The sequence below is a fragment of the Coptis chinensis genome, chromosome 3 (genome assembly GCF_015680905.1).
Source record: "Coptis chinensis isolate HL-2020 chromosome 3, ASM1568090v1, whole genome shotgun sequence".
Lineage (NCBI taxonomy): Eukaryota > Viridiplantae > Streptophyta > Magnoliopsida > Ranunculales > Ranunculaceae > Coptis > Coptis chinensis.
The window spans coordinates 36,976,087-37,036,577 of record NC_141458.1 but is presented as its reverse complement, the minus strand read 5'-3'; the positions used below and the strand labels follow the sequence as shown (position 1 = coordinate 37,036,577).

At 38.3% G+C, this 60,491-nt stretch overlaps 1 protein-coding gene across 2 annotated transcripts; it reads right to left on the bottom strand.

Moving 5' to 3' along the window:
* Nucleotides 1-25,067: 25,067 nt before the first annotated feature.
* On the bottom strand, nucleotides 25,068-50,535 carry LOC147509449 (cycloartenol Synthase-like). Of its 2 annotated transcripts, XM_086601743.1 has the most exons (21): nucleotides 50,183-50,535; nucleotides 49,912-50,072; nucleotides 44,881-45,011; nucleotides 44,484-44,692; nucleotides 43,779-43,964; nucleotides 43,366-43,455; nucleotides 43,040-43,234; nucleotides 42,825-42,909; nucleotides 42,522-42,688; nucleotides 42,169-42,357; nucleotides 41,369-41,482; nucleotides 40,784-40,906; nucleotides 40,570-40,692; nucleotides 40,380-40,478; nucleotides 29,506-29,562; nucleotides 29,110-29,156; nucleotides 28,889-29,032; nucleotides 28,522-28,699; nucleotides 27,482-27,562; nucleotides 25,497-25,580; nucleotides 25,068-25,351 (listed from the first exon to the last, which is right to left on the bottom strand). In XM_086601743.1, exons 4-21 carry the CDS (start codon nucleotides 44,679-44,681, stop codon nucleotides 25,238-25,240), a joined length of 2,274 nt encoding a protein of 757 aa, XP_086457869.1. In that variant the 5' UTR covers nucleotides 44,682-44,692; nucleotides 44,881-45,011; nucleotides 49,912-50,072; nucleotides 50,183-50,535; the 3' UTR covers nucleotides 25,068-25,237. The 2 variants fall into 2 exon arrangements, with proteins under 2 accessions (XP_086457869.1, XP_086457870.1); XM_086601744.1 differs by lacking the exon at nucleotides 27,482-27,562.
* Between the last annotated feature and the right edge of the window lie 9,956 nt (nucleotides 50,536-60,491).

The window sequence follows — 60,491 nt, the reverse complement described above, 5'->3', positions numbered from 1 at the left end:
TGTGTCAACAAAAGTGTTAACGATTGTTGGTACAAATCCTGAAGTGTCTACTATTGTTGGCACTAATTCGAAAGAGTCGACTTTTGCTGATGGCACCAGTGCTGGTGTGTCGATAGAACTGTTAACTATGGTTAGCACTAACACCATTGTTGGCCCAACTGTACCAATTGTACCTTCTTCATTGCAGTCAAGGATGAGCGGCAGTTCTGCAACGCCTGTGCTTATCACTCCAAACGTGCAAGCCTTGGCAATTGAAGGTTAGATATTAAATAGTTATTTTTTGTTGTATTTACTTATTATTATATATTATTATTTTAAATTATTTTGTCTAATATTTCATATCCAGAGTTATTGTGTTTGTATTATCAACGAAGTATAGATTTTGTAAAAGCTGTTAATATGTTGAATTCAAAGCTTGCACAGGTAAGTGTTTGTGTGTGTGTTTTTTATTATTATTATTATTATTATTATTGTTTGGTTGCTAAAAAATTATAGTAAAACATTATTTTTTATTTTCTTAGGCGTCGAAGCTTGGGGATTGTGCTAAAGAAATCTTAGAAGCAAAAGAAAATTATAAGATTAAAACTAGTGAATATACGAGATTGAGAAATATTTGGAAGGAGAGAGAGCTCATCTTTCAAGAGAATGAATGTATGAGAGGAGTACTTATGAGAAATGAAGTTGTTTTGCACGACTATGAGATGAAAATGAATATCATGAAAGCTGAATTGTCTAAACATAATCAAGAAATTGTTGTTCTTAGATAGCAGAAAGTTTTGAGTGATGAAGTTGAGATAATAAAATGTGAGAAATTGGAATTGGCTAAATGAGTTTGCGATGTTGAGGGGATTAGAGGAGACTACAAGGTACTATTGGAAGAGAATGCATTTTTGAAGAAGGAGTTAGATGAATATCATGAGAAGGTGGAATATTTTAGGGTTGGGTGTGACGAGAAGGATGATATGATTGAGAAGCATGCAGTTGAAACTAAGAAATCTGGGGCATTGTTGCGTGAAACATTGGCAAGTGTTGGACTTTAAAAATCGAGAGATTCTGAGAAACGGAAAAAATTGCAACAATTGCCAGATTATTATACTATGTGTTATATGAAGTTGGAAGATGTATCACCGTCGGATCTAAAAGGTTTTCCAGTTCTAGTGGAGGATAACATTATGCCGCAACTTCTTGAGTGAACTTTTTGTTTTTTATTGTTAGGATGATGTGAGGTTAGGTTACAATTTTTTCTTTCTGGATTATGTTTATTTGATATTTGGAATTTATTTATTTTTATTAGATTGGTAATAAGAATAGATCGAAATATAAATGGTTGGTCAAAAATATATAAGAGTTGGGAAATTTGGCCTTGAGGTAGGTCGGCAAAATAGATATAAAAATTAAGGATAATGTAATTGGGGTTTTGTCACCCCCCATAATGTATTGATAACATAATTAAATCTAAAAGCTGCCCCTATAATATAATGATAACGTAATGAAGTTTGGGGTGTCGTTGCCCCCAAAGTGTAATGATAACATAATGAAATTTGGGGTGTCACCGCCTCCATAGTGTAATGATAATTAAAGTTGAGGTGATGCCCCCAAATTGTAACAATTATATATTGAAAGTTGGGGTGACGCTGCCCCCATAATGTAATGATAACATAATGAAATTTAGGGTGTCGCCACCCCCATAGTGTAATGATAATGAAAGTTGAGGTGACGCCCCCAAATTATAACGATTATATATTGAATATTGGGGTGACACTACCCCCATAATGTAAAGATAACATAATGAAATTTGGAGTGTCGCCGCCCCCATAGTGTAAATATAACATAATAAAATTTGGGGTGTCGCCGCCCCCATAATGTAATGATAATGAAAGTTGAGGTGACGCCTCAAATTGTAATTATTATATATAGAAAGTTGAGATAACACCATACCCATAGTGTAATGATAATAAAATTTGGGATGTTTGATCTTTATTAAAACGAAAGATGGATCGAATTTTATTGAATTATGAAATGATTACAATGAAAGAAAAACAAAACATTCAACGATAAAAAATTTTCAAATGAAAAGCATTCCATGGCTTGACAAATTTTTCTCCAATGATTCGACGAATGAAATAAGACCCTTTAGATGTTGGCCTATCAATGATGAACGGTCCTTCCCAATTCTCTGACAGCTTCCCAGATTCAATGAGCTTCTATTTTCGGCTAAGTACCCAATCTTCTGGTTCAAAACTCTTGAAGCAAAGCTTTCTATCATATTTGCGTTTCATATTTGCCTGATATTTTATTAGACATTGTAAAGCTTCTTCTTGAGTTTTATCAATTGAGTCTGCCACCAAAGTTAGAGCAGCATCATTGTTTCCAGTTTGTACTGCTTCGGTCCTTGTAGTTGGTGCAATTAATTCTGTCGGGAGGACAACATCCATGCCATAAGCTAGGTTGAAAGGGGAAAGATTGGTAGAATGCTTTGGAGTGGTAGCGATAAGCCCAAAGCATTGATGACAACTCTTTAACCCAATTTCATTTTGCTTCTTCTTAAAAGTCAAGAGAATCGCTTATTGGTTGCTTCTGCTTGTCCATTTGCTTGTGGATAATATGGTGCGGAGAAATTATGCTGAATTTTTAGTGAGCCGCAAAATTTGTGAATTTCTTCTACATCAAATTGTTTACCATTATCAGAGACGATGTTAGATGGAATTCTAAAGCGACAAACAATGTCTTTCCATAAGAAACGCCGTACATTTGTTGCTGAGATGTTGACAAACGGTTGAACTTCTACCCATTTAGTGAAATAATTAGTTGCAACCAATAAGAATCGTACACTTCCAGGAGCCTTTGGTAGGGTCCCACAATATATTTTGCAAAAGGCCAAGGGCATAGAATTGGGTGGAGTTCCTGTTTCGGCAGTAAACTGCTTCAACACAACGAGAGCAATGGTAAAGAACGCACTAAGAATCAGAGGAATTTGATGTTGGGGGAGATGAAACTGAACCAAATAATGGCTGCCTACGTACCCAAGATCTATTCTCTAGGGATCAAGTTTCAACGTAATTCCTTATGAAAAATAATGTGGTATTTATATAGGTAGAGTAGAGAATCCTTGTAGCTCAAGTAATCTTGTTGCTTGAGTAATTGTGATAGAATATAACTGTCAACTGATAATTATCTTTTTGATAAGAAATGAATCTGGACATAAATCAATGTACATTAGTGGCAAGCCATGTGGCTAAGGTTCAGCCTTAGACACGTGAGTTAATGGGCCTATACATTGATCCATGGTATTGTAAATTGGGCTTTAGCCCTGTTGATTAAACGAATAGATGAGACCCCTACCAATGGACATTTGCCACATATGTAGGGGTCGAAACACCGCCCCCTCTTTGGTATGCGAACAAAGTTCACATGGCAAAGAAGAGAAGAAAAATCAAGGAAAACTTGGAATAAGAAAAGAGTAAGCGGAATGTATAACAAAGTGTCGTGTGAACGTAAACGATAGGAAAATAGACAATCGGAAAAATTCGTGAATTATCGAAACGAAATAATGTCAAACTAACGTATACGGGACGCAATGTAGTTAAAAAATGGATGAAAAATGCACAGAAAAAATAAAAGATGTACAGAAAAAATTTTAAAAGAAATTGAGTGTGGAACACTGTACCGAACGCATTACGTAACAATGCGAAAGTGGATGTCAACAACGCGTGCCAGCGGAATAGCGATACGAGGATTAGACCGTTGAAATTAAATGTAGGGGCAGTTTCGTAAAAATATGAAGAAAAAGAAGTAAAAATACGAGTTAGAGTCGAAAGTGAAGACTTGCGCGACTAAAACTGTATTTCACCCTGAATGAGATAAGAATCCAATTTAGATAAGAATCCACCCCGTAAAACTTATCTACGAAATATTATAAAAGTGTAATCGTAGAACAAAATAGATCTAAGAATTTAACAGTACTAGCAGACGAGACAAAGTTTGCTGTTTTGCATAGCAGCAACCCAGTAGAGAAACAAGGTTTGGGTAACGAAGTCTTGAGAGGCTTTAAGGTCGCAGCAGCGGTGAAAAGAAGAATTGACGGCGATCGATCTTTTACAGCAGCCTTTCGTCGCATGCCTCTCACGATTGTTTTGTTAGAGTAAGTGCCTCTACGTATGCTGCTTTTGCCAGCCGAAATTCTCAACAGTAAGAAAAATCTGTGTTTATTCTTCTCGTTGACAACCCTTATAGAAATATAAAAAATGTGCTCAAGAAACTCCTTTTTATCTGCTTTCGAATTTGATTGCAGCTACAAACATGCTTGAATATCATACATCATATATTAGATGCTAGATCTACATCCTGATCTTTCAAACAAATAAAGGGGTTTGATCGAAAAGTGTACTACACGCTCTTTGTGGAGGAACTGGTGGCCTGTTTCCCGAAAAGCTATATTCCTCTGTGCAGCGAGTGAAAACCATGAACCCCGCGCTGAAGTTTTTTTTTTATATGATTCATCAAGCCTTGCAAGGTCTTCTAAGGATCTCCCATTCGATACAGATGTGAAGGATTGCAACTTTCCTTGGTAATGCTTTGACAACCCTTTCTTGAACGGAAGTTGTTGCATGAGAGATGCTTTCACACAAAGGACCACCATTGGTATTATTAATTTGGCTGCAAGGTGGTGTCCCTCTTTAGACCCAGAGTCATCTTGCGATAAGGCCATTCTTCTTTGTGAAGGCTATGTAGGAAACGCTGTGAGGAGAAAGATGATGGCGCCTTTACTCAAAACTGGTTTCAACAAAACATGATACGGTGCAGCACCAACAAAGAAATGGCACCGTACCTGCTTTCTTTAATTTGGCCCGGGCATGTGAAACTAAAAGGAACAAAACATGATACGGTGCAGCGCCAGTAAAGGAAGGGCACCGTACCTGTGTTGCACCGATTTGGCCCAGTGAACCCGATTTTTGAGCTTTCTGACCCGATTATTATTATTATTATTATTATTATTTTTTTTTACAGGTAGAAATGACCGTATTAAATAGGCGAAAGATAATCAAGAAAAAGAAAACTTGATGACGATCGTAGATTTGGTGAGGTGGAAAGAAGGTGACAAATACAACGAACATACGACGCCACGACGATGGTCACTTAAAGAACTACGGAAAATACTAGTACTCGAGAGATTTGAGATGAACGAAGTGTATGAATTTGAAACGAAAGTCGAAGAAGATGAAGTAGTAATGGCTTACTCACAATTAAGTTGCGGGAATACAATTCCGTTAAGCAAAGAAATTGTGCAATTATTGAGTTATTTTGGGCTACCAAAGAAGACGGAGAAAAGTTCGGAGAATATGACAAAGCGGTGGCAAAAACTTCGGCCGACATAAAAACAATTATTTCAAGATTTTTTTTTTTTTTTTTCCAGTTAGTTTCAAATTTTGGTTAAGTCTGAAAGACTAACGAAAAAGTTGAAACGGCGGAATTACAAATAAAAGATATTGACGAAAAGTTTCAAACGGAAAGATCACAATGCTATAGAAAAAATAATAATAATAAAGAAGCTGAATAAAGTTTTAAAGCAGAAAGTTAACGTAATCTTAATTTTTGCCGCGACGGAGAAAACGGTTAATGAGCCTCGGAAAGTTTCGCTCATAAAGTTCGGCTTAATGCCTTAGAAAAAATAATGATGCTGACGAAAATTTTCGCTAGGAAAATTTTTCGGAGAAAGATCGGCATAATACCATAGAAAAAATAATGACGCTGACGAAAATTTTTGCTCGGAAAATTTTTCTTAGAAAGATCGGCACAATGCCTTAGAAAAAATAATGAAGCTGACGAAAATTTTCGCTCGGAAATTTTTTCGTAGAAAGATCGGCACAATGCCTTAGAAAAAATGGGATTCACGCGAGGCGAGAAAAATAAAAGAACCGGATTGTAAAGAAAAGAATGATAGAGAATGTCGGGGTGACTATTCAAAAACAATGGCTAAAGAAAAGTGTCGTTCACCGTGGATGAACTCGAAAAATACTTTAAGCAGAGTCAATGATTGTAGACAGCATTAAACAGGTATGTTAGTATATTTTATTAGTTATCTTAAAACTTTGGTTAAGTTTGAAAGATTAATGAAAAGATTTGTATTTTTGTCGCAGGTTGAAACGGAGAAATTACGAGCAAAAGATATTGACAAAAAATTTCGAGTGGAAAGATCTCAATGCCTTGGAAAAAATAAAGAAGCTGAAGAGAGGTTTTGCTCAGGGTGATCGCGCCGCAATGCAGTAGAAGAAATAAAGAAGTCGGAGAAAATTTTCGCTTAGAAAAATCGACAAAAAGTGTCTCTCAGAAATATCGGCCCAATGCCTTAGAAAAAATAATGAAGCGGACGGAAAGTTTCGTTGAGAAAGAGCGGGGCAATGTCTTAGAAAAAATAATGAATACGGAAGATAGTTAACCGAAAGTGCTAAGTGAAGCAAATGCAAATTTTGAAGAAGAAAATGAAGATTTAATCGAGCGACCGTAAGATAATTGACAGAGACAATCGAGTAGGTAATTGTGTGAATGCAATACCATAGAGCTAAAACTTTTTGATGAAAAATAAAAATAAAGATGGGTTTGTTATTGAATATTGTTGTTGTGTCAGATAACATACCTGCGGAAAACTGACAATGTTGTAGATTTATGCAGTTGAAATAGAACGAGATGCCCCCACGTAGAGAAAAACGCCCCCAATGCATACTTAACTTTGCAAAAATAGGCTAAGCGAGCATAAAAGCATTCAAACTTAGGCTGACGAAGCTAAACGTGGTAACCTCGTCAGATTCTATCGTAGCGATAGTAATGACTAAGTGAGCGTAAAAAGCGTTCAAACTTAGACTGACAAAGCTAAATGTGGTAACTTCGTCAGATTTTTTCGTAATGATAGTAATGAACTAAGCGAGCATAAAAAAGTTCAAACTTAAACTGACGAAGCTAAATGTGGTAACTTCGTCAGATTTTTTCGTAATAATAGTAACGAACTAAGCGAGCGTAAAAACGTTCAAACTTAGATTGACGAAAAGATGACTGCAAAAGTGATGTGTCTTGACCCTTCGCTTCTAATGGCAGCGGAGAGATAAGCCAATGAATCTGCATAACGTAAGTCATTTCAGGGTCTTTGAGTGATAGAGATGCTATCAAATTGTCGAGCAAGACTATGTATCAAACTAAGATAAGCCGCCATACGCTCATCTCTTGCTTCAAAAGACCCACCAAACTGATTGGTAACAAGGCGAGAATCCGTGTATAACTGGAGCTTTCGCGCCCCCAGTGTCAAAGCTGTTCTCAAGGCAGAAATAGCAGCCTCATACTCGGCTTTGTTATTTGAAGCGGCGAAGCCAAGTCGCACATATTTCCCAATTTTTTCTCCGCCGGGTTTAACAAAAAATGCATCCAATTCCAGACCCAGATTTACTATGGGAGCCATCTGAGTAAACAATCCATAGGTCAATGGGATTAGGAATTGCGTTTTCATATTGGTATTCATCGCCCCCAGTTATTGGCGGCAGAATGTCTTCCATAGATTATTCCTGGCGCAAGAAATCGTCAATAGGAGAATCATCAATCGAAAAATCAGCTATCAAAGAAGCCAGAGCATATCCTTTTTCAGTAGTACGACTTTCAAAGACATTGCTATATGTATTAAGATAACTTTCCCATTCGGTTAATCTACTTGATTATGATAAAAAAGACGGGTCTACCATCATCAATTAAAAGAACGTCACTAACAGCTTGAGTTGTAGCTGCCAGGTATATGCCACTAGGTTGACCCGTTGAAGGACTTGTCAATATAGGAGGACTGACCAAGTATTTCTTCAGTTGTTGCAATGCCATCTCATAATCAATGTTCCAAGTTGCCGCCCTCTTTAAAGTTTGGAAGAAGGGATGATAACGATCGGAATATTTAGAAATAAATCTATGAAGAGCGGCAAGCCGACCAGTAAGTCGTTGAATTTTCTTCTTATTTTTGGGTGATGGCATATCAATAACGGCGCGTATCTGATCAGGATTAGCCTCAATACCTATACGAGTCATGAGGTATCCCAGAAATTTTCCAGAAGAGAGGCCCAAAAGAACATTTGGCGGGATTGAGTCTCATGTTATACTTGTTAAGCATATAAAAAACAAGTTAAAGATCGGAAAGATGATCACCCGTTCCTTCGATTTAAAGACTATATCATCGATATAAGCCTCCATTATTTTTCCCAGCAGATCGGAAAAAATTGTATTGAAGAGTGAAATTTATTTCACCCAGAAGATTTAAACAGACAGACGCCCCCGGTCGAGCCTATGTGGAAGATGACACCTGCCATTACCTCTTACAAGAGTTAGAGATTTTAGGCGGTACACACTTTCGGTCCGGACCGAGATTGTCTTTTTCTTTGCGTGTAACCAACCTATCTAGGTCGGTAGTTTGTCTAGGATTGTGGTGTTCCCTCTAGTTGCTTCTGTGACACCTTCCATCCCTGCCTGGTCGGACCTGTCTGGATGGCAATTTTTCTCCAATCTGCGAGGTCGGCCTTCCCTGTCAGGTCGGTCCAGTCTAGGATGAAGGTTTTCATTATACTTTCTTTCGTGATGCATTTTTCCCCCCGCGGACCGGACTGACTAGGATGGCGATTTTCCGCGAATCTCTGAGGGTCGACCTTCCCTGTCGGTCGGTCCAGTCTGATGAAATTTTTCCTTATACTTTCTTCCGCGGCGCCTTCTTTCGAGGTGGTGTTTGTACCGCCGCTTTCGCGGTAGCGGCCGCTTCTTTCTTTCCTAACCTAGTAACAAAAGTATGTAACTTTTCGTCACGTTGTTGCTTGATGTTCAAAAGTGAGTCGACATCCTTTGGCGTTTTGCAATTGTGGCGGAAACGATTAACAAACTGATTTTCTAGTTCATTGTATTGGTGAATTGATCTTGAAGGCAACTCACTAAACCAGCGTAATGCTTCTCCCTTTAGAGTTGATGGAAAGAGCTTACACATGAGCGGATCATCTCCACCCCATAACACCAACATATTTTTGAACGATAGAACATGCAAGCTAGGATCTCCTTCCGACTCATCATAAAGTTCAAAATCGGGTTGTTTGAAGTCGGGATGGTGGTAAGCTTCCTGAATGTTTAGCGAAAAAATTATCAAATGCACGCCATCATTGGTATCAAGTTTTTCATTCTTACATCCCTTGACTCTCTATCGTTAAGTTCTTTTGCAATAAACTCTTTCAACTGTTGTTCTGTTAGAGTTAAAGTATTGGCTCGAACAACTAGACACCCCCGGTCGTGCCCATGTGGAGAAGGATACCTTCCATTATCTCTTATTGGAGTTAGAAATCTTTGGCGATGCATACGATCACTCGACCGGGTGATTGTCTTTGTCTATCCTAACAGAACTGTCTGTCTAGGCGGTAGTCACCCTTGGCCGGTGGTCGGTATAATTATAGCACTTCTCCATGTTTTGTTGCTCTTGTCTGGGATGCCCGCCTTCCCAGTCATGTCGGACATATCTCGGATGGCGGTCTTCCCTGAAATTGCTTCTTAGAGGCAAATCTTCCATTTGAGATGGAACATGTCTAGGGTAGTAGTTATCCCTGCCAATCCGATTCTCCCCATAAGTACGGGTAATAAGGTCATTACTCTTAGAGTGTGCACTGGTCATGACTCATCGTAACTCACGCTCAACCATATTAGGAGTGGCGGTAGTGGAGGCGGTGGCGCTGCTACGGTTGGATGTTGAGAATTGATCTTACCACTAGGAGCAACTTGATTGTTCAACGGTTCTTGCATTGGCCGATTTGAATTTCTAGGGTTGCAATTCCTATTAGCATGAGGAATATGTTGACTATTTGGTCTGTTTCTTGTGCTTACCATCTTGATTGTTTCACGTGATAATGAATTCAAAATTCCCCACAGACGGCGCCAATTATGTTTTGGCAATAAACTGCTTCAACACAAAGAGAGCAATGGTAAAGAACGCACTAAGAAACAGAGAAATTTGATGTTGGGGGAGATGAAACTGAACCAAGATAATGGCTGCCTACGTACCCAAGATCTATTCTCTAGGGATCAAGTTTCCACGTAGTTCCTTATGAAAAATAATGTGGTCTTTATATAGGTAGAGTAGAGATTCCTTGTAACTTGAGTAATTGTGATAGACTATAACTCTCAACTGATAATTATCTCTTTGATAAGAAATGAATCTGGACATAAATCAATGTACATTAGTGGCAAGTTATGTGGCTAAGGTTCAGCCTTAGACCCATGAGTTAATGGGCCTGTACATTGATCCATGGTATTGCAAATTGGGTTTTAGCCCTGTCGATTAAACGAATAAAGTGGAGACTCCTACCAATGGACGTTTGCCACGTAGAGTTCCGTTGCTGGAAGTTTGCCCATATTTGCTTGTTTTTGACATGATATGCATTTTTGGGCAAATTTCGCTAAGTGTCTTTGCATGCTAGGCCACTAGTATCCTTGAGTCATGGCTTTATGTGCAAGACTACGTCCTCCATAATGGTTTCCACAAAGTTCGGAGTGTATCTCTTCGAGAACTAGATGACCTTAATCTTTGGAAAAACATCTGAGAAGAGGACTGAAATTGTTTGCCTTCTAATAAAGTTGGAGTTTGCCTTTAGAATTTGGAATTATGACAAATTTCCAGGCATCTCTATTAATTTTGTAGGAAAGTGACGAATCCATCAGGTAGAGTTCCATGTTGCAGAAATTCTAAATAAGTAGGTCTCCAATCATTTGGTGAAGAATCACCGTCGATAGATTGGAGATCCAAATGTGGTACTTATGGAGAATTATCTGCTTCATGGGACTCATCTTCCATATTAACATTGTTTTGGTCAGCATCATGTGTGAGTAGAGAATCACTCTCAACACGATGATCGACCAAATCTAGATGGTCGGCTAAATCTTGTTGAGCTGCTTCCTCTGAGTGAGATTCTGAACTTGTGCCGGCCGATTGATGTAGCTCTTCTCTCTTTCTTTTCCTTGTTGTTACGACATTTACTTGCTCGAATTTGAAATTCCGAGATGTCGTCTGGAAATAGCATAGATGAGCAATATATAAGTTTTGAACATGTTCTTCTATAACAGTTATGCTTGGAAAAGGTTGGAAATCAATATAGATTTTTCTTTCATTGTTAACATCAACTGCGGTAGAGAGATAGGCTAAGGCATAGACGTGATGATTATCATTGCGAGAGCGCTGGTGAACTGCAATGGATTTGAAATGAATGGATAGCTCGTGCATTTTTTGGACATATGCAGCCATCCTATCATTTCGAGCAACAAAAGATCCGCCAAATTGATTCGCAACAAGCTTTGAGTCAGTGAATAAGTCGATCTTTGTCGCCCCCAGGTCAAGTATTATTCGCATTGTATAAAGAACCGCTTCATATTCAGCTTCATTGTTTGATGCGCAAAATCCGAGGCGAATAGATTTTTCAATTTTCTCGCCATCAGGTCGGATCAAAACACAACCAAGGCCTGAACCTGATTTGTTCTTGGAACTGTCCGATTTGTAGAATCCATAAAGAAGGGTCAGCACTTGTGGATGGCTCGGTCGATCCTTGTTGTGGATTGGGAGGAGGTTCCTCAAATTGCTCTTCTATGGTTGGTATGTCATCGACAGGAAAATCGGCCATAAGTGATGCCATTGCGTGGCCTTTCTCAGATGATCGGGATTTGTAGATAATTTCGTAGGTACTCAAATATGTTTCCCATTCTGCTAATCGGCTCGAATTAGCATTTCGAAAAACTTTTCTCAAGGGGTATTTAGTGTAGACATTGATGATAAGCCCTTGGAAATAAAGCTTCAATCTTATTGCACTATGGACAAGTGAGAGAGCTATTTTCTCAATCTGTGAATACCTTGCTTCTGGAGCTATAAGGGTCTTACTTATGAAGAAAATTGATTGTTCATTTTCATCATCAATGAATAAGACGACACTCACAACTATTTCTGATGCTGCCAAATAGATGTCAATTGTTTGTCCGGTGGTCGAACTAGCAAGAATTGGCGGCTATACTAGGTATTCTTTCATTTTCTGAAAAGCTATGTCACACTCATATGTCTCTTGTAGGGATCCCTTAATGGCTTGAAAAAATGGGTGGAGCCGATTTGAATATTTTGAGATAAATCTACCCAAAGCGGCTATCCTACCCGTAAGTTGTTGGATTTGCTTTTGGTTTTGGCGAGGGCATTTTGGTAATTACACGGATTTGATCAGGATTAGCTTCAATGCCTCGTTTGGTCATAAGATATCCAAGAAATTTACCCGATGCTAACCCAAATGCGCATTTTGATGGATTTAGACGCATTCGAATATGCACCAATCGATCAAAGAATTTTTGCAAGTGATGAAGGTGTGAAGACTCTTCATGCGACTTGATGACCATATCATTAATATAAGCTTCCATAAACTTGCCTAAGAAGTCTGAAAATGATATATTTATGAATTTCTGATATGTTGCCGGTGCATTTTTTAGACCGAAAGGCATTACCTTATAGCAAAATAAGCCTTGGTCTATTATGAAAGTTGTAAGTTTTTGTTCATCTTCGGCTAATGCAATTTGATAAAATCCCATTGAGGCATCCATAAAAGAAATTCGTTTAAACCCTAAAGTGGCATCAACCATTTCAGAAATACGAGGCAAGGGATACGGGTGAACATGACATTTTTTATTGACATCAGTAAAATCAACACAGATTCTAAGTTTCCCATTTTTCTTAGGGACCGCTACTACATTGGATATCCATTTTGGATATAGTACATGCCTAATAAAATTAACAGTTAGAAGTTTGTCGATCTCTTCTTTCACTTTGAGCTTTCGATCGGGAGCCATTCGGCGAGGCTTCTGACGCACTGGCTTTTGTGTTTTGTCGATATCTAGCCTGTGACATGCAAGTAAAGGATCAATTCCAGACATTTGTTCAACCGTCCACGCAAACACTGTGCAATTTTTCTTCAAAAACTCAATGAGTTCATCATGTTCCTTCTTAGAAATTTCCGCAGAAATAAAAGTAGTTTCTTCTTCCTTGTTCCCGATCTGTACTTCGAGGAGCCTATCGATGGTCGGGGGGCCACCTAAATGCTGCTCCATTGCGTTTACCCGGCCAATAGAATTCTGTAATTGCTATTTTACCCCATCAACATTTAGGATGGTGTTGTCCTTGACTTCCGAATCTTTATAATCTTCAAGTACAGACTTATGGCACTTCAAAGCTGCTATCTGATCACTTCGAACTTTGCATACCATACCATCACACCAGAACTTGATAGCCTGATGGAAAGTAGAAACGACAGCTCCCATTGAGTGGATCCAATCTCTACCCAGAATGACATTGTAAGAGGAGTTACAATCCAAGAACAGAAAATCAATTGTAACTCCCTTGTTCATTAATGTCACCGGAAGAGAGCATCTACCAATTGATTTTGCTGTTGTCCCATCAAAGCCAATGATAAGATTTGGATTGGGAACTATCATTTTCTCGGGGAGATTGATTCCTTTGTAACAACGCTTTGATTTTCTATACACGATGAATTCTAACAAAAGCTTGTATTACAACAGTATCATAATGAGGATGGTGCCCTCCTATCAGATCATTGTCAGTCCAACAGAGAGGTCCTTTCTCATAAGTCTTAGTACCCATACCGCGGAGAAAATCATATCCACTATAAACATAGTGGTGGCTGAGATCAGTGATCTTGGAGTGATTGAAATTCTTGCACTGGGTGTTAGACATTGAATCAACTCTGGCATGACCGACTTTGATTACATTGTGTGCGGTCACGACTAAAGCTTGTTTCATTTTACCTAGCACGTAATCCTAGAGCATACCTTTCGATCAAACCTTGGATTCTACCCCTTAGAGATCGGCATTGTTCAGTTTCATGACCAAAATCATCGTGGAATTTGCACCACAGTGATTTGTCACGTGTAGCCTTGGTATTTTTGGAGAGAGGAAAAGGTGGAGATAAGATATTATTTCTTTTAATCTTCTCATATATAACAGCATACTTCTCATTGAGGGTGGTAAGCTTTAACTTAGGAAGTTTCTTTTGTTCTTTGCTGTTCCATTGTTGTGGCCTACCATCATTCTTGGACTTTTGATCGGTTGTTTGTTGAAACTTCGGTTTTTGACTTTGTTCCTGCGGCTTGCTTATTTGATCCCTATCTCTGTGAACTCGTGCCGATGCATCATCTTCAACTCAAATAAACTGTTGAGTTCGAGCAAAAAGTTCATAACGAGTTGTTGGGACGTCTTTTACTATAGAGTTGTAAACACCGTCCCTATTATAAAATGCCTTCCTTGAAAGCATAAATGACACAAATATCAGATGCATCTAAAATTTCAACAGCCGTTTTCCTAAATCTCGCAACAAATTTACTGAGTTTTTCGTCATTTTGTTGTTTAATACTGAATAGAGAATCAATATTTTTCGATTATTTCCAATTGTGATGAAAATGCTCGGCAAATTTGTAAGCAAGATCAGTAAAATTGTGGATGGATCTTTCTAGAAGCATGTTAAACCATCTTATCGACTCAATTTCAATGAGTGTGGACGGGAATAACTTGCAAAGAAGAGCATCGTTGAAAGTCTATAAGATCATCTTGTTTTTGTAATTAACAAGATGTATCAAAGGATCTCCATCAATCTCATCATACTTTTCGAATTTTGGCTGCTTGAAGTCCTTGTGATGAACAATTGTTTGGATTCGGAGAGAGAAGGGAGAATCGATACCACTCTCTATAGTGAGATTTCGTATTTTGTTTTCTCGTGACTCCTTATCATTAACAGCCTTCAGTATCATCTCATGGAGACGTCGTTCATAAAATAGAACATTCTTTCGACGATGGTCATGACCGAACTCTTGACGTTTTGGCCAAGATTTCTTCGGAGGAGGTGGAGTGAGTTCTCGTCGACCTGTCTATGCAGGTGAAGGTGACCGAGCCAGTAGTGGAGATTGGTTCCTTCGTCTCCTATGGTGAACATCGGGAGAATACGGACGGAGTGCTAGACTGTCACAACCATTTTCTTGACCTGTTGCAAGTGAGTCTCCATCTCCATGGCTACCATTGTCAACATACTTTGGCTGACAATAAACTCTTGGATTGGGACTACAACTTGAGCGATTAGGTTGTGAATTAGAACTGCTTGGTAAATAGTGCTGCTATCGAGATCAGCGTATACTGCTGTTACGACGAGGACTTGCAGTGGCTTGCCTACCCCTCCTAGAGCATGGGTTAGAAACTTCATTGGTTTTTCGTTGGTTGGGTAGTCTACATTGTCGACCTATATGGATATTTTGCCAATCTCCCTTAGTACGGTTCGAATCGGCTAAACTGGTTTTTGTCATGAGATCTTTTGTGAGTTGGTGATCCCTCATAGGGTGGTTGACATCAAGGTTGGCAGAGGAGTTTGTGGATTCGCTTACGATTACACTGGAAAGTGTTGACTTTCGGCGTTGCACATTCTGTTTGCGCAAAGCCTTTCGAAGTTTAATTCGCATTTCTCTTGCGCGGAGTTTGTATTTGGAGTCTTTGACAGAGATGCTTCAGTGTTCAAACGATCCCAAACACTTTTTGTCGTGGACCCTGAATCATCTTCGAGAAGTTGATGCAGTTGTTTCTTTAGATTGTTATTCTTGCTCTCCAATTGTCGGAGACAACGGTCGACTTGAGTTGATGGATCGGATACATGAATACCCACTCTCTCAGTCGCAGATGGTCGAGGACCATCGGACTTGAAAAGTGAATTCCCAGCAGAAGGGGAGTGCTGAACTTGTGCGGTAAAAGGGAAACTTTCACCGTTGTTTATTTTTCGAGAAGCCATTGACATAACTTTTGTTTTGTGGTTGAGGGTAGGAGCACAGACGGCGCCAAATATGTTTTAGCAAGATTTGCCAAAACACACCAGTTGAGGGTCGGAAGTAATAATTTTGGAGATGGTGAAGGAGATGGTTGTTGGGGAAAGATGAGACTGGAGTTCAGTGTGAAGTTGCCTATGTACCCAAATGTATTGCTTGGGATCAAGTCTCGATGGTGTAGTTTTGGAAAAATGATGAAGGTTGGATTTTATAGGTAGGATTGGTGATAAGCTTTCCTCGCTTCCAATATTCCAATCGTGGGATGAAGTTGAGAACCGGCGGAGAACCGGCCCAATCAGGATGAAGTTGAGAACTCAAGAGAATTGTCCAATCGTGGGATGAAGTTGGAGAACTAATAAGAGAACTGTCCAATCGTGAGATGAAGTTAGAGAACTAGCGGGAGAACTGTCACATGATATGAAGTTGATGGAAGTTAATCTTGAATGTGGACTGTGGAAGTTGTGGACGAAATTGTGGAAGTTGTTTGACTCGCAAAATATGTGTGCAATTGATATTGATTTTACGTGTAGGTATGTATGTAGGCTTTGAGCATAAGCTTTGAACATGGGCTCTGAGTGTGGGTTTTATTGTAGATAAGTTCTGAGCATGGGTTCTGAGCGTGTGCTTTTTGTAGATAAGCTCTTAGCATGGGCTATGAGCGTAGGCTTTTTGGTAGATAAGCTCTGAGCATGGGCTCTGAACGTTGGTTTTTTTGTAGATAAGCTCTTAGCGTGAGCTTTTTTGTAAATAAGCTCTGAGCATGGGCTCGAGCGTGGACTTTTTTGTAGATAAGCTGAGCATGAATTTTATTAAAGATAAGCTCTGAGCATGGGCTCTGTGCGTGGGTTTTTTTGTAGATAAACTCTGAGCATGGGCTTTAAGCATGAACTTTATTATAGATAAACTCTGAACAAGTGAGTGTGAGTTTGTATTGAATTGGATTTTTATTGGGCCACATTTGTGGGCGGAACAAACACATCACAAATACCATTCCACTCCTCTCCGACACGATAGAATTACATTAAATCAAATGATTAGTCAAGGACAAAGAACACGTACTCATAAACAATGAATTTTTAGAAGAGAACGAGAACAAATGAAGTGGGAAAAAGAATGAAACAATTTAATACTCATTGCAGTTCTAAAAACTTAAATAAGTGAAGTCTGATCATACACGAGTTCATGGATCTTGATCTCAGACATACTAAATAACAACAAACCAACAATCTTTTTTTTCATAAAGTACGGGAAAGTTCTATAAACAAATGTCCAAAAATTTACATAGAAAGATAAAAGCAGATGAGATGGCATAGACAAGATACATCAAGTATTGCAGGTACAAATACAAACAAACAAGATAAAGAAAATCTCTCTACATATAACCCAAATCCCAGGAAAAATGGTCTGTAAGACTGAAACAGTATCTCATAATGGCCTGTGTAATATATCTCCCCAGTGGCAGTTGTTGTGTTTTTTTTTTTTTGTTCATTAAATGCCAGTATTACATTCAGATTTTGACACCTGTTAGATTCGGCCAACATGAATTTAAGGGAGAAATCTGTAAGGAACATATCCCCGTCACAGAGATCATTCTTAAACAAACAAAGAAAAATGTCTCTTAATTCGAACGTAGGCCTCAATAAGGTGTCTATGTGTGTGTACAGCCAATACTGTAAAGTATAATGATAAGAGAAGGGCTACACGCTGTACCACATACACACAAATTGAAAAAAGAAAGAAAAAAGAGAGAGATTACAAAATCTATCAATGTATTTTTACCTGTCATAGTAATTATAGTCCTCTTTGTTAGACTTGATCTTCCCCTTCACCTCCAACGACATTCCCCACATACATACCAGACTTCAATGAAACAAGACTTGCAACGTGCGTCACTAATCTGTCAATTATAGATCATTTCAGATTATTACGGATCTCGAGATTCCTGGCAGTACTTTGCTTCAGGTCAAACAAAGCTAGATTGCTCTGAAGTTTCAGCAGAACTTCATCATTCTTGACAAAGCACAATGGCATTGATTTCAGATTATAACTAGGAATGCGATAACTGGAAGAAGGCACTTCAAGGGAAATGAACTTAGACCACGAGTCCCTTATACCATAATCCTTCACCACCCATACTTGAATACCAGTATCGTAATCCTTGCAATAGAAGCAGGGTTGTCCTTTCAACATTCCTATTATTACCTCATGACCTTTATTCATACCAACAGGTCCGAGAACCTCTCCATCTACTTTCTCCTCAATATTATACGAGATGATGGTTTTGAGGTAGTTGTGCTTCACTTTTCCTGCCCAATGAAAACAACCACTCAAAAAAATACCCAACTCTTTCTCATCAGAAATCTTATACTGAGTATTAAAAATCGTAGGGTACGAAGTATTGTTTATCGAGTAAACATTGATTCTTGAATCAAACTCATCAGAATGCACAACTTTCACCAAAATGTAATCATCAATTTATAGCGTCATAACCAAACCCACTACTACGACAATAATCGAAATCACATTCCTCTCCAAACTTAACCATCTTAAACTCACGCGTAATCGGATTCATTAAACAGACAAGATTCTTTCTAGCCAAGCAAACAATCCCATTACAAGTACCCATTACTTTAGGATCATGACAGGGAATGCCAATAAAAGTACTAAAATACACACCAAGTGGGTTTTTAAGCTCAGACCATTTTCAAAACCATTATTTCCTTCATTACAATATATTTGTGTGTTAAACAAAAGACCAGTTGCCTTTCTAGACCCAACTTCATTTCCATCATTAGCTACTTCTCTAACTTCCAAATCTTTTTTCTTAAGATCTGTACTAGTAGCTAAGAGATTCACACTGTCTCTTTCAGTTGCTTTAGTAAGATGCATTTTTATGAAGTTAGAATCATAAGTAAGTTTACACCATGGATTGCAAACGCACCTGAAACGTATAAGGGGTTTTGCAGGAAGAACAAACTGTGAATAAAAAGAAGTTGGTAACAATTTCTGAACAAGAACAAACGTGAATTTCTTTAAACACGGATTTGGCTTTTTTAAGGTTGTTTTTATCTGTTCCTTTTTATGCAGACAAGGCGCGTCAACCTCCAGGATACAACAACCAGTTATACTCTCATTTGTTTACTGCAGATAAACCAAAAAAGAAAAGGAAGAACCACGATACTGATCTTATGATTGCCCAAAAACATAGTTTAGAAAGTAGTTTTTGCAGATACTGTATAGGTTGTAGGTAGAGGTGTTTTTCTAGAGACAAGAAACGTGGAGCACTAGTAGATCCGCTTTTATAGGGAACTGCTTCAGTTTCCCGATATGGATTGGATTCTACAAGTCCACTACGTTTCTGTTTTCCAATCTATATCCAATTTTGTTTCCAACCCTATCAGGAAACATGTTTTACCAAAAAGAAGATAAGGGATCAAAGAGTCCAAGCCCAAGCCTAAGTTCACCTCTTGTTTTATTCAAAATAACACAATAATCCCCCACTTATTTTTGTTAAAAACAAAATATAAAATATATTTAAAGGCAATCAATATCAGTATCAACATGTTATACATAGATGAAGGTGTCCAAGACTTAAACCTTTACGTAGTGAAAATTACTCAAAATATAAGAGTCATAAGTAACTAAGTCTTAAACTTAGGTCTTGAGTATATAATAAGTTATAATCACGCACAATATATCCAGTGTTCTCCTTTTATGTTCTGCACATTAAAGGCCCTGTGCTCTCTTCCTGGATTCATGAATGATCTAGAGAATCAGCCCGACCTCATTCTCATAGAAAGCGGCCTCTACTTTCACATTCACTAGGTGAGTCTATCAAGAGTGCTTATGTAGCTATGCACTCCGCCCATAAGGACCATAGAACTTCATTAAGAGTTTTTCCTAGAAAACCTCAACCTTTATTTATCGCTGCAGATTTCATACATTTTACTATCCAACTACGAGACAGATAAGTAACAATGCATGTCTCACAACCAACATTCTATGACTTGTTCTTCCCTTTGAACTTAATTCTTGGGATCTCCAGTCCCTAGGTTGGGTTACCATCATAGATGTTCATCTTTCAATTGGCTTCAGTCCCATACTAGTAGAGCAGTCCACATTATATCTCTGGCTAGAGCTTTGGTTTGTGAATCTGCAAGGTTATCTTCAAATCTCACAAAATCAAAATAATATGAACTCTCCCAGTAATAGTTGTAATGATATCAATAAAGTATCATTGTAAATACCGTCTATCTTAGACTAGTATATGAGTAAAAAAGCCTAGTACTCAACTAGCTTCTTCACTAGTACTAGCCAAAGCAATAATCTCAGACTCCATAGCATATTATGCTATTATGGTATGTTTCTTGGACTTCCAAGATACAACACCTCCACCAATGCTAAACACATAGCCACTGGTGACCTTGGAGTCTTCTGAAAGGATGTTCCAATCCGAATCTATTGCCTGCTAGTGTACCTGCAAATAACACCTACTACATAGGCAATGTCTGGTCTTATACAATCTGTAGCATATCTCAAACTACCAATGATACTTGCATATTCCTTCTGATTCACAAGTTCACCATTATTCACAAATAATTTAACACAAAGATCAAAAAGAGTACTCACAGTCACGCAATCGAAGTAGTTATACTTCTTTAACATTTTCTCAATGTAGTGTGACTGATCCAGCCATATGCCATCAGACGATCTTGTAATTTTGATTCCCAACATTACATCAGCCTCACCTAAGTCCTTCATATCAAAGTTAGAAGACAACAGGTTCTTGGTCTCTTTCACAACATGTAAATTGGAACCAAAGATTAGTAGATCATCAACATATAAGCATATAATAACACATATCCCATCAGAGTACTTATAATAAATGCACTTGTCACTTTCATTTATCTGGAACCCACTGGTAATTATAAAGTTATCAAACTTCTCATGCCACTGTTTAGGTGCATGTTTCAACCCATAAAATGACTTAAGTAATCTGCATACCTTTTTACCATTACCTGGTTCCACGTAACCTGTTGGCTGATCCATGTAAATCTCCTCTTCTAAATCTCCGTTTAGAAAGGCTAACTTAACATCCATCTGATGAATAACAAGATTATGAACATCATCAACATAAAATAACATTCTAATGGATGTTATCCATGTAACAGGTGAATATGTGTCAAAGAAACTAAGTTCTCTCTCTGTCTAAAGCCCTTGATAACAAGTCTTGATTTAAACTTATCCACTGAACCATGGATTTTAAATTTCCTTCTTAAAACCCATTTGATTCCTATAGTTTTACAACCAATAGGCAAATCAACAAGTTTCCAAGTTTTGTTTTCTATGAGAGAATCAATCTCACTCGAATGACTTATCTCCAAAACTCAAAATCAAAAGATATGAGAGCTTCTTTAATGGAGGAGAGATCTCCTTCCAAAGTACAGTGACAAAGTCGGGTCCCAAAATCTTAGTGACCCTAATCTCTTTTATATCTATCTTCTAGGTTCATCTTCTATGTCCATGATTCTATCATGCAATCTAGATATGTCAGTGTCAGAAACATCAATATTGGAGGATAATACCCCCCACTAGCACCCCCACTATTTCTAGATAAATATGAAAATCTATCTTCAAGAAACTCAATATAAGATGATCAACAAAAACATTACTCTTCATATCTAGAAAAACGTAGGCATTGCTCTCCATAGCATTGCCTAAAAAGACACACTCAAAATTCTTACTCTCAAGCTTTGAGATTTTAGGATCATGCTTCCTTACAAAAGCTAGACATCTCCATATTCTGAAGTAACTCAAATTATGCTTCTTGTTCTTCAATAGCTCATAAAGTGTAACCTTTGTATTAGAATTAGCAATTCTATCCAACACATATATAGTTAATAATCAAAACAGTTTCATCCACAAAATTGAGGGTGCTCCAGAACTAAGCAACATAGCAGCAATTAATCCTTTTAAGTGTTATGTTCTTATGTTCATCTACTCAATTTATTTCAGGTGAATAAGGAGCTATCATCTCATGAATAATACCATGTGATTGCAAGAAAAAAATTAAAATCAGCGTAACCATATTCAGTACCTCAATCACTTTGAATTACTTTAATGTTCCTATCATGCTGATTTTGAACCTCAAATACATAAGCTTTAAAAGCATAAAAAACATCACTTATTATCTTCAGCAATTAAACATATGTAAATTTCGAGCAACCATCAATGAAAGTAATAAAATATCTTTTACCACCTTTAGTCAGAACACCTTTAAGCTCACAAATATCAGTGTATACCAAGTCTAGCATATTTGTATTTTTTTCAACCGACTTGTGACACTTCTTTGTGATTTTGGCTTTAGTGCAAAATTCACCGTGTACAAAATCATCATCATTCAAATTAGGAATTAAACTAAGTATGCTCATGTTCTTAACATATTTCCTATTAATATGACATAATATACCATGCCAAACATTAATAGAACAAGAAATCATGTAAGTAGACGCATAGTACAAAATATCAGGATATGGGTATTTATCGATATTCAATTTCTAGATATGTATCGTGGATATATCCCCCTTTTTGGGGATATTTGACATTGTTTCACATGTACATATCGTGGATATATTCAAAATATCAACAAATATCATAAATGTTGTGGATATTTTTGATATATCATGATACATTATTTATATTTATTTGAAATATAATAGTAAATATTAAATAAAATTGTTATATACACAAAATATCACCAAATATCTCTAAATATCACAAAATATCACAAATATTATCGAAATATCGCTGATATTTGCAATCATATATATCTTTAAACATATCGTGATATTTATATATCTTTATCTGAAATCTGGATAGATATCCCCAAGTATCACGATATATTGGGATATTTTGTACTATGAGTAGACGTATAAGATTATTAAGATCAACAACATCCAATTCGATCCATACACCTAACAATCTCCACCTTGGACCGAAACTGGTCTAATTGAACCATCGGCTTTGTCCCACCAGTCAGGCATGACCAGGGCCAAGCCTAGGGACCATCCATGGTACCCTCACAGATATCTCACCCAAGATTGATACTGTCCCCAACCTTAGCCATCACTTGGCCCAATCCTCAGTTGGACCTCATCTAAAGTGTGGGGTTTTATATCAATAGAAGTGTAGCTCTATTACTACTAGATGTGGGATCAACAAACTTCAATATCTCCTTACATGCATATCCTTTACCAACAAAGACACCAACCTTGGTGATCATATATGTACAAAAGATAAATTAATCTCAAACAATTATATCTAGTCAACGAAAAAACTTTCAAAACATGTTAACCAACACCCAGTGCCACAACATATTGATTAGATAAATAACTAGAACATATAGATTTAGGTTTTAAATTTCCTTAAATTAAAAACCCTAGTATGTAATTCTATGTTTTAATTCATCTCACAATATAAAACAAAGAATTGCATAGATTTGGTAAGGAATACGATACCTATCCGATTGAAAAATCGGATTACCACGTTTTACTATTTGGCTGAAAATTGGCCCATAAAGAACTGTAAAACTGAATCAGCTCTGGACGAATTAGGCTTTAAGCCATATACCGTTAGAAACATCTCTGAGTTAGCTTTCTAACGCAAAAATCAGATTGTTAATCCAATTATTGAGCAAAAAGTTATAGCCGTTTTCGTCAGAACTGTTCCACTATTCCGAATTTCAAACTATTTTTATTTATTTATTTATTTTCCCGATAATCTCCAAATCTCAAACTCAGATGTTATTCATGCGTAAAAACAAATAAGAGAGTAACATAACGAATGATTATACCATAAAAACAAATAAGAGAGTAACATAACGAATGATTATACCATCAATAAAACAGGCCATGCATACAAGTCAGAACCTTGTCTTCTTTTATTGAATCCTTATTTGCACATGAATGAACTAACTATATAATATTATTTCCTTGTATAGAATCATTATTATATGATTTATATGTGACACCTATTATTCACCAAGATGTTCAACTAACATCATCAACCAATGCGTATGTGTCAACTATAGTTTCTTTTACTTGAACAATCCTGCTTGTGGCTCAAAACCGAGAGTCAGCACAATTCAATAGTTATCGAACACAAAATTTTTCAGCCTGTGGCCTTCTTTATAATCATATAGTGGTGAACAACAATAAAATCTTTTAACCGACAATCAACGCTTGTAATTCATAAGTAAAGATAATGATTGTTTTCATACCAACCTTCATGATAACCATTAGTCACAAACACAAAAATTATTGTCACGTTCAGCTCCATCATACCAACTCTTAGTATATATTAGAGCAATCCAAAGACTAATACACTACAATAATACCGTAAGAATAAGATAATAACGTATCTCTTAAACGCTTAACCTATAAACGAAAACCGATAAACAAACCTTAACCTTTTTTCGTATTCACTGTCAAACAATTTTAAAATTGTTGGTGACAATTTCTACAACAAGAACAAACTGTGAATAAAAAGAATGCTGGCTGAGGCACGGATCAAACACTTTCTTTAAGATTGTTTCGCGTCTGTTCCTCTTTATGCAGACAAGGCGTGTCAACCTCTAGGATATAACAGCCAATTATACTCTCCTTTGTTTATTGCAGATAAACCAAAGAAAAAATGAAAAACCGCGATATGATTTATGATTGCCTAAAAACATAGTTTAAAAAGTAGTTTTGCAGATACTGTATAGGCTGTAGGTAGAGGCGTTTTTTCTAAAGACAAGAAACGTGGAACTGGTTTAGTTTCCTGGATTCTACAAGATAAGGGATCAAAGAGCCCAAGCCCAAATTCACCTATTGTTTTATTCAAAATAACATAACACTCCTTGGAGGGTTTAAGGTCTAGCCTTGGGGTTTTAACGTTGGTATTTTGGGTTGGGCCTTTTTGTATTGGGATGGGTTAGAAGCCCAACTTGATGTACCCACAAAAACGTTCATTTTCACGTTGAAATTCCGAGGTATCTTTGTTTACCTTGCACTTTGTAGAGAAGGCGAAGATACGTTACGGCGATCTTTACACAGTGGACAGTAAATTTTGTAGGGGGAGGATTCCTCGTTGCTTTTTAAAAAAACAATGTGTCTATAGTGATGCAACTTTGCAGCTAGCAAGCAATCAAATGGTTTGTTAATAAATAAGAAAACAAATTCCCACTACATGATAGATATGATCCATTTTTACTCTAAAATGGTCAAGTGAGCAAAGGTAGCTGAAGATGTTAAGGTTCCTGACTTCCTACTGATAAAATGATCAAGTTGCAAGGACTTGTAACATTTCACTGGGCCTGCAGCACCCGGCAATGGTATTCTCCAAGTGCCCATATAGGGAAGATGTTTCGATAAGCAGAGTAGCTGATCATGCAGTTCTTGTTGAAGACTCCTGTGATTTCCTGACATTTTAAAAAGGTGTTACCCATTAGATTCCAGAAAACGCACTGGACTGTTGATTATAACAGAACTATTAAATGTGATATACATTTACTTGTATAAAATGAATGGCAAAAGAAGATGCTAGCTTGGAGGTAGATGAGCTACCTGTTGTGGAAAATCACCATTGTCCATTTGTGAGTTTATCAACACCTTAGCTGCACGGTGCAATGGTGTTGGATCTCTCTCTGCCTGTTCAAATTGAATTAGAATGAAATCAAGAAATTGACTTCTCCCATAATAAACACATGCAACTAAAAGTATGCATTCAAGGATGGCTCATAAGCCGCTTGCATGGTGAAAACAGTCGTTGTACACGAATGAGCGGCATGGACGCGCTCATGACATAAAATTAGAAAAAGAAGCACGTGTATATCCACAGGACTTGGCTTTCCATACCTGACTTCAAAAGTAATAAAATAGCATTTTCACGAAAGGTTCTGGAACACTACGATCCTCATATGCCATATGAGTATATGACAGTCAACTTACGTGTGGCATTTTATTCACTTAAGTTCCAGATCACCATGACGTGGGAGCGGGATATGCTAAGACGCTCTATGAAGAGCGTATTGACAACCTTGTGAACTTAATGGAGATGACCAGACAAGATGTTCAAACGAACTCAAGATCATGACAACTACCTTGATTATTCTGAGAAACATATATTCTTGAGCTGCCCACCCAAATGGAAGCTGTTTGACGTCAAGAACGATCTAAGTCACATTGACATGGATACGTGTGTCCGTATCCAACACGGATACGAAGTGTCTGACATGGAGAAATACAGCATGTGTCTGTGGTGCGTCCAACATGGACACGTGGATACGTATCCGACATGGTTAATTTTTAAAATATCGTGTGTCCGTGTGTCATAGAGAATTATCTATTGCACACTTATTTCCTCATGAGGAAATAATAATTTCACACAATAGTTCCTGACTTCCTGTCAAGTAGCGGAGTGTGAACACTCTTGTTAATGGCCAAACTATAGTGTCTTGGTCCTTTGGTACAATCACCTACTTACACATCGTTCAAGAAGGGGATGGGCTCATCGGAGTTGAGTTGGAAAATTACTACCCCTCCTTCCACAGTGTAATTCAATAAGGAATTTGTTGTTCCAAGCAATCCAAGTACCTCCTGAGCTGCCTAATGCTGAAACGTGACTAGAGTTAACATCACCGCTTCCCCACAAATATCCTGTCCTACGCTGATTCAGTATGCCCACTTAGGATATAGCACGATCAAGATTTGAACCTTATCTATTTTCCTATTCGCACCAATGACGTTTTTCTTAAGTCCCAAACCACTTCCCAAGACATGATACTAGTCCGCACTTCTCTCCTTTTTCACACCCAACTCGGTTACATCAATCACTCTTCCGGATTTGAAAGATCTATATATACGCTTGAGTTGGTTGATATTAACAGTCCAATGATATATTTAAATTCACTTCTTCTCTGAACATGTAGCAGTTTCATTTGATTACCGAGACTATACTACTTCACTATACACCCCAAATGACTTTTCTACGTAGGCTTTCTCAATAGTTCATCTAATTAATCAGAAAAAAATTCTTGTTTCAACTGCGCAAAGATCATGTGATCCTACACCAATGAGCCCAGAATTGGTAGAGTATGAAAACATTCTTAAACAAGAACACGTCAGGGACATCCCCTCAACATAGCAGATTAAAATTCACGATGCCAACTAGTATCCTGTCTTCTGGCCCCATAACGAGGATAGACCTTACAAGGCAAAAAATCAAAATTTCACAGAAACATAAACAGAAGATAATGGCTGTGTTTGGTTCACGAAAACCAAATTCATAGAAAGTGGAGAGATACTAGGAGAAAACACCACATTTGTAGGAGTAGTGGTCTATCGCGATGTTTTTGGGCTGTTTTGGAGGAAATCAACTTCCCATCTCTCAAAAAAGAAGTTGCTTTCCTTAAAACACCCGAAAGATATATGGTGACAATACTCTCTCTCACTCCTATAAACATGGCGATGATACTCTAAACAACTATCCACTTTCCAGGAATCCAAATTCCGCAAACCAAACGTAGCGAATAATTAAACTCCATTTTTACCTGTCCAGCATCAATCAGAGCCAGCATAGCCCATCCAGTATGTACCACATGTGCTCGATTGCCCTTGAGATGTGTATACACCTGTTTTCACAATGTATTAAATGGTTTTATATCCCTCAGTAGATTTATTGGAGTGTAAATTTGAGCTTAAGAGTTACCAGTTTTCATTAGAATTTCACTACTATTTGACTTTTCTACACATACTCTCACCCCCCCCCCCCCTCAGCTCTTTGAAAAGCAGACATAACACCCCCAAAATCCAAGATGCAAAGTGAAAGCTACATCTAAGAAAGTTCTCGACTTCTCATAGACTTTCGATCTTGATTTAGGTGGGGTATGTTTGCATTGTAAAGAACCAAGGGGGTGGGGGGATGTCATAATATTTTTCAACCATGCAATTGAGATTCTTTTCCACTGAAAATAGTTTAGAATCCACACATACAATTACGCAAACAACTAGAGAGTTTCTAATACCAAGAAAAGAATATAGCACTAACATTACTTATTGCTTCACTAAAGTCAAATTATATCTTTCTCAAATGAATCAAAGGCAAGAATATGCTGCCCAAGAGGATTTACTGGAAAAACACATTTTACACCCAGTTTCAGAATAAAGTATGAAAATGCAGAACATGCACCCATGCTACACTTCAGAGGGAAAACATACAGAACAAATGAATGGACCACAGAAAACGAATCCAGCTCACTATGAGTATCTCCAACTTTTCACTTTCTAGATGTGATAATAATGATAGATTCGGTGATAGAATGGAAGTCTTCAAAGAAAAAAGCCTCAACTATGCACCAGCATACAGGATAACAAGTGCTGGTATACAACAAAACAAAAACATAATAAAAATACAGAGCTGTCCTTTAACTTAAAGAGAGGAAGCAATTTAAAGTTTGTAAGCAAAGTTTATGAGATAAACAGTTTTTATATTAGTAAGAAAAAGTCATACAGCAACTGACATTAAATAAACCATTCAATTCATGAAAAGGAAATGCAAGGAAGTACGAATAGATATATAAGCAAATCTAACCTTGTCCTGACAAGAACGATAACTCTCTCCCCAGCCACCTGAAGCCAGCTCTTTGGACATCAGGAAATCACAAGCTTTGCGGATGCTAGGGCTGTTTCTATAGGTCTCTCTGGCAGCAACTAAACCCTTTATTCCAAACCATATTCCATAGGTGAAGCAAACTCCCCAGGATCCATACCTATTCAGGAAACCTTGTTACAATTAATGGACTCAACCTCAAAGATACTAAAGTTCTTAAAGATTGCTCAAATAAACAATTCATTTCAGCCATTCCATGATCAACTGCAATTTGCGAACAAAATAGAAGAGAAGCAATTGTAAAGTAAAAAAAATTAATAATAGAAGAGGATTAGGGAGGAAAGCACACCATGAACCATCTGCTGCTTGTATCTTCTTAATGAACTGAACTGATTTTGCAATGCAATTTTCTATATCTTCTCTTCGATGTCCAGGATGTAATCTTTTGAATGATGTCAATGCCTGGATCGCTGCGGAGGTACACTCCACGTAGCTACAGAACTATTCCAGTTAGCACCAACTCAAAATCAAATCATAAGAACAAAATAGGATTCAAGGTACTGGTCTTACGGGTAATCGATGACAATGTCACCAAAAGTTTCAGCAGGGTTGATTACCTGATACCATAAAAGAAAGGACATGAAGACAGAGTTAGGTTTCAAATAGAGGACATTTAAACAAGGACATTAATGTTATTGGTTGAAAATCACATGTTGATGTGTTCATATTAGTAAGATACCTCTAAAACCACAAGAACATTTGTTGAAATTGAATTAACTTAATCAGTTTGTACCACACTATATGAGGGGTTCACCTTTAATCTTCTAATAAAACAAAGTGCTAGTGTGGTTAAACATCATACTCTAATCACTTGCTATCTTGCATTAAAGTCTAATAAAACTTCCGAGAAATGTAACAGTTCTTGTGGGAAAGAAAATAAGAGTATAAACAGATATGTTATGATACCTCCAACCATGGATAGGATCTTGTCAATTCATATGTAGCATATCCGCCATCGCTGTTCTGCAGTGTTACAAAAACATAGAGCACACCAACAGTGAGACACTGGAATCAAAACAGAGAGAGAGAGAGAGAGAAAAGAAGTTGCACAATGATAACTAATGACCAACTGCCTTTAAAAGGCATTATAGAACAGTGATATCAAAGCAGCTGCTGTTGCCCTAAAGTGGAACAAGGGACATATATAGTTATATACTTTCTTTTGTGGAAATTAAATAAAAGGTTGCAAAAAAGATCAAAGAATAAAAATCAATAAAAACACAGAGTATTAACTGACTAAACTGAGATCAGGGGGTAGATATTATTGAACTATAGAACATGTCAAATATATATATATCAGGGGGAGTCTAGTCAGTTAATACTCTGTGTTTATATATATATATATATATACACAAAAATTCAGCCTTTGATTCAACTTTTAAGTCCACAATTTTTCTTGGATTCGTTTACAATGTGGCTACAGTGAATGTGGTATAAACCATGGTATAAAAAGTGTGGTAAACGGAACCTGCTCATATATACATATTTATATTTTCGCTTGAATCACATGTCAAATGTGTGTTGTTTTTTAAATGTGGAGCTACTTTATTAAGCTACATCTCTTGATCATTGGTGATATGTTGGATATCCAGTGGACAATAATATTCTGGATGCAGATCCTCTGCCATGTACACTCTAGCGATAACGAAGAACAAGATGAGTGCAGAATTCCCTAACAAAGCTGTAGAAACTTGAAAGTTACATTAAACCAAACTAACATTACTGTTACAACCCAATCCCTCTTACAGTCACTATTCAATAGCTCTTAAGCACTGTTCCCCCTCTCACTCTCTATTGGTCGCTCTCCCCCTTTTCTTAGGTCTTCCCTGGTATCTTAATGAATCCGCCTCCCTTTTTCCTCTCTTCCTCTTTCTCTTTATATCTGTTTCTTCCTCCATCAAGGTCCTCCACCTATCCCTCCATCTCACGGTCTCCTTCTCTCCACGTGTAGGGTTTCCGTACCGCGACCATGTGCCTTAGCTCTAATCCTGTACGACACGGCTAAATGTCCTAAACTGCCTTGGGCGCATCCACCCGCTGATGTCCATGGTCACTAATCCTACCACTACAGATGCCCCCTCTCGAGTCCACGATCTTCCAGCGATTGGAGAGTCGAGAGTCCAGCTCATTCTATCTCTCTGCAATGACCTTCTACCTCCCTCGCATCGCTGGATTTACGTGCACCCCATGCGCTCACTGCCTGCGTCCCTTCAATTTCTGTGTCTCCACGCGTCACCCCATGGCTGGTCCCTTTTGGTGTCTCCTCGATTTCAGCTCCCCTCAAATTACGATTTTGCCATTCCCTCTTATAAAATCCCGCTCGATTCTTCCTTCTCTCTCATTTTGCCTTCTACTTTCTTCTGGGTTTATTTTCTCCACCACTCCCTCATCTTCCCTTTTTAGTTACTCCGATCTAGCACGCGTTCCTCACCTGGGTTTTCCTTCCGCTCCAACTTCTGTAACTGCCACACTCTCCTTTCCACAGGTTGGTCTTCTTCCCTCTCTACTTCCTTTATCTTTTGTGCTGTGCATTACTCTTTTAAAGTACGATTCTCTCTTTCTTCCTTTTGTGAAATCTTTCGCCAATGTCGGACTCCAGATCCGACGCCTCCTCCTCCTCCCCTTCTTGCTGTGTTGCTTCTCCCCCTCCTTTTGATCCCACCGAGGCTCCATCCACCTCCGGGCAACCCTTTGCCCTTCTGCCGCCTCCACCACGTAGCCGTAGACCTAATCTAGAGGCAGTCAAGGCTGCCTATGGCATACCTGCTGATGTCACCTTAGAACACGTGCCCGACCTAACTTACTTTCCCCATTTAGTCCTTTACAAACCGGGGTGTCTTGTGGCCACGGTAGGGCAAATCGTTGCTGGACTCCACTTACCCCTCACCCGCCTTGATGTCGAGGTATGCAACCATTTTAACATCCCCCCCTGCCAAGGCATCGGCAACTTCTAGAGGGTCATGTATGCCGCGAACCACTACAACGAATCTGGAATACCCAAGATAACGGCTCGCGACATGACCGCTCACTTTTACATAAAAAAGAGCACCAAGGATGTCAGTGTGGGATATCATTCTTTCTGCGTCCGCCCTAGAAAACAACATTTCGTCCTCCGTGTCACCTTTTCCGATAAGGTGTGGCACCATTATCCGCTGTACATCTCAGGAAACTTCCTGTCCGCGGATCTTCCTCCTGAACTGAACCTTAATCACCTGGCTTTCCTTCCCAGTGGTGAGTCCCCCTTTTATTTATCATTCAATGTGTATGTACCCTGGTTCCTCATCTGATCTTGTAACTCTTTTCTACAGGTTGACGACCAGACTCGAAGTCGCGACCCTACGACCATATTTTCTCCACCATTTTCCAGAAGCTCCGCGACCTTGGACCCTCTCAATCCGCAGTTCCTGGAATTGATCCCACCACCGCCACTCCGCTACTGTCAGACCCCCAACTGAAGGTCATAGGAGGGTATAGTGCCCCCTTTTTCCGCCCCCCTCCACCCAAGGAGCGAAAACCTCGGAACTCCCCGCCTACCAAAAAAAGACGACCTTCCAAGAAATCCCAACATCGCACAGTCACTACCCACCAACCCCCGACTCTTTTCTCCAACTCCCCTTTCCAGTCCGCAGCTCGTCACTCTTACTAGTCCCTGACTACTTGGGAAGATCAATATTTGTCCCCTCATTCTCCCTCTGCTACATCTCCCCACTCCGATATGGGTGCTAACAAGAGGAAACTATTTGACAGTGACTCAGATGAGGATGCCGTTACTGAGGTTGCTCCCTCCACTATCGCCCGCTCATCTCCTGGACCGGCTTCAAAGCGTCTGCGACCCTCTGCCTCTGAAGAGCCCCCCGCCAATCTGCATACTTCAATTTTTGCTGCCATCGTCCGTCCTGACCAGCGGCTTGGTAAGGAGGCGACTTCCCATTGGCAAAGGGCGGCGACCACATCTTCGCCGCCTACCTTCAAGGTCCGCAATCGCATCGTAAATGCCAATGATTCGGCCTTGGAGAATCCTGCAGTGGCTTCCTCCCTTTTTTATAGGTCTCACCTTCCCAAAGACCTCGCTTATGCCGAAAGGGGCTCCTTTGATCATCACAAAACCTCGTTTTACACCAGCTGGGAGAAGGTATCCTCTTTCTCTCCCTAGGTCGCTTTCTTCCTCTTTTCTGACTAGCCTGACCCCTACCATCTCTTTCAGATGAGTTTGGACATCTCCTACATAATCCGCGGCCTCTTTGGTGCGAAGTCCAAAGTTGAAGTGCTGGAGAAGGAAGTCATCCGTCTTGAACAGTTGAATGGGGCCGCGGAACTGGACAAGCTCAGAGCATAAGACGAGCTCAAGTCAGCTGAGACCTCACACTTGGCCTACATGGATAAAGTTAATGACCTCCTGAGCTACCAGCGCGAAACCTTACTCTTACACATAACGCAACCACCGCAGCTCTCTCCAAGAAGCACCAAGAGGACACGGCGGCCCTTCTCAAACAGCATGAAACTGATATGGATGAACTTCAGGACCATTTCCGAGTGCTGGCCGATAAGAGGGTGGCCAAGAAGATCAAGGAGTATGACCTTTTTTCAAGGAAGGCCAGCTCCTTCCAGAAGACCCCCGCACCGGTCCCTAGAGCCGAAATTGCTGTGGTACCTGCGGATCCTGCTTCCTCTACGGTCACCGCTCCTGAGGTAGCGGAGATGGTGGCTGGGGCCATTGATGCGGCTGCGGATGCCGCTATTGAGGAGGCTGCTGATGCTGTGGTCCGCGAAGATGTGTAGATGCTTTTTATGTTCTGACCCTAGTTTCTGAGTGCTTTGTCTTGTTATAACCAAAGCCCAAAATATCGATATCAATGAATATATTGGTGTACCTAAAAACCGATATATATCGAATATATCCATTTTTTTGTGACCAATCCAAACTATTTAAAATATCGGAAATATATTGGAAATATCAAATTTATATTAAAAAATGGTCAAAAAGTCAACTGATATATATTGTAAATATCGGATATATCGATTATATCGGCGATATAAAGTTTTATATCGGAAAATATATCGGAAAAAAGGTTATATATTCGGTGGATATATATCGGAAATATCGATGTCGATGTACCAAAATACCGATATATATCGGCGATATATCGACGATATTTTGGTCCATGGTAGTAACTACTGTTGTTTTTTGCTACACTTGTTACTCTATACTTTTATTCTCTTTCTTTCTCTCTAAAGATCATTGCTGAGAGTTGATTGCCTCTTTTTTGATTTTGATGGTTGTATTATTTGTCTCGCGAAATCTGTTTTGTCTATTCTTCATCTCTTTGTGGGCCCAATATGATGTAAGGCCCTTTGTGTAACGAAGCTTGTGTTCCTATATTATTGAAGGCAATTCGATTTGCCTTCTCTCTTTTGGCTCAGTCTCTAGATTGCCTCTGAGGTGCCGGGGCACCTCCCCTCTCTGCAGCATGTGGCAACTCCCTTGCCTTGGATCTCATGTCCGCCAACCGGGTCAACTCACTTTGCCCGGGTTTGGTTGGGACCTCATGTCCCTGATGGGGCAACTCATTTTTGCCCCATTTTAGTTCGGACCTCTCGTCCTGCGATAGGCTCATCCCCTCCACCGCTTTCACTCTGGAGGGCAAAAGATATTTAATGCAACATTGTCCATCCCAAAAGTGTTATGGTTTTATATATTTACAAATAGCTCATGCAGTTGAGGACCTCTCCTATTACATTTACTCATGAAACTTTTTCAACAACCTCACATTCTAAGGTTTATCCATCATTCTCCCCTCCATGGTTTGCAACTTGTAAGTACCCATCCCTCCAATGTCAACCACGGTATAGGGCCCCTCCCAATTGGGCCCCAATTTCCCCTCATTCGCTTTCTTTGTGCTGGGGGTCACTCTGCTGCGGCACCGTGTCTCCCACTTTGAATCTCCTCAATCTCACCCTCTTGTTGATCTTGCCTCGGAGGCGGCGGTGATACTTTTCCACCTTATCGTCGCGGTGTCTTTTTTTTCTTCACCAAACTCATGTCCCCTCGACGGATGCCCCGGTTGCCCGCTCTCTCAACAACCCGTGTTCGGGTGGTAGCCGCTACCATTTCCGATGGTATCACGGCCTCTATGCCATATGCCAGTGAGAAAGGAGTCTCCCGAGTGGTTGTCCGCGGTGTCGTTCGATATGCCCACAACACATGGTTTAATTCGTCAGCCCAAGCCCCTTTTTTATCCTCCAATTTTATCTTGAGATTGTTGAGTATGGTTTTGTTGGAAAACTCCGCCTGTCCATTGCCCTTTGGATTGTAGGGGGCAGAGAATCACTGTTTCACCTGATGGGCCGCCAAAAATCTCTTCACCTTAAGACGAGTGAACCGGTTCCATTGTCGCGATAATAGCGTAGGACAGCCCGAACCAACATATTATGTTCTCCCACAGGAATTTGACCACTTGCACCTCTTTTACCTGTTGCAGCGGCACAACCTCAATCCATTTGGTAAAGTAATTGGTATCGGCCAACATAAATCTCCTCTTGCCCCTGGCCATGGGCAGCAGCCCCACTATATCGAGGGCCCACATCGCAAATGACCATGGACTAGACACATTGTGCAGCGGCTCAGCTGAAGCAAATATAGACTGAGAAAATCTCTGACATTTCTCACATCTTTTGGCAAATTCCACCACATCCCTTTCATGTGAGGCCAAAAGTATCCTTGTGTCAGTAACCGGTGGATCGTTGTCCTGCCCGCTGAATGGCTCCCACAATCTCTCTCGTGTAACTCCATGAGTACTTCTTGCGCCAGTCTCGGTCCCAAGCATTTTAGTAATGGCCCATTGAAGTTCTTGCGGTATAACTCCCCTCCCATTAGCGTGTACCTCAGGGGCGCTGTTCGACCTCCTCTTCTCTCCTTATCAATCACCTCTATGTCCCGATAAGAATTGTTTGATAGGCTCCATCCATCCTTCCTCTTCTTCAAGCGACACTCAATATCTCCCGGAGATTCCTCGGTACTTGGTCCGTCGATTTTCTTACTTTGATAATCCTCTCCTCCGACCACGGCATGGCTGCGGCTAAATAGGCCAGGGTATTTGCATGGCGGTTCTCCCCGCGGTTTAGATGTACGAATTGGATTTGTGTGAACTTCGCCGCCCACCTCTGTACGACTTGCAAATATCTCGCCATCCAAGGGCATCTTGCCGCGAATCCGCCGTTCGCTTGACATACCACTAGATTTGAGTTTGAGTATACGGTAAGTTCCTTCACTCCTAAACCCTCCGCCATCCTCAAGCCCGCGATCACAGCTTTATATTCTGATTCGTTGTTTGAAGCCGTGAATCCCAACTTCATTGTTTGTTCTAGCCTATTGTTTTCCGGCGTAACTAGTACCACACCTATTCCGCTGCCTGCATCTGTGGCCGATCCATCCGCGAATACCCTCCAACCATTCCTCTCATCCCATGGGTTCAAGTGATCCTGTTCCTCTTCTCGCCCGGGCTCTAGGACCATCTCTTTCCCCACGGGGATCCTTTGCGAATTCTCGCCAAAATTTCGCCATCGCCTCGAAATTCTCTCCGGTCCCGGTCTATTGATCTCATATGAACTCAAACATCACGCCCATTTCAAAGATCCTTCCTCGATTTTTCAGCTCTCAAAGCTCGCCAGGGGCAAGTTCGTCACTACGACATCTGGCGTGAGCTTCAAATACGGTTTCAACTTCGTATCGAAATATTAAGGCAAAGAGAGCGTGCTTTCTCCACTTTACCGTACCTAGTCTCCGCGTCTAACAAAGTCTTACTCTGGAAATACATCGACTTCTCCATTTTATTCACCACGCGAATGAGAACCGAGTTGATTGCATACTCCGTGACCCCCAGGTACAAATACAACTTCTCTCCCGTTTCGGGCCGCGACAACAGGGGTGCCTCCCCTAGATATCTCTTTAACTCTTGAAACGCTTGCTCACACTCTGCTGTCCATGTAAAATCTGTGGAGTTTCTCAACAATCTATACAACGGCCTACATTTGTCGGATGATTTTGAAATAAATCTGTTTAGGGCCGCGACTCTCCCCGCCAATCGCTGTACCTCTTTCACCGTTTGAGGTGAAGGCATTTTCACCAATGACCTTATCTGTTCGGGGTTAGCCTCTATTCCCCGCTGCGTCATGATATACCCCAGAAATTTTCCTGTGGTGACTCCGAACATGCATTTCTCTGGGTTGAGCTTCAAATTGTGATTTCGCAGTATACTGAAGGTCTCCCTCAAACCCTCAAAGTGTTCTTCCTCTGACATGCTTTTTTCCACCATATCATCTATGTATATCTCGAACCTCTTTCGATCTTGCTCTCGAACATTTTCTCCCCCAACCGCTGAAAAGTGGCTCCTACGTTTTTCAACCCAAATGACATTTTTTTTTTTTTGAAAGGCAAGCAGGGTTTTTGAGGTCCCTTACCCCAAATGGCATTCTAGTATAGCAGTACGTTCCCCCTTCCACTACGAAGGATGTCTTTTCCTGGTCCGGTCCATACATCGCAACCTGGTTGTATTCCATGAATGCATCCATAAATGAAAATATTTTGAACCCCGTAGTTCTATCCACCAACTCATCTACTTGCGACATAGGATAACTATCCTTGGGGCACTCTGAGTTTACGTCTGGAAAGTCCACACACATCCGCACCTTGCCATTTTTCTTTAGGACCGCGACTATATTAGATAACCAGTCCGTGAACTCCACCTCTCTTATGATTCATGCTCCTTTCAACCTGGCAACCTCCTCTCGGATTCCTTTTGCGTACTTAGGTCTCATGCTCCTCATCTTCTGTCTTACTGGCTTTGCATCCTCCCTCATATGCAGTCGATGACATGCAGAATCTGGGTCCAAACCGGTGATGTCATCTATCCCCCACACAAACACATCCTTGTTCTCCGACAAACACTGTACCGGTTTACTTTTCCACTATTCCGATAAATTTGCCCCTATTGATGTAAATCTCTCTTCTTCCCCTGCCCCCAAATTCACTACCTCCACTTCGTCTAACGTCTTCGGACCCATTGCAACCTCTTCCTCCCCATCCACGATCCACGGCCCCGCACTATAATTGCTATGCATGTCTTTTCCTGGGGTTCAATAATTCCCCTCCAGGTCCGCGAAACATCCTTTTAACGGTATCCTGATGACTGTTCTTCGATGCCACCTGATCGCCGCGGACTTCATACATTCCCATTGAAGTGGGGAATCGGATAACTTGGTAATAGGTTGAAGGCACCGCTTTCATCTCGTGGATCCACCTCCTTCCTAGGATCGCGTTGTACTGAGAGTTGGAGTCGACCACCATAAATCTTGAGAACAGAGTCACGAGCCCCCGCCGTGGATCGGGCAACAAAAGCTCTCCTATAGTTCGCGGACACTCCCATTAAACCCATAAAACCGGACGGACGGCGGGCGGTTCGGTTTCGGATCAATCCTCATCCCATCTAACGCCCCCCTAAACAACAAGTCCACCGCACTGCCACAATCAATCAGTACCCTTTTGACCATATAATTGCCCATTGCCACCGTAATGACCAATGCATCCTCATGTGGAGTGTTGACAACTCGGAGATCTGCACTGGAAAATATAATCTTATCTTCCCCATTCAATGCCCCTGCGACTATACCGCGGTCCTATGTTTGATTCATTGACCTGCTAAATACATGTCGCCCTTCTTATTTTGTCTCTATGGGCGTTGTGGCTCAGAACTTCTCCACTAAAAATAACATTGATGGTTCCCAATATTCTCCCTGGAGCTGGCACCGGCTCCACATTCGGGGCATTTGCTATAAATTCCCTCATCATTCCCTTCTCTATCAACCTCTGAACCAACCACTTTAACACATAACAATCATTAGTCTCATGATTGCGAACCCGTGGTAATGCGACAATGCTTGCTTGGCATTTCAAATACGGTTCGGTCCTTCGTACTTTGCATGTTCTTGATCAATGGTAATATCTCACTCAATGGCCCGTTTAAAAGGCGCGATATTCTAACTTCAGCGGTATGGTTTCCTCTCCTCTCTCTGCTCCTTCCGAAGCTATCTCCCTATTCCTTTCCTACCGCCGATATATGGCCGCGATATCGCTTCATTATCTTTGTCCGGCGACTTTCGTCCTTCAGTAATCCCTTTCTTTCTACCGATGACACCGCCCCCTCTTTAGAGTCCTTCTCAGATTGCGTCCCTCGTATCGAATATACTTCTACCCGTGGATATAACTTGTGCAAATACGCGATCTCATTCTTGAAACGGATCGATGGACCCTTCGCCTCCAGGCCGCAGACCTCTCTCAAACGCTTATCATTGCCGTCCCTTCATCATCCAAATCTCCACTTTCAAAGTCTCCGCCTTGAGCGGCATAGATATTCTCGACCGATTCACCGACCTTTGTCTCACGTTAAATAAGGTCGCGATGTCCACAACTCGCTTTTTCTGATGTATAAAATGATCTATGAACGTTTGCTCCAACTCCGGAAATTAGTTATACTCTTGGAAGGCAACCGATAATACCAAATCAGGCTCCCCCCTTTCAAGGCGCCAGAACATCATGCACCGCGAACCCATCGTATCGCGACTCTTTGCCGTGAGTGGCGCCTCGTTGTCTAAAATGATGAATGTGATATGGCGGGTCTCCCGCTTCCATCGTTACCTTTTCGAACCTTGGTTGATTGAACCTCTTTGGCACCTCCGACGTCCATATCGCGATCCGCTAGTGGGTTCATGGGTTCAATCCAAATACTACCCCGACTAGCCACGCTGTTTGATTCTTTTCGTTACGTTGAAGATTCGCCTCTCGGTCGTTGTTTATCATCTCTTGGACTTGCTCCATTGTTAGTCCCGCGACCGGGTTCTCCACCAGATTCGGCCCGTGCTCCTCCTCTTCCTCAGCTCTCTCATTCTCTGACCCCTCACTTAGCTCTTCCCCGACCTCTTTCTCCACCCTCTCTCTGTCTCTTCTCAACTCCTCATTCTCCTCTCTCAACCTTTCAATTTCTTCTCGCATCAGCCATGTTTCTTCCGCCGCTCGACTCTCCTCCTGTTCTTCCCTTTCCTCGACCTCTGCTTCCGACATCGCGTCTTGGACTCTCACCTTTTTTGGTCTACCCGCTGCTCTCTTTGGTGTCATTTCTATGCTACTAGTATCTTTTCCCACAGACGGCGCCAAATGTTACAACCCAATCCCTCTTACAGTCACTATTCAATAGCTCTTAAGCACTATTCCCCCTCACTCTCTATTGGTCGCTCTCCCCCTTTTCTTAGGTCTTCCCTGGTATCTTAATGAATCCGCCTCCCTTTTTCCTCTCTTCCTTTCTCTTTATATCTGTTTCTTCCTCCATCAAGGCCCTCCACCTGTCCCTCCATCTCGCAGTCTCCTTCTCTCCACGTGTAAGGTTTCCATACCGCAACCATGTGCCTTAGCTCTGATCCTGTACGCCGCAGCTAAATGTCCTAAACTGCCTCGGGCGCATCCACCCGCTGATGTCCATGGTCACTAATCTTACCACTACAATTACAAAGGCATAAGATAACTACAATATTCCATAAAACATGCATTTGGACTTGGGAGGGATCAAACCTTAAAAGCCACAAGCTCATTTTCATATTCAGAGAAATCAGAAATGAAAATTAGGTGGAACCAGTATTTCCTAAAAATGTCAACCGATGCACCTGCAACTTTGCAAGTACAATGGTACACAGTAACAAAAGATACCAAAAATAAGAATTAAAAGTGGAGCTACCTGCAGAGAGAGAGTGACATTCACGGCATCATACAATAGCTTGGTATTTAACGGTTCACCAACAGCTTCTGAAGAAATCTTTGATAACATGAGAGCAGCCTAGCAAGGAGGGAGATACTAGTAAGAAAAGGATAGCTTATAAAGGTGGCACGTTAAAGGGGCCATCATTTAAAGTTCATTAAATAGTTACCTTCAATCCTTCCGCTGTGCAGTCTGAGATGGGCCATCCATGATCTGCAATTGAGAAAGGCCATGCCCCTTTGGATATGTGACGATACCAGAAATCTAGATCACCAGGGCAATCATCTAAAACCTTCAAAACGAAGTAAAGTGATCAACAAAGAACATGTACGAAAATGACTATTTCTTTGAAAGAAATGACGGGCAATAAAGTCAAATCTAACCTGTGAGGCTTTTATGAAGTCGTGCGCCTTTTTAAGAGTTGGAAGATATTCTTCGAAGAGGTTAGTTGAGATGATTGCTTGAACGGCGAAAGCAGTATCCCACAGTTGACTTCCATTATAACCCTGCAATTGATTGTTATAAACCCGTAGATAATGAATTAAAAAATATATATTTCCAATGGGTGTTGAAGTATGGTACTCACAGATTATGAGAATTAGGGACACAACCTATCAGTTTCTGGTGTAACCTACCAGAAACTTAATTAATTTTTTCCAGTCATTAGGCAGCCAAACAGGTTTCACAAAAAAAAAACAGCAACAACAAAGCTTCCAAAATATAGCCAATAGATAATCGGTTTTAGAAATTTTCAGGGAACCTAACATTTTTTTGCCAAGTTTGATATTTAAACCCCTGATGATCCTACAGTAACTGTGAATGTTACTTGACTAGGTGCCTATAGGCTATAGCATTTGCCATATCAGTGAAATTCATATCCAACCTAATTATAACTGGAGAAATGGAATATGTATATATTAATAAATATGTGACCATAAGACAGAATCACAAGATTTCAAAGTTCAAACCTGCATTTTCATTCCATCTTCAGCAATCCACATGTAATCATGAATTCTTGGAAGATGCAATTTGAATGCTTCTGAGGTTGGATCCTCCACCCAGCAGCACAGCATATTTAATACCTGCTATGCAATCAATAGTGAGTTACAATAGATTCAAAACGTCAGCTGATATGTATACTGCAACTATCAAAAGGTACTAAAGCAAAACATGGTTATAAACTGGCAAAGGCTTACAGGTAGGGCTGGAAATGGAGCTGGTTTGGGTCGGGTTTCGGGTCAAACCTCTTTACCATATTAGGATCCATTGGGTTTCGGATATCCATATCCATTAAAAAACACAAAAAAATACACTATTTTAATGATTTTCATATATAAATGTACGATATAAATTAATTTTTAGGCATCAAATTATGAATCTTGTTAAAATGGTTTGGATTCGGGTCGGATTCTAGTCACTAACATAGAAACCATATCCATTAAAATGGATTCGGATATGGTCGGATTCGGGTTGAATCCCGTACCATTTCCAGTCCTACTTACAGGATCAAAGTTCTTAAGAGAATTTACATATAATACTAACAGCAGTCAAAGTTATAGAATTTGAACAAGAGAATCATGACGACGAATAACTAAAAGTGATGAATAAGTAAATATTAGTCAACTTGCATTAGCAAAAATAAAAATTTCTCTTTCAGAGGTTCTAATTATACATTTATCAATAAATAATTGGTAAACTGATAGCAGAGAGTTACTTAACAGGATGTTATAAAACTTGAACAAGAGAGTCATAGTTGATCTGTACGTACCTTATTAACAGGTCCTATGCATATATAGTGAGTATTTTCATCTTCATAATGTATGTGCTGCATAGTAGTGAGCAAAGCCTTCTCTCTCAGCTTGTTTGCGGGCCACCTCCTTAGAACAGGCTCAACACCTTTGTGAAGAATCGCCCAAAGAGTATTTTGTACAAATGAGTGCGGATAGTATAGATCTTCCTGCAGAATGAACACCCTTCTGTGAAAATGAATGCTCTCACAATAAAATGTTTGATAGATACATAGAGCAGATTGTTGGTTAGAAGGGCAGTGATTAACAATGAGTATTCTCTTTCTTCAAAAAGCTTAGATTTCTCAATGTACAAAATGGACTAATTGCAAACCTTTGCACAAAGGTTACGCGCTTCATTCCAATCTATTTCATCGTAGGGAACAGTAAAAAGCTCTTTTCTCAGAGACAGAATAGTCGGTGTAATTGGACCAACAAACCTCTTTCCATATATATATGACATTGGCAAATAAACCATACGGCAATGACACCACATCCTTCCTGTAACATTCAAAATTCAAAGGATTTAAATGAATTGTTTATAGTATCTCCTAGTTCTTTTTTTTTTCATAACAACAATGCTGAAGACATGTAAAGATAAACTAGAGAAGAACTGAGCTGGAAGAGGTACAAGAACCTGGATGGAAAGGGAGACAATGAGGGAGCAGCCATATTTCCGGAGGCAGTGGATTGTTGCCAGACCAATCAAATACTCCAAGTACCTATTGTCATTATGAAATTACTAACATAAGCAACAATAAAAGTACAAGATAAAAACAAGAAAGGCTAAAGCCTATTTGTAACAACTGAAAACTCTATATAACCAACAAAAAGAAAGGTCAGCTGTCCAACCGAAAGCCACATTTTCCCCCATGATGTTATTGCAGTCGCACTACCGTGTTTTAGAATCCAATTACGCCCTTTCTCCATTGCCCCTTTTCCATCATCAGTTCCTTCACCAAGCAATCTCAAAGTAACATAGGTGAGAGCTGTACCAAACATGGTACTAGCACCTTCAATGTGTAAACCCCAACCCCCATCTTCATTCTGCAATCCACATGTGTAAATGATTAGTAATGGTTCGTTCAGTAAAGATAATGTATCCAGATCATAACACATCTCAAGTTAATAGAAGTATTTAAATGTCAGATGATTATAATTGTGGAATTCATCCTTGCCTGATGATTATAAAGATAACGGCACATCTCTCGTTGATGCTCTGTTGAAAATACTGCATTCAATGCTCCTGTGACATACAGCGCAATGACCTGTTGCAGTAAATGATTACAAATCTGTTGTTATATTAAATAAGATGCTCTACACTTCAAAAATGAAGAGCACTGGTGTGTAAACAAATGTAGCACTACGACTATGAAAGGCTTGCTGTAGAAGACAAGCTTAAAGCACAGGTTGTAGCACCAACAACAGAGGCAGGATACTAGAAGTAAAAGAGTATCCAAATTTATTTCTACTAAATTTTTTTGGACATAAGCAACAATGCAAACGAAAAGCATGTGAAAGTTTATATACAACAAGTGAAAGATGTGAACTAAGTCCATCAAGTTCCACAGTGAAGAAGGGCAACACTTACCAGACCTGGCATGAGAAACATAGGGCCACCATAATCCCCTGGCCAATGCCCATCATGTCCCTGGATAGTTGAGTAATAGCTCAAAGCCCTTCTTAAAGTTGTCGTTACTGCCTCGTCTGTAACTTCTTCTGTATCATTTACTTTGACTTGAGGTAAGTTTATACTGAGGGGATTCTCCTTCACCATCTACATTTATCAAAGAAAAGGAAAGTGATTTAAGATGCATAAAAGAATGTGAAATACAAACCAGTAAGACATATGTTACCAGTTGTTTCTAAATTCCTTGAGAACATCAAGAGTCGGTTCCATTATGTACAGTAAAAAAGACTACATTGCGGCCAAAGAGAAAATGTACAACTAATCCAATTTGAAAAGGCAAGCAAGATGAAGGTTCCGAAGAGCCATATGTGGACCAAGTGATGAAAACTGTGGTTGCGAGAACCAAATTATGAAAAAAGTCCATATAAAAACCCACATGCTAAAATTCAATGGAGGAACATAATTCACTCGTCTAACTCTCAAACATTTGGTCAAAAGCATTATTAGTCATTGTCAATGTTCCGAGATAATCAAAACTTAATAATTGAGTACTACCAAAACGAAGCTTAGTACTGGTATTTTATCTTTTTCTTGCAGAAACACAAAATCAACTTCAATTTAATTCTACTTGATACCATTTCCAAATAAACGAGTTTGCGAAAGTACCTGAAACCTCATAAGTAGATCTGAACTATGTTTCTTCTCAAACCGATGATTCCTATAACCTTCCCTAGCTTTCTCAACTTCCATAAGTTCTTCTGGTCTCCCAAGATCAGGATCAAATTCCCATACTTGTCTTCCAGCATGATTATTCGCACTTCTTAACCATGGATCATTTCCTTCTGCTATCTTTAGTTTCCACATCACTCTTACTACTACTCAAAACAACAACAATCTAATCATATATATGTAATAATCAACACACTTACACATATATAATAACATATGGGGCAGTGGACAATGTCACTGTCAAACACAACGTCACATTTTCTTTAGTTTTATATATTCACAAATAAATAGATTTAAGGAAATGGAAATAAACGAGGGTGTGTTTAAAGCTTACATGAGAGAGAATACAAGGTTGTTTTTTAGCAGGCTGCCAAGTATATACGATCACGTGGAATTCTGTGACAGTTTTTTCTTTTGGTGAGTGTGGCAGTTGTTTTATGGACGGCGCGACTACAACACATTCACCTGTACAAAAAAAAATTACAAAGTCATCTTTAATTGGCTGATTGGCAATGACGTGGCGAGTAAAGATGTTCTTATTCAAGAACAGAAATGAAAGAAGAAGAAGAGGATTAACCTCAAAACATAAAACTGAAATTTATTTCTCTCACTGAAGATTCTTGTTATACATTCATCTATATATCCTCTAATTCTACAATCTAACTAACTATTGCTGACTAGGATGAAATGTGTCTTCTGCTGAATAACAGAATGCTGAGTAAATGTCTTCAATCCTTTGACTTTGTCTTCATAAATGCTTATTACCCTCCCTCAACAGATGCCGAACTGTATTAACTAAGAAATCGTGGAGGTAGATAATCCCTTTGTGAAGACATCCGCCACACATATATTAATGTCCGTACATGACCAACCCAACATAGTGGTAGTCTACCTCTATGTGTTTGGTTCTTGCATGGAAGATTGGATTGTTGATAAAGAAATGGCACTAATGTTGTCACACCAAAGCACAGTGGATGACTAAGTGGTACCCAGTTCTCCTTCAGCAAAATGCATAACCAATAAATAGGAAGACCATTTCGATTCTCTCCTTGAAACCGAGGATTTTGCACACCATGAAATTAGATTAGAACCAAAGTAAATGCAAAACCAGCTAAAGACTGGAAAGGTTTGACTAACCTTTTGAAAGTAGATACCTTTATCAATAAAACTTTAAGATACTGTCCAAAAATGATTTGTAGTTGGTTGTTTGCATATATTGGCAAATTTGATTCAATCAAAACGATATCCGGTTTCCACGTGAGATATTGAAGTCCTCCAACAAGTGATCTATACTCATTGGATCCGGAAGAGGATCACCACTATAAGGATCAAGCTTAATAGATGTTGAGCAGGTGTTGAACATGGTTTCGCTCCAGCCATTTTTAGTTTCTCCGGCAAGATCATATATATATTTAGTTTGTGAGAAATAGTCCTTTTGAATCTCTCTTGAAAAAAAGAAATAGACTAAAGATCCTTATTGACTAAGGTTAAGAATAATAAACCGATTTTTTTTCAATATATCATCTACATATACCGTAATATGTTGTATGATCTTGTACTCGATAAACAATTATGTAACAAAACCATGAGAAACAAGTGCTTTAACCACTTCTTACCAAGCACGAGGTGCTTGTTTGAGCCCATATAAGGACCACATGTGTTGGCTTTTACATCAACAAAACCTTGAGGTTGCCGATATAAATAAACTTCCTTTTCAAATGTCCATGGAGAAAAGCATTAGTAACATCGAAGCTGCCTAATATCCCAATCATGTTGAATGCACTAATGATAAAATCATCCTTATAGTTTTTGCAACAGACTAAAGGTTTTCAAAATACACCTTTTTCCCGACTAAACCCTCTAGCAACCAATCTTGCCTTATGTTTATCTATATGATCCGGTTTCTGGTTTAACTTAAAACCCACTTTTTCTGAGATCATAAGAACTAGACTCCATGTATTAGTCTTCAACAACGCATTAAATTCTCAGATTGCTTGTCTCCACTGAGAAACAACTTGTTTGAATGTAGTAGGTGTAGGTGGAAGTTTTTGAACCACTAATGGTAAGGGATGTTTAGTGGCCATGTAAGATTTAGGTTTGAATACGCCACCTTTTGATCTTGTTTGCATGACATGATTATTGGAAGAAACACTTGGGTGAAGAAAGAGAATGAGGTTGAATTGATCATAAAATTGGTTGTAGAAGTAGTTGAAGATTGAGTTTGATGATAATGAAAGGATTTTTGGAAAAATTGAAAAGAGTAGGGAATAGTGTTGTCAAGCATGGTGTCAGAAGTCTTGAAAATATTAGACTTGAAAGGAAACTCTGTTTCATTAAAAACAACATGTCGTGAAACAAAAACTTTACCAGTCAAAGGATCTAAACATCTGTAACCTTTATGTTCAAGACTATAACCTAAGAAAATGCAATGCTTACTCCTCATTTCAAACTTATTATTTTAAGGTTTGGAAAACAAATTACAACCAAAGGATTTAAGACTAGAATAATCGGGGAGAAGTTGAAAAAGGTTCAGAAAGGGGAAGTGTTTTAAGAGAAGGAGTGGGAAGCCTGTTAATGAGATAAATTGATGTTTGAACAATTTCAAGCCAAAACTGCATAGGTATATTAGATTGAGCAAAAAGGGTTCTAGTCATTTCTAAAATGTGTCGGTGTTTTCTCTCTACCACTCCATTTTGTTCGAGAGTGTATGCACAAGAAAATTGATGTTTAACACCACATTGGTTAAATAGGATTGAAAATCATGACTAATGAACTCACCACCACAATCGGTTAGACACACTTCAATTTCAAATTCAATTGATTTTCAATATACACTTTAAAAGAGACAAAAAGTTTATAGAAATCTGATTTAAGCACAAGAGGAATGATCCAACAAAATCGTGAATAGTCATCAACAATAGTTGCAAAAGCATTTACAACCACTCACTGAACATATAGGAGAAGGCCCCACAAATCAATATGTAAGATTTCCAGAGAAACCGTTGTTTTACATTCTTGTGACTTTTTCCTAACCGATATTGCATGAGATTGTTCTACAAATCACTTAGTTTGTCTTAGAGCTTGATGTAGAACTTGAGGTGAAGGATGCCATAGCCTTTGATGTTTAAGAAGCTTTATGATGAGAAGTCTTTGAAGGAGTTGAAGAAGAAGTTGAAATGAAGGTGAATGGATAAAGTCCATTTTCAGTTTACCTCAAAAAAGGATCCTTATTGTCCTTGACAACAAAACCATTAGAATAAAAAGTAAGCGAAAGCAATTGTTATCCAGAACAAACTTATGAACTGATAAAAGATTGTGTGTGATTTGTGGAACATGCAAAATATCATGCATTTTGAAGCAAGATTTTGAATTTCTAGGGTAAACAAATGAAGAGCCTGTGTTTTGAATAAGCAAACCTTGACCACTTCCAACTAACACCTTATCATTGCCCTGGTAAGACGATGGTGCAAAGATATTTGAAATATCAGATGTAATATGATGAGATCAAATTCGATACCAAGTAGGTGTAGATCCTGAAGAATATGCATGAGACGCATAATTTGTTGTTGGTGCATGAGGAAAATTTGAAGCAAAATGATTCTGAGCCAATCCTTGACTTGCATATGAGAAGTCATCATAATTGACAAAGCTTGAGCTTGGTCCACCATAAGAAGAAAACCCCATATTCCCATCATTCTCATTATAAGGATCATTGTAAGAAAAATTATATCCGTAAGAGTCCGCATTACTATATCGGTAATGTTAGCCATCATAGCTAGCTTGGTTTTGGAATTCTTCCCAAGATAAGAATGACTCATTCGGTGATGACAATCAATTGCAAGATGACCTGCCTTCCCACATACTTGACAAATAGGTCTGTTACCTTGATTAGAAAATTGACCCTAGCTATTATTTCCACCTCTCAGAATTTGGACTATGGCCTCTATTGACCATTGAATTGAGAATTTCCACCATTTTTAAAATTTCCTCTCAAATTTCCACCTTTGTTATTCCTCGCCAATTGCTTGTATAAGCACCCCTATGGTTTCCATTATGGTTATAATATCCTCCATGATTATTCCTCGATTCTGATAATTGCTTAAAAAGGCATGTGAACTTCCATCATGTATTTGCCCAATTTGATCTTCCATTGACAATTCCTCACTAAGCAACAAGGCATGTAACTCATCTGAAGTAACTAGATCCTTTCTAGTTCTGATGGAGGTAGCAAATGGTTTATAATCACTGGTAAGACCAATAAGAATCTGATACACTAAATCTTGCTCTTGTACAGGAACTCCAGCAGCAGCAAGTTGATCAGCTATCTTCTTTATATTATGAAGATACTGTGTAATAGTTAAATTTCCCTTCTTTTGAGCTTGTAGCTTAGCTTTTAGCTGCATAACATGTGCCGTTGAGATAGTAGAGAATCTAGTCTCTAATATTTTCCAGAGTTCATGAGCAGTCGACACTCCCACTACATATGGTAGTAATTCACTTGACAATGTGGCATTTAGCCAAATCAATAGAGTTTGATCCCTTCTCACCCAATCACAATATAAAGGATTAACCTGATTACTTTCATTGCCCATATCATCTCTCAAGTATTCTTCAGGACACTTTTCTTTACCAGTTACCAAATTTGTAAGATTAAAATTTCTCAATATTGGTCTAAAACATGATTTCCATTGTAAATAATTTTCTATCAAGTTTCACAAGAACAAGATTAGAAATATTCTTAAAGATAAATTTTGAAACGAACTCACTAAAAATGATGCATCTTGAAACAAAAATTGAACCAATAACCGGAGAAAATCCAAAGGTGAAAACGAGCCGCCATTGAAGCACTAGAAACTTGTGAATTTGGTGGAATCACCGTGGAATTCGATCACTTACACCATTTGCACCACCATTTGGGTTGGTTTCTTGATTCATAGTTGAGTTTGAAATTGATAGTTGATGATGATTTTGAGCTGAAACTTGATTACTTCTTGTCATTTGAAGAAAAAAATTTGGATCTATTTGATAATTTTAATTGTCTCGCTCGATACCATAAAGATGTTCTTATTCAAGAACGTAAATGAAAGAAGAAGAAGAGGATTAACCTCAAAACATAAAACTGAAATTTATTTCTCTCATTGAAGATTCTTGTTATACATTCATCTATATATCCTCTAATTCTACAATCTAACTAACTATTCTTTTCACCGGGATGAAATGTGTCGAAAACGGTTACAACCTAATAATAATCATCGAAATGGATGTCTTCAATCCTTTTGACTTTGTCTTCATTTTTGACTCTTTGATGCTTATTAGCGAGAAATTAAAAAAAACAAAAGTACGCTCTCTCTCTCCTCTTTTATACCTTTCTCCCTTTCTCCGTATCTTCTGCAAAACTAGTAAAAAACCCTTTCTCCTCATAAAAAAACCCCAACACCATATTAACAGTCTTTCTCCGCCACCACACCAACATGCCTCCAAAGTTGTACACGTGTGACAGGTGGTGAAGTAGGTACACCCAGTTCTCTAGCACCCAAAATAAGACCATTAGGACTCTCCTCAAAAGAGATTAGAGAAGACATAGCAAAAGAAACAGCTAAAGACTGGAAAGGTTTAAGAGTAACAGTAAAACTAACTGTCCAAAACCGTCAGGCCAAAGTTTCAGTTGTACCATCAGCTGCTGCTTTAGTTATTAAGGCATTGAAAGAATCAGAAAGGGATAGGAAAAAAACTAAGAATATTACTGGTTAAATTTTTTTAATCTTCAATAATCTAAAATATGTATGTTATAGAATCACTATACCACACCAAAATCTCACCACCTTTCTACATAAATAAATCCACAACTTTCCGAACCAAATTTCACCGGATATCAATTGCATACAAAATACCCAACTTATCCTATGATATTTCTGGTAAGTTTTTGAGACATAAGAAATTATTAAGAGTTATCAGAGCTAGAAATAATACTGATACTAGTTCTTATGGTGTTGGGGTTTATTTTATGAGGAGAAAGAGTTTTTTACTGGTTTTGTAGAAAAGACGGAGAAAAATATAAAAGAGGAGAGAGAAACGTGAGGAGAGAGAGAACAAAATTTCTCGCCATTTGCCAATCAGCCAATTAGAGATGACTTCGTAATTTTTTTTTTTGAGTTTGTCTACCCTGAGGATATCCTCATAGGGACGAGGTCCGCGACCATTGGATGTGTGATCCAACGGTTTAGAAATACAAAATCATCTCATTTTCTCTCTCATTCTTTTTTGCTTTTAATTTTCACACCCTTAGATCACACATCTAACGGTCCGCGACCCTCATCCCTATGAGGATATCCACGGGATAGCCCAGGCCTTTTTTTTTGTATAGGGCCATGTGTTGTAGTCGCGCCCTTGTTTTATTATGTTTATATTCTGTATTTTAAGTTGGTCAAAATTTGACAGTTTGTTATGACTTATGAGACTAGTCAAATATTTAATTTATATGTTTGTTGATTATCGAAAATAAAAAGAAGCAACTCAAGCTAGTGCCATCGATAAATTTTTTTTGGGTGATGATACTAGAAATATAAAGCTCAAGTTCAGCTAGCATAAAAAAATTACTGATTTTATTTAAAATAGACTTACCAATCAAAAAATAAAATAAAAATAAATAAACAGGTTATTTGCTTTCTAATTTATTGGGGCAAATTGATTGTTTTTGTTTCATTTTGGTTTTTGGATGGGATTGACAATTGAGTACAATAATTATATGTCGACTCCTTAAATGATATATATATCGATAGGAATCTTAAGATAGAGACACTTACCCATAGACAAATCACCTTGGGTTATATATTTTTGGACAAGTTAATCCATCTCTTGTAATATTTTAAAATACAAATGTTTGTGGCACAATGAGTATTACTGTGTATTACAGTTACTTGCGGAATGCTCTGACTAAAAAAGAGTCATGTATTGGGTACCATTGGAATTCGATCGCGCAGCCTCCAACCCAAGTCCAACAACGAAACTCAATAGCAAAAGCCCAATACACCTCTCCCCCCAGCTCAACTCATACCGGTTACAAATTGTTCTAACCAGTCATCTCTCTTGCAATTTCTCACCAAAAAATATCCAAAACAAAATTTGAGTTTGAGTTTGAATTGATTGTGGACATTGTGTTTGGGCGCATTGTGGAGATTGAGAGTTTGGAGTTTGGTTGAACACTCAAGAGATTTTGAGTTTATTGAAGGAGTGTCGTTGTGCATTGCAAACAAGAATAGTTTCGTTGGTGCAAATAATCATTTCTCCAGTTTCGAATGATAATTTTGGTGAGTGCACAATTTAATTTATTTTATTTTTGATTCAACTCTAGTTTCTCAATTTTTTGTGTATATTGTTAAATAATGAGTATGGTTGTTATTGTTATTTTGATTACTCGTAATGTTTTGTTGTTATTTTAGTGAGTGCAAGGTTGTTTGGAAATACCAAACCGAATTATTGTTTTTGTTTGAAAAAACCCCAAACGACCCAGTGAGGTTGTTTGAAGATGCCCCAAATGACCTAGCGAGGTCATTTTGTATATGGCTCAAACGACCCAATGAGGTTGTTTGAATGTGTTTGTAAGGAGTTGAGTGTTCAAGTTTCTCATTTAGAATGACATAGAGTTGAGTGTTTGTAGTAATTGTAGGGTTTGAGTGTTTGTGTTATTCAAGAATGTAGTAATTTTGGTGGTTAGTTTTAGAATCTTCGGTTACTTGATTTGTCGAGAAAAGAGTTTTATGAAAGTATACATGGTGCATTGTTCAAACATTGTTTTAAGACTAGGTTCATTTGTATTAAATATAGTAATTTATCTAGTTCGATTTCATTATCAATTGGAAATTGTTTGAATTTAATGATGTTTGATTTTTGTTTTAATAATCTTAGTGGTATACCAATTATGGCATTTGTTTCGTTGCAAAGTAATCCTTGTTGGAATTTTTAGAAGTTTTGGAAGTTTGGAGGTTTTGAAACTGTAATAATAGTGTTAAAAATCAAAATATGATTTAGATTTGATTAAACTTATTATAGTTACTAATACTTATTTTATTTTTCTTTGTAGCAATGGGTCATCGATCAAAGAATGACAAAAATATAAATTCAAGGGTGTACAGAAGTTGTTTGGCGGCGGCGGTTCCTCTTCAGGTCGCGGTGATGCGCCTGAGCCTGAGAAGAAGAGAGCTAGGGGATTGAAAACATCGGCTTCAATCCGTAGAGGCAATAGAAAAGCGGATGATGTTGATCCTACTAATGTAGGTGATGTAGAAGAAGAGAAGAAGAGAAAAAAGAGAGTGGGCACCTCGACCTCAGTGCGTAAATGGGACCACAAAGAGGTTGTCTAAGTAATATAGATACTGAGAGTGATAGTGAAACTAAGAGTGAGGGTGATATTAATGTAGAAAATTTAGATGTAGATAAAGATTTAGATGATGCAGATAAAGATTTAGATGTAAATGTAAATGTAGCAATGGATCGTGGGAAGAGTTCAGTTGAAAGTGATGGGGATGATGATGGTGAGGATGGAGATGATGGGGAAGAGTCTGGTGATGAGGAGGGTGATAAAGAGGATGACGATAATGAGGAGGATAATGATTTGGAAGAATTGATGGAAGTTGGAGCACCGATGGAAGTCGAAGTCGACGCACCTCCAGTGGCAGATTATGTGAGAAAATCCAAGGATGATTTAGAGTACACATGACGTGTATATGATGGTGGCCCTACTGAGTCAGAGCTTCTGTATGACTATCCGATGCATGTGGCTCGAGATGTTTGGGAAAAGAAGGTAGTATCATAGACTTAGTATCTTGATTTTCCTTTGTCTTTACAAAACCTTTTGCTTCTCCTCATTAAGTATTTGTTGTTTCAGCTTGAGCGCGAAGTGATGAAGTGTATTCCGCATCTATCTAAGTTAAGCTAATGGGATGTCAAGAATGAGTTCAAAAGATCTCCTAAATTTGAAACTGAGCTTAAGAGGATTGGGTTTTATGATCTCGTATTTGGGTATTACAAACATCATGATCCGTCGTTGGTCTCTGCATTTGTGGAGAGGTGGCATCCAAATACCAACACCTTCCATATGCCATTTGGGAAGATGACTGTGACTTTGGATGATGTCTCCCAAATCCTAGGCGTCGCGATTAGAGGCAGAGCAGTAGTTCTAACATGCCAAAATCATTTTAATAATATGAAAACAGTTGTTATATGGGAGTAGTCATGTTCGGACCACTCTTGCTTGCATGTACTTGTAACGAATTTAGACTAATTAAACTAATCACTAATAAGAAAGCAATTTATAATATGAAAACAGTACATATAAGATTGAAAAACAGTAGATTTAAAGGTGAGAAAGATAATTAGAGAAGACTTAATCCACCATGCAATTCGATTGACTATTAGTTAGTTATCAAATTACCTTTCTTGATCCCTAGTGAACACCAAGTTATCTCGGATCAAGGCTTCACTAGCACGAGAGTTTAGCTCCACCACAAATCTCTTTGGTGGTGGCTCTAAACTTTAGTTCTCTATTATGAGTTCTATCTCTAGACACTCACAATGAAGAACTTGACGTTCTTGATACAAAACAATACTAAACTAATGATTAATCATCCTCACATGGCTTCATAAATCTCCTTTAATGGAGGTTTAACCTTGTATAATCAGGATCATTATACTAAATAAGCAATAAAAGAAAGACATAATAAAGTAGAGATAATAATAGAATTGAAGAACTAAAGTTTTATTAAAGATTTTAATGGAGGCTACAATTATAAACCTAATTCTAACCCTAAACTAAACTACAACTATACTAAACTAATTAGAAACTAAGGGGAGGAAGGAGAGAATAAGTTTAGCCTTAACCCTCTTTATATAGGAGAGGGTTAGGGTTACATTTTCATGCATGGGCTAAAAAGGGGGACTTTGGGTCTCTAATGTGAGCTCAAAGTCTATTAGGTTAAGTCTAAATAGGTCACAGCTGCTAGAAATTACTTTAATACCCTTTTTATCCACTTTTACAGATCTAAATAAGAAAAGTCTAGGTCTATTGGAAAGTTTATTCCGAGCCGGTCGTTTTAACATAAAGTAAATCCAATTTTGAGACCCTAGTCCAAAGATATGCCCTTTTGAAGTTCTATTGACTTTTCTATTCTTTTTCTATCCAAATTGACTTTGACTTCCCACCTTTGATCGGGCTTGAAAAGGCTTTTTCTTCTTAAATCTTGGGCTTTAATATAGAACTCTTCTAGCAATTATCTTGACTCGTTTTCCATGCAAAATGACATCTCTAAGAACATAAACAGCTTCAAGACCTGGAATACACAAAAACACGTAAATATTACTAACTATTATTTATTATAAACATAATTGGCCTAAGTAGAATATTATTAAGGGGGTTTAAACTACACTTTTGGGTTCTTATCACACCACCCCCAAACAACATTTTAAAGATGAGAAATAAAAACAGATAAATGGCCAAAAATATGATCCTAACTAATCTTGTTTCGCAGAGTGCGATTGCATTGACTATATGCAATAAAACCTTAAACCACTAAAAATTTCCTAGTGGGTGAGTTATAACCTCGTGAAATTTTTTCAGAGAAGATACTCACAAACTTCATTTATATTACAACGACTAAGAAATAAAAGTAATTGTCCCCTAATTTTATCTCAGAATCTATACATCTCACTAGTAGTTAAACAATGATCATTAATCTAACTCCTAAATTAATACATACATAATAATCAAATTAACTTAAGATAAAATACTATACAATGAACTATGTTATAAAATGCAATGGCATATCCGTTTCTGAAACTTTTGGGTAGCGTGCCTAAATTGGTTCTCACAAGGAATGTGTCGAGACACATAACACTCTAATTTTTCCACTCAAGTTTGCTAACTCCAGTGATGCAGTGGGCACATATTTTCTCACAATCTCAATGACAATCTAAGAATGTCGAGGTCAATCAAACACATCTACCACTTACTATCACACCAACCTATTTCTAATTGAGTTAAAGGTATTTATTAGGTGATACGGGGCTGAGGTGATAATTTAAGAAGAAATGGAATGGATATTCAAATAAACAAGTCTGAGATAATAGGGTCTTCAAAATATGTAACTAGAGAAAACCTTGTTCTTATTTTGCTTCTATACTTAGTTTCCATCCTTAGCCTTTTTGTTTTGGCTTTTTGACTCCTTTTATTATATTTTTTTTTTTTGGAGTTTTTATTTTATTTCTATTTTTCTTTTTCTTTTCTTTTCTTTGGATAGAAACTTCTTTTCTTTTTCTTTTCTGAAGCAACTAACTAAATTTTTGGTTTTCCACAGGTCTTTCTTTTTATATTCTTTACTCATCCTATTTCTCATACTCATTCAAAATGGATAGGCTTATTTTTATTTTTATTGGTTTAAAAGATGGGTAAAGGATTTATGGTTGTGAAAAGGCTAAATGAAAGGCTCAGTGGAGCGACTAGCGGATAATTATTTATAGGTATGAATTTTTAGCTATATTGATCTAAAGAGGGCCTAAATTCTCGCTTTGGATATGGTATGGTGATCAAGCAAGTGGATGTGTGATTCTCTACTCGAATTTTACTTCTCCTTTGTGTCATCACTCAGATATTTTACTCTTATGAGGCTTTTTGGCTAGATGCTCATAGGATATGTATTAAGTACTCTAACCTAGGTCTCAGAAAAATACTATCAAGTACAATCAAAGATGCTCATGCAAGATGTTTATGAAAAGATGCAATGATTATTACATACATATTAATCTAAGTTTCAAAAATTAAATCCTAATTCAAGTACTACATGAGATTTCTATACTAATATTATCATGGATAAGGGAACAATACTATTATCACTAAGTGCATAGTATAAACTATATTTATAATTTTAACATTTTTATAAAGAAAAGTGCATAATATACAACCTAATATGTGCTTATTAAACATTTACAACATGTTTCTATCCCACCCCCAAACAGAATAATGCTTTGTACCCAAAATATGGAATGAAAATAAAGGATAGAGGGTACCATAAAAATATGTTTGTAAATGGGAGCACCTGAAAAAGAAGATTAATCTATACTAATATAAAGAAATAAAAACATACGCAACTCCTATATGAGTTTCTCCCGTTATGGAGATAACATAAAATAATAAATAGCGCTTAGGACATAAGCGGACTCTAACATAAATAACATAAATAACATAATAATATTATACATTCACAAATCTAGCATGCACATATCATGGCTCCTATAGGATTAGCTTCCGAAATCCTATGAAATTGTGGAATTTCACGAAATTAAGGTGCCTAATTACATTAGTAAATCAATAAGGCCCATGGTTTCTATATTTCGATATTTATACATGTAATTTTAATACGTGAACATACAATGTGCTAAAATTAAACATACCACCCCCAAACAATTTGAGAGTAGGGGGTTCATGAAATAATTCAATATCATAATTAAATTACGTAACTAACTAACCTAGACTCTACTGGAGTAAACATGACAGGCAAAGGGTGGCAATTTTTTTTGAAATGCAAGACCAAAATGCTCCACCCCCAAACAAAATTTGAAAACACTTTTTAAGTTTGAAAATTTTTGTTTGACCTATACTCCAGAAAGGTGGTATTATATAAAAAATTGGGTATTTTAAAGTCAGATTCCCTAGACTTACTAATATGTTTTTTTTTTAATTTTTTAATTTTTATATGTTTGATTTTTGAAAAACAAAATTACGACGAAATAAAATGAGTTGTTTATAGTTAGATACTCGAGACTTTATCTAAAACAGGTAGTAACATGCAATTTACCATATATCAACAATCTAAAGAGTTGTGGGTCTTTCCATAAATAATTATTACAGAAAGCACCCCCAAATAGAATTAAGCACCAAGATTTTCTACAACGTGGCTTAGTGGAATGAGAGTGAGATCTGATGGATCTAGAGTCTAATCGAGCATACAATTTATTTTTCCTTAAACGAAAGGGTGTCGAAGTGAATGATCGTGAGAAAAAGAATGGTTGTAGAAAATATGTGGAATCTGGATAAGTGTTAGAAGGAAGGGATGGAAAAAATGAGAAAGTGTATGGTGCGTGGCTTGTCCTTGGGTATTACTTCTTCACTAGATGGGTTTAGAAAGTCATGAATCATAGGAGAAACAAGAAGGTTTAGTGCAAACTGAAGGTGTCTTTGAAAAGGTGGAGGGAGAATCGAGGTGGTGGTAAATTATTGGTATTTATTAGGGATTAGCTCAGGTGAATGATGGTCGGGTGGTGCTTTAGGTAGTTCTTGAGAAGGTGGATTATCACAGGATTTTAGAAACTCTTTGAATTCCTCACCTAGGTTGTTTGCATTCACATAATTGTGGTATTCATCTGCATCTTTGAGGAATTCATCTATCTCTTCCATTGTGAGATTGACTACATCTCCCATAGGGTCGGAAGGCAGGGTGGAAAATTCTTCTTCTAATTTAGTTATATTTAGAGAGTCAAAATTATGATCTTTGTCTTCTTCCCTAAGAGGCGTGTCTACTAATATGGGGACTAAGGCGTCGGCCATACTAATGTGATATACAAAACTTTCAATAGACTTCACTTCTCCTTCTACATGCAAACCTAGTTGTCCTTGCTTGAGTCTAAACATGTTAACCTCCATTAACAGATTTCCAATGGAAAGAGTCATTGATCCATCCCGATAATTGATTTGACATTGGCGGTTGCCAAGAAAGAACGCCCTAAGATGATGGGAATAAAATCATGAGCAACTTCGGTGTCAAGAATAACGAAATCGACCGGGTAGTAAAAATCTTGAACTTTAACTATAATATTTTCAACTACACCTTTGGGATACTTAATAGAATGATCGACTAACTACAAAGTCATTTTGGTTGGTTTAAGTTGATGGATACCTAATTGTTTATATAAATAAAAAGGGAGTAAGTTAATACTCGCCCCTAGGTCTAATAATGCAGTTGTTATGAAGTTATCGCCTAAGGTGCATTGTATAGTTTGACGACCAAGGTCCTTGTACTTAACAATTCCGTTATGTTCAGATAAAGAGGGATATTGTTAAGTTAAAAAGGTTTCATGGGGTATGTTGGGTTTCCTTTTCGTGGTGCATAACTCTTTTAGAAACTTAGCGTGTCCAAGTAGACCTTTTATAGCATCTAGAAAATTTAGGTTTATAGTCATATTTTTAAACACTTCTCTAATCTCATCAAAATTCTCGTCCTTTTTAGACAAAACTAGTCTCTGGGGAAATTGTGGTTTTTCTCTATACTTAGCATATGGGTCAACATAAGTATTAACCTTGTTTTTATCTTTTGATGTTTTCCAACTAGGTTTCCATATTGGAACCTCTACAGGTGTAGGATCATCAATTTCTATTATAGGATCTTGTAAGGTTTTCCCTTTTAGTTGTGGTTTAATTGGTACTTCTACAGTTGTAGGGTCTTCAGTTTCTATGACAGTATTTGGTATAGTTTCATTCTTAGTTTGCGGGTGATCTTTAGGCATAGTCACTTGGTTATCAACTACTTTACCCGAACGAAGGGTAGTGACTACCTGTAGGTCCCTTTGGTTTATATTACCATTAAATTAAATACTGTTTACATCGAATGCAATGTTTGTTGACTTAAGATTAAACACAACTTGACCTGAAAACATGCCTTGTTGGTTATTATTTTGGTTAGGAGACATGTCAATAACATTTTGACACAAAGACTGCATCATTTGCATCGTTTGTTGTAGCATGTTAGTATTTTGATCATGCTGATTTTTTATCAAGTTGGAGTTTTGTTGCATGATTTGATTATGATGTTGTAGCAAAGTTACTACTACATCCTCTGTAGATGGTTTAACTGGTGGAGTGGTCATAGGAGGAGTGACTGGAACTAAGGCTTATTGAGCGTTAATGTCTGGATGTTGATAGTTTTGGTTCATGGGCACTAAACTTCTATTCTAGTCACCTAATTGTTCTTGTCTTAGATGTTGGTTAAATTGGTGGAAGTTTATAGTGGGCCTAATATTTTGATTAAAACCTGGAGGTGTAGCTTGTTGTTAGTTATGGATTATAATTAGTGTTTTGCCTCCATTGTGTGTTAGGGTTGTTATTAAAAGTGTAGACATTGGCTGGCTGTGGCGATGGTTGTTCATAGACAAGAAGACAATAGAAGTCAGAATGCTCAAAACAAAAACAGAATTTACAATAAGGAGAGTTTATGTTCATGATAGGAGTGGATTTCACTTATTGTTTATTGACAGAGAGGGCATCGACCTTACGAGTGGGGGATTCAATTAAAGTTCTAAGTTCAGGATCTTGTTTTACCTCAAACATACTGGTTGCCTTAACTATTGAAGAAGACGAAGTGGAGCGGGAGTAATTGTTAGCTCCCCAGTTATTACTTTTCTTAGATTGAGTATCTAAAAATTTATAAGCATCTGTGGCTCCTTTACTTAAGAAATTACCTCCGTTCATGATATCTAAAGTCTCCTTATGGTGGTGGGATAGGCCTTTGAAGAAGGAACGAACTAGTGTGTCTTTACCAAGATTATGATGGGGACATTCTATTAGAAGATCAGTGAAACGATTCCAAGCCTCAGAAAAGGATTCTTGGGGGCTTTTGGCAAAAGAAATGAATATGTTGTAGCATCTCATCAGTCTTCTGTGGTGGGTAGAATTGTTCCATAAATAATTCAACTAGTTTTTCCCATGTGTCGACAGAGTTTGGCTTTTATGTTGTTAGCTAAGCTGCTGCTTTGTCAGCTAGGGTGAAAAGAAACACCCTTAGCTTTATTTGTTTAGGTGTTACGTTAGAATGATTAAATGTAATAATAACTTGTTGTATCATATGTAAGTGTTGATAAGGCTTCTCATGGTCTAAGCCATGGAAAACTGGTAGCAGATTAAAT

Coding starts and splice junctions, on each gene's coding strand:
- LOC147509449 (XM_086601743.1), bottom strand. CDS start 44,681: ATGTGGAAACTAAAGATAGCAGAAGGAAATGATCCATGGTTAAGAAGT. Junction 41,483..42,168: donor GCATAGGACCTGTTAATAAG/GTACGTACAGAT, acceptor ATTGCATAGCAG/GTATTAAATATGCTGTGCTG. Junction 29,033..29,109: donor GACATTGTCATCGATTACCC/GTAAGACCAGTA, acceptor ATAGTTCTGTAG/CTACGTGGAGTGTACCTCCG.